The sequence below is a fragment of the Poecile atricapillus genome, chromosome W (genome assembly GCF_030490865.1).
Source record: "Poecile atricapillus isolate bPoeAtr1 chromosome W, bPoeAtr1.hap1, whole genome shotgun sequence".
Taxonomy (NCBI): domain Eukaryota; kingdom Metazoa; phylum Chordata; class Aves; order Passeriformes; family Paridae; genus Poecile; species Poecile atricapillus.
Genome location: NC_081288.1, coordinates 406,338 through 472,025, shown reverse-complemented (window position 1 = coordinate 472,025; position 65,688 = coordinate 406,338). Strand labels below are relative to the sequence as shown.

Sequence of the window (65,688 nt, the reverse complement as noted above, 5' to 3'; positions counted from 1 at the left end):
GCCAAGCCCCTGCCCTGCACGGCTCACGCTCCCGAGCGGTAAGAGGGCAGGAGGGCAGGCTCGGCCCCTTTGGGGTGCACACCTGTCCAGACCTCATCTCCCCTTTGTTTCCTTCCTTGTCCCAATTGCAGGTTTTTGATCCTGATCACCTTCCAGCAGACAAGCCGCCCGGTTCCAGTTGTTTACTCCCAGAACGCAAGAGTTTCAGATCTGTAACGACGAGAAGGTTTTTCTAATGGACCCCACCAAATCGGAAAGGTCTCTGGCAGAAATGGATTACAAGGGGGCTTTTTCCAAGGGTAGGATTTACCTCTCCTCTTCTGCTTGTGCCCAGCGTTTCTGCTTTCACAGCTTCCATTCCCTGGAGAGGAAAGGGCAAAACCCACAGGTAGCTTTGCCTCTTCTACAGCAATCATTGACATCTTACAGCCCTGTGAAAGAGCAGCGTGCTCTGGCACCGCGTTTTGTCACTCCCACCCACCGAGCCCTTCCCAAACAACCCAAACCCTTCTGAACACGGACACTTGGCTCTAGCAGCGTTTTCCTGCTTGGGAAATTTCACCTGCCCCTCTTTGTCCCGACCTCCCCAGGGCAGATCCCGTACGGGCACGTGCTCTGGCACCCGGAACAAAACCTCAACGCTGCTTACAAGCTGCAGCTGGAGAAGGTCAACCTGTGCACAGGCAGGGATGGCTACGTGCCCTTCCTCGACCCCACGGGTACCGTCTACAACGAGGGGCCCCGGTACGGCTGCATCCAGCCCAACAAGTACCTGAAACACCGATTCCTCCTCCTGGTGAGTGCTCTGCTCCTGCTTCTTCCCGTTTGGGATTTGCTCTGGCAACCCGCAGGTGGTGGCTGCAAAGGGATAAGGGAGCCCGTGGGGGATGTTTTGTGCTGCTGCTGCTGCTGCAAGCTGTGAACACCAGATCAGTTTTTCCCCACCCTTGGAGTGTGTTCCTGAATCGGTGCCCACGTGTAGGTGTGGAGATGGGGCATTCGGACTAGATCCCTGACACAGGTGTTTGGTGGGGCTCTGGCTTCCAGCCTCCCTTGGGAAAGCAGACAGCATCCCTCACGCCACTTCTCTGACTTTCCAGGACCAAAACCAGCCAGAAGTGAGGGATAAGTATTTCCACGATGTGCCTTTTTGACGCCCACTTTGCTTCCCAGCTGTCGGAGTTCCACTCGGTGAGCAGCATGCCCGGAGTTGATGGATTTACTCTCAAGGTGGACGCTCTCTACAAGGTATGTAGTACCCAGTGCTTTTGGTAGCCCAAAATGGACTTCTCTGTCCAGGACCTCCCAAACACTTGGTGAATTGTAGACTCTGGGCCTTCAGAATTCACCTCTGATACAAGAAATGAAGATTAGGATGTTAGTCCCGTAATTTCATTTTTTTTTTTTCCCTGAGGCACTCATGAGAAAGCTCTTTAAAAACACATTATTCGTGTTCCTGAAGGAATTAATGCCATCGCAAAGGCAGGACACCTCACGGGGTGGTCCGTGCTCCCGAGGAGCTCCCCTTGAACACCCGAGGTGGAGCTGCCCCGGGGCGCCGCGAAGGCGGCGGGCGGCCGCTGCTGCACCGTCAGGAACCTTCATCCACCGAGGGACGCGGCGGCCTCTGCCAGGGCCAGGGCAGGAAAGTGAAGCAGGTGCACATGGAAGTCAAAGTCCACGGCAATTTGCACGACGGCACGGAAGTTTCATGGAGCACACGCATTGGGAAAAGCTTTTTATAAACTGTAAAATAAAGATAATCCAAAACTGAAAAGCCACCTGGGTATTTTTTTAGTCTGGTGAGGAGGGGCAGCTGTCAATTGCCCCTGCTCCCGTCTTAGCGGCTGCACCGCTGCCCTCCCTCCGTGCTGCTCCAGCTCTCCCAGGCTTAAGTGGGCAGGGTGGGGAAGCCAGCTCCCACCGCTGGCATGTGGGAGCTCTGAGCCAGCCGAGGAGCAGCCGGGTTCCTCTTCCTGTCCTCCGGAAGAGAGTAAGGCTAAAATCACCCGCTGTGATCGGGGTGTCCCTTCTTGCGCCGCCCCGCCCGTCCCCCTCATTCCCCTGGGGCGCGGCGGGCCGGAGCCCCACGGAGCTGCTGGGCCGGGGCAGGAAGGACGGAGACGAGGGCGCCCAGCGCGGCTCGGGCCCCCGCCGCGGCCTCGGGGCTGGCGGAGCGGGGGGGGACCGGGCCGGGAGCGCTCCGGGGCTGCGGGACCGGCCCTGCCCAGGCCGGGGCGCCGCGTCCGCACCGGGACCCGCAGCGCTCCCGCAGCCGGAACCGCCCTCCCCGCGGCGATCCCGGTACCGATCCCGGTACCGATCCCGATCCACCCCACGGGGGAGAGGCGGCACCGCCCGGGACCCCAGGGCGGACACCGGCAGGACCCGAACCCCCCATCCCAGCTCCGGTTGCGGGCTCCGTCACCCCGCTTTCCGGTCAGCCCCGTCCCGGCATCGCGGCAGGAGGGGGAGTCGAGTCCCGGCGAGGGAGTGCCCCGTCCCCAGCCTTGTCTCAGCCCCAATCCGGCCATGCTCCGCCACCCCCGAGACCCGCCACCCGGGGCCGGCCGGGGGAGAGGCGGCACCGCTCCGCCGGCGGACACCGGCAGGACTCTGCCCCGCTGCAGACCCCGTCCCGAGCCGCGGCCGCCGCCGGGGTCGGGGCCCGCTGGTCGGGCCGGGGCTCGACCAAGCGCCGAGCGAGAGTCGCGGGCCAGCGGCACGGGGGGCGGGGCCGCATGAGGAGCGGGGCCACGGGGCACAGCCCGACCGCACCTGGGAACTGCCGGGGGTCCCGGGCGGCGCCGCCTCTCCCCATCGGGCGGATCGAGGCGGCCTCGGGTCCGGGATCGGTCTCGGGATCGGTTCCGGGCCCGGGATGGCGGCGGCGGTTCCCGTTGCGGACTCGGCGCCCCCCCCCCCGCCCGGGCCCGGCCGGACCGCGGCACGAAGGGGGCGAGGCCAGGGAGAGGGGGGCCCGGCACAGGTGTGAGGGGCGGGGGCACGGAGCGCGTGTGCGCAGCTCGGGACAGCAGAGCGCGTGCGCGGCGCTGGGGCCGCCTCAGGTGTGCGGGACGGGGCCGGCACAGGTGTGAGGGGCTCCAGAGCGGCTGCGCGGGGCGGGACCGAGGGCATTTAAACCCCGGAAGGGCGGCGGCCGCCATTTGCTCCAGTACCGGGTGGAGGCGGCTGCGACCGCTCCGGTGAGGCGCTTCTCTCTCTTCTCCGCTTTTATCTCTCTTTTCTGCTTTTATCTCTCCTTTCTCTGCTTTTCTCTCCTGTTTCTCTCTCCCGTCTCCTTCTCTCCCCTCTCTGCTCTTGTCCCCCGTCTCCCCTCACACCGCCCGCTCCCTCTCTCCCCTCACCTCCCCGCCCGCCCCCTCCTCCCCAACCTGACCCCCGCCTCTGTTCCTCCTCTGTCTCTTCCTCCCGCTCCCTCCTCACCCGGCCCAACCTGGCTCTGCCCTCCGTTCTCCTTCTGTCACCGCTCCCTTCCCCTGCTCCTTCTTTCTCCCCTCCGCCGTCCCTGCCCGGCCGCCCCGGCCTCTCCCTGTGTGCCGTACGCCCCTGTTTGTCCGTGTCCCCCTTCTCCTCTCCTTGGCGGCGCTGTCGCCCCTCTGTCTCTGCCGCCCCTTCCTTCTCTGTCCCTTGTCCCTTTCTGTCTTCCCCCGCAGCCGCGGGGCTCGGGGCGCCGGATAATAAAGCCCAGAGGGCCGGAGCCGGCGCCCCCCGGCGGGAATCCCCTCACGGGGCCGGAGCCCGCGGTGCGGGTCCCCCCACGCACAACACCGCCCCACACTGCCGGGTGTCCCCACATCACACTGGGGGCTGAGGGGGGCCGGGGCTGGGAGGGGGGCTTAGGGTGGGCCCCCTCCTCCGGAGGGGTCCTGGGCTGGGTTAGCGAGGGTTGGGGGGCTGCGGGGGGGGGATTTGGGATGGGGGGGTTTGGGAAGGGCCCCCTCGTTAGGAGGGGGTCCCGGGTGGGGGGGTGGGTTAGGGGGGGTTTAGGGTGGGCCCCCTCCTCTGGAGGGGGTCCTGGGGGGGAGGGTTTGGGAAGGGCCCCCTCGTTAGGAGGGGGTCCCGGGTGGGGGGGTGGGTTAGGGGGGGTTTAGGGTGGGCCCCCTCCTCTGGAGGGGGTCCTGGGGGGGAGGGTTTGGGAAGGGCCCCCTCGTTAGGAGGGGGTCCCGGGTGGGGGGGTGGGTTAGGGAGGGCCCCCTCCGGAGGAGGGGGTCCCGGGGAGGGGCGGGGAGCGGGGCCCCCTCCGGAGGGGGGGGCCCGGGGTGGGAGGGGCTGGGGGGGTCTGTCCCCCCTAAACCCCTCCCACTCTGGGCCCTCCCCTCCGGGCGGGGCCCGGCCCGGCCCCTCCCCAGGACCCCTCCTCCGGACAGGGGCCCGCGGGGGGGAGGGGGGGCGGGGTGGGGGGGGGGGGAATAGGAGGGGGAGTGCTGTCGTTTGACACAAAAGTGTAATTACGGTGCAGAGTGACGTGACCCCACCTGCTGCCCCCCCACCCCCCCCCCCCCCCCCGCGGGCCCCTGTCCGGAGGAGGGGTCCTGGGGAGGGGCCGGGCCGGGCCCCGCCCGGAGGGGAGGGCCCAGAGTGGGAGGGGTTTAGGGGGGACAGACCCCCCCCAGCCCCTCCCACCCCGGGCCCCCCCCTCCGGAGGGGGCCCCGCCCCCCGCCCCTCCCCGGGACCCCCTCCTCCGGAGGGGGCCCTCCCTAACCCACCCCCCCCACCCGGGACCCCCTCCTAACGAGGGGGCCCTTCCCAAACCCCCCCATCCCAAATCCCCCCCCCCGGCCCCCCAACCCTCGCTAACCCAGCCCAGGACCCCTCCGGAGGAGGGGGCCCACCCTAAGCCCCCCTCCCAGCCCCGGCCCCCCTCAGCCCCCAGTGTGATGTGGGGACACCCGGCAGTGTGGGGCGGTGTTGTGCGTGGGGGGACCCGCACCGCGGGCTCCGGCCCCGTGAGGGGATTCCCGCCGGGGGCGCCGGCTCCGGCCCTCTGGGCTTTATTATCCGGCGCCCCGAGCCCCGCGGCTGCGGGGGAAGACAGAAAGGGACAAGGGACAGAGAAGGAAAGGGCGGCAGAGACAGAGGGGCGACAGCGCCGCCAAGGAGAGGAGAAGGGGGACACGGACAAACAGGGGCGTACGGCACACAGGGAGAAGCCGGGGCGGCCGGGGCAGGGACGGCGGAGGGGAGAAAGAAGGAGCAGGGGAAGGGAGCGGTGACAGAAGGAGAACGGAGGGCAGAGCCAGGTTGGGCCGGGTAAGGAGGGAGCGGGAGGAAGAGACAGAGGAGGAACAGAGGCGGGGGTCAGGTTGGGGAGGAGGGGGCGGGCGGGGAGGTGAGGGGAGAGAGGGAGCGGGCGGTGTGAGGGGGAGACGGGGGACAAGAGCAGAGAGGGGAGAGAAGGAGACGGGAGAGAGAAACAGGAGAGAAAAGCAGAGAAAGGAGAGATAAAAGCAGAAAAGAGAGATAAAAGCGGAGAAGAGAGAGAAGCGCCTCACCGGAGCGGTCGCAGCCGCCTCCACCCGGTACTGAAGCAAATGGCGGCCGCCGCCCTTCCGGGGTTTAAATGCCCTCGGTCCCGCCCCGCGCAGCCGCTCTGGAGCCCCTCACACCTGTGCCGGCCCCGTCCCGCACACCTGCCCCGCGCCGCGCACGCGCTCTGCTGTCCCGAGCTGCGCACGCGCTCCGTGCCCCCGCCCCTCACACCTGTGCCGGGCCCCCCTCTCCCTGGCCTCGCCCCCTTCGTGCCGCGGTCCCGGGGCCGGGCGGGGGGGGGGCCGAGTCCGCAACGGGAACCGCCGCCGCCATCCCGGGCCCGGAACCGATCCCGATCCCGATCCCGATCCCGGACCCGAGACCGATCCCGGGCCCGAGACCGATCCCGGACCCGAGGCCGCCTCGATCCGCCCGATGGGGGAGAGGCGGCGCCGCCCGGGACCCCCGGCAGTTCCCAGGTGCGGTCGGGCTGTGCCCCGTGGCCCCGCTCCTCATGCGGCCCCGCCCCCCGTGCCGCTGGCCCGCGACTCTCGCTCGGCGCTGGTCGAGCCCCGGCCCGACCAGCGGGCCCCGACCCCGGCGGGGCCGCGGCTCGGGACGGGGTCTGCAGCGGGGCAGAGTCCTGCCGGTGTCCGCCGGCGGAGCGGTGCCGCCTCTCCCCCGGCCGGCCCCGGGTGGCGGGTCTCGGGGGTGGCGGAGCATGGCCGGATTGGGGCTGAGACAAGGCTGGGGACGGGGCACTCCCTCGCCGGGACTCGACTCCCCCTCCTGCCGCGATGCCGGGACGGGGCTGACCGAAAGCGGGTGACGGAGCCCGCAACCGGAGCTGGGATGGGGGGTTCGGGTCCTGCCGGTGTCCGCCCTGGGGTCCCGGGCGGTGCCGCCTCTCCCCCGTGGGGTGGATCGGGATCGGTACCGGGATCGGTACCGGGATCGCCGCGGGAGGGCGGTTCCGGCTGCGGGAGCGCTGCGGGTCCCGGTGCGGACGCGGCGCCCCGGCCTGGGCAGGGCCGGTCCCGCAGCCCCGGAGCGCTCCCGGCCCGGTCCCCCCCGCTCCGCCAGCCCCGAGGCCGCGGCGGGGCCCGAGCCGCGCTGGGCGCCCTCGTCTCCGTCCTTCCCTGCCCCGGCCCAGCAGCTCCGTGGGGCTCCGGCCCGCCGCGCCCCAGGGGAATGAGGGGGACCGGCGGGGCGGCGCAAGAAGGGACACCCCGATCACAGCGGGTGATTTTAGCCTTACTCTCTTCCGGAGGACAGGAAGAGGAACCCGGCTGCTCCTCGGCTGGCTCAGAGCTCCCACATGCCAGCGGTGGGAGCTGGCTTCCCCACCCTGCCCACTTAAGCCTGGGAGAGCTGGAGCAGCACGGAGGGAGGGCAGCGGTGCAGCCGCTAAGACGGGAGCAGGGGCAATTGACAGCTGCCCCTCCTCACCAGACTAAAAAAATACCCAGGTGGCTTTTCAGTTTTGGATTATCTTTATTTTACAGTTTATAAAAAGCTTTTCCCAATGCGTGTGCTCCATGAAACTTCCGTGCCGTCGTGCAAATTGCCGTGGACTTTGACTTCCATGTGCACCTGCTTCACTTTCCTGCCCTGGCCCTGGCAGAGGCCGCCGCGTCCCTCGGTGGATGAAGGTTCCTGACGGTGCAGCAGCGGCCGCCCGCCGCCTTCGCGGCGCCCCGGGGCAGCTCCACCTCGGGTGTTCAAGGGGAGCTCCTCGGGAGCACGGACCACCCCGTGAGGTGTCCTGCCTTTGCGATGGCATTAATTCCTTCAGGAACACGAATAATGTGTTTTTAAAGAGCTTTCTCATGAGTGCCTCAGGGAAAAAAAAAAATGAAATTACGGGACTAACATCCTAATCTTCATTTCTTGTATCAGAGGTGAATTCTGAAGGCCCAGAGTCTACAATTCACCAAGTGTTTGGGAGGTCCTGGACAGAGAAGTCCATTTTGGGCTACCAAAAGCACTGGGTACTACATACCTTGTAGAGAGCGTCCACCTTGAGAGTAAATCCATCAACTCCGGGCATGCTGCTCACCGAGTGGAACTCGGACAGCTGGGAAGCAAAGTGGGCGTCAAAAGGCACATCGTGGAAATACTTATCCCTCACTTCTGGCTGGTTTTGGTCCTGGAAAGTCAGAGAAGTGGCGTGAGGGATGCTGTCTGCTTTCCCAAGGGAGGCTGGAAGCCAGAGCCCCACCAAACACCTGTGTCAGGGATCTAGTCCGAATGCCCCATCTCCACACCTACACGTGGGCACCGATTCAGGAACACACTCCAAGGGTGGGGAAAAACTGATCTGGTGTTCACAGCTTGCAGCAGCAGCAGCAGCAGCAGCAGCAGCAGCAGCAGCACAAAACATCCCCCACGGGCTCCCTTATCCCTTTGCAGCCACCACCTGCGGGTTGCCAGAGCAAATCCCAAACGGGAAGAAGCAGGAGCAGAGCACTCACCAGGAGGAGGAATCGGTGTTTCAGGTACTTGTTGGGCTGGATGCAGCCGTACCGGGGCCCCTCGTTGTAGACGGTACCCGTGGGGTCGAGGAAGGGCACGTAGCCATCCCTGCCTGTGCACAGGTTGACCTTCTCCAGCTGCAGCTTGTAAGCAGCGTTGAGGTTTTGTTCCGGGTGCCAGAGCACGTGCCCGTACAGGATCTGCCCTGGGGAGGTCGGGACAAAGAGGGGCAGGTGAAATTTCCCAAGCAGGAAAACGCTGCTAGAGCCAAGTGTCCGTGTTCAGAAGGGTTTGGGTTGTTTGGGAAGGGCTCGGTGGGTGGGAGTGACAAAACGCGGTGCCAGAGCACGCTGCTCTTTCACAGGGCTGTAAGATGTCAATGATTGCTGTAGAAGAGGCAAAGCTACCTGTGGGTTTTGCCCTTTCCTCTCCAGGGAATGGAAGCTGTGAAAGCAGAAACACTGGGCACAAGCAGAAGAGGAGAGGTAAATCCTACCCTTGGAAAAAGCCCCCCTTGTAATCCATTTCTGCCAGAGACCTTTCCGATTTGGTGGGGTCCATTAGAAAAACCTTCTCGTCGTTACAGATCTGAAACTCTTGCGTTCTGGGAGTAAACAACTGGAACTGGGCGGCTTGTCTGCTGGAAGGTGATCAGGATCAAAAACCTGCAATTGGGACAAGGAAGGAAACAAAGGGGAGATGAGGTCTGGACAGGTGTGCACCCCAAAGGGGCCGAGCCTGCCCTCCTGCCCTCTTACCGCTCGGGAGCGTGAGCCGTGCAGGGCAGGGGCTTGGCTCCAGGCTCTGCCCACGGCTGCGTGGGCTGCACCGTGCAGGGGATCAGGAACATGGTGTATTCTCCAGAGTAATCCTTCCTGGGAACAGACAGGAGACCCTGCAGCCACCAAGCAGAGCTCAAAGCTCTTCACCCAGGGCAGCACCTCTCCCTTGCCCCAGCAATGTCATCCGGCAGTCCCCGAGGGACAAGTGTGACTCTGGGATCAGTCTATCCACAGGCTTCACCGCTGGAAAAATTCCTTTCCAAGAGGCTGAGCTGATTTTTCTCTCAGTACAGCAGTGCTCCAGCTCTAACCAAGCTCCTGAGCATTCCGTGCTATTGCTGGCGTGGCTGCTGGAGGGGTGCCAGGGAGAACGTGGTGCTGTGGGGGAAGCTGCTGGAGGGGACTGCACCCCCAGCCCTCACCTGTTGTAGGAGCTGGTTGCTCTCCAGAGCTGGCAGGGAGAATCAAAAGTCTGAGCACTCCACAGCAGCTGCAGGTCAAATTCGATGCCTCCCAGGTGCTCTGGAGTTCTCAAAGAGGACCTGACCTCTGGCAGGCTGTGGTGCTCCGTGACAAACAGCGCTGGGGGAGGACAAGGAGGTGACGGGAGGCAGAGCGCGGAGAGGCCCCACCTCGCAGGGCCAGAGGGGCTCCCGGCAGGGACAGGGACTCGTTCCGCTGCCTGTGCCGTCAGAGCAGAGCTCTGTGTGACCCTGCTCTGTGTCCCTGCCAGGATCACTGCCCTCACCTCTGAACTTGGCCTGCGTCCTGAACTCGCTGACCAGCCGTCCGTCCTCGCGGATGTAGATGGGGATTATCTGCAGGCGGGCCGAGAGCACGCTGTCCGTCTGGATCCCTGCAAGGACAGCGCCACTGGGAGCCCACACAGCACCTTCGCTCTCCTCTGCTGGGCTCTGCCAGCCCCAGAAGCGTTTGGGACACCTCCACAAGGCAGGGTTCAGTTGGGATCACCCTCCAGTGAGCCAGCTGCACGCTCCCTCTGCCAGCCATCGGCTGCCTAAGCCCCCCGCAAGCACAGAGGAAGGCAATATTCCGAGTTCCCCGCTCCCTCAGGACTCTGGGGGCAGTGCAGGAACTAAGGGGGAAAACATGAAGGAAGCACTTCTTCCATAGCCCTTGGAGTGCCTCAGGCTCACCTGTCCTCCAGAGAACGGTGTCGTAGAAGAAGGAGAACTCCATCTCGGTGCGGTGCTCCAGGGAAGCCCAGCCCCTCGGTGCCGTCACACAGATGTAGGACACGGAGAGAGGGACGTGGACTGTCAGGAAGGACTGGGCAGAGTCCCTTACCTGGCAATAAAACCCCAAAAAGGGGGTTATGCACCTTCCAGTGAAGTCAGAGGTGACTCTGGACGTTCTTTACGTGCAGGCACCTCAGACAAACCTGCATTGTAATCCAGGGGCAGCGCTAAGGCTCCCTGGGACCACTGGACAAAGGAACTCTGGGCACAATTTCACCTCAAAACCCCCCTGATTTCCAAGGCTGTGAATTAAAAATGAGCAATTCTGCTTGCTCAGGCCTCCCAGAGCTCTCCATTTATTATCTGCAGAGTGCAGCTGTACTTTGTACGCCCTGGAGAATTCGGGGAGATGTTCCAGCCTGGCTGGGGCCAGGCTCCACATGCTCCACTGGGCAGTTTCTCCGGCCAAGCGGCTCCTCTGGGTTTGTGCAAACAATTGGAGCTATAAAAGGAAACTTCATGAACAAGTTCCAGGCTGGCAGGAATTAAGAGAGATGATGCTGGTCCAAGCAATGTGGGCTGGGAATTTAATGGAAGAGCTTGGGGGAGACGGAGTGGTCTGCAGATGGATAATGCAGCCAGGAGAGGACAGTGAGATACCCCAAACAGGGAAAGCCATTCGTTTCTAGAGGAACATTTTTGGCTTTTGGTCTCTTAATTACGGAATGAGCTAAAATATCCCATGTTGTGGAGCATGGACTGAGCTGCCTCTGCTCTGTCCTCTGCTCATTTCTATTGGCCGAGAACACAGCCAAAATTATAAAAGAGAGCCCAGCTGAGAACGTTTTGTATTTCCAGTGTGGCCCTACATTAAAAAAAAACGGTATTTTCCTGGCACTCTGAAGATTTAGAGAATAAAATAAATGGAAAACGAATGAAATGGAAAATAAATGAAAGAAATGCACACAGCGCTGTTTTCTTCCAGGTTAGAGGGGGGGAAAAGCCACGCTCCACCTGTGCAGGGCAGAGCAGCAGCTCCACGCAACGCAGAGCTGTGCCTGAGAACTGAGAGAGATCTGGGATACCTGGAGAGCTCTGGATGGGCCTCTCACCTGGAAGTCAGCGGTGACAGAGCCCCCACAGACATCAATTAACTCGGTCATGTCGTAATAAGCGTCGAAGGTCCAGATGCAGCTCTTGAGGCTGAGGTGCTGGTACAGCTGGATGCTCTTGGGCTCCCTCACCGCGGGCTCCAGCTGCTAGGGGCGGTCGTAGCCCGGGCCCAGCACGAAGCTGTCCTGGGTCACCTCGTCCAGGAACCCTGCCTCTGAGAGAGAGAAGTCAGGACACTGATCCCTCCCCATTTGAAACAGCCCCAGGCCAAGAATGGAGGCCTTGCTTCACTCTTGAATCAACGGGAGCTCCTCTCCCTTCATTATCCTGGAGGTCAAACTGGACATACTCAGGTCTTCACAGGGGAAAATCTAACAGGAATGGCATCCTAAAAAACCAAACCTAGGGACCTGCTGATTCAAGGCTGAAGTGAACCTTTAAGAGATGAGGAACAGGTTGAGTATGGAATTATCAGAGCGCAGCACAACTTGCTGCCTGTTGGGGAGGGTGAAACAGGGAAACCTCATGAATGTGATGGTTTGGCAGAAGATTCTGAAAAAAGAAGGCTAGAATCGAAGTAGAAACGAAAGCCTGCTTTGAGTCATAAGATACAGAGTACTGGTTACTATATGACCAAAGAACAATAGCCTAGCCAGCTAAAGGAGAATCCTGCTGATAAAACAATGTCCTTCTCCTGACAGAAAGCCCAAAGGTCAAGAAGCAAGGGAAGAACTGGTAAAGCTTGTAGAACCTCAAATGCAACACTGTATGTAAAATCTTTAGTGGGTGTATCTCGTAGTGATTGGTTACTGGGAATTAGAATATTCACTATAGAAAAAGATAGATTGGATTGTAACAAGAACTTCGCTCTCTTAGCTTTTCTATCTTAAACCTCTCTTAACCTCTCTCTTAGCTTTTCTCTCTTACCTCTTAACCTCTCTCGTACCTCTCGGCTCTTCTCTCGTACCCCTTTACTCCTCTCTCAGCTCCCCTCTCCCCCTCTCTTACCTCTTCCACTCTTTCCCTCTCTTACTCTTACCCTCTTGGGTTTTCCCCTCTTACCCCTCTCTTGTCTCCCCCCTCTTATCCCTCCCTGGTTTCCCCCGCTCTCCCTCTGTTGCTCTTACTCCCTCCTTCCCCTTTTCCATCCTCTCCTCTCCTGCTCTCCCCGTTCTCTCCCTCCTCCCCCGGACCACGCGGACGCCGAGGCTGGTGGCGGACACAGCTCTCCCCTCTCTTTACCCATATAATAAACTGCACATACCTGAACAGCTTGACCCTGGAGAATTCTCCCACCGCGAGCGAGCGTTTTACACAGCAATATCTAAGCAATGATTTCTAAACATTTATCCAAGCTTAAACAGCTTATTCCTAATTATCACCACCTTTATAACCAGCACTCGACTGCCCCTGCAATACACAGGCACAGGGAGGACACTGCAGTTATTGACACAACAGAACAAGTAACACACCAAATGAAACACCCAGCGCTACACCTCACTTCTGGAAACAAAACCTGGGCGCACACTTTAGTGTGCAAAACCCCTGTAAGAATAAAACCTGCTTTAAATATCTTAGGCATCGAGCCACACACACGCCTATGAAATCAGCGCAGCAGTGACAAAAAAGGGAATTATTTCCTTAACCTGCGAATAATCACCTCTAAGATTCTGTGATGCAGTTGCCACTGCACACAGCCACAAGCGGCCTTTTTATGAACAGGCAAAAGAACAAAGGCAATCCCAATTTCTCCCTTCTTGTCTGCAAAGAAACAGAGAAGGGAGAGATGCTTCTCAGAGGAGCATGGTAAAAAGACACGTGGTGTAGAATATGGAACAGCTGATGGTTCAGCATCTCTTCCACTGCAAGATCTAGGGGATAGCTGATGATACCCTGGAGGCAGGAGTAGGAATATAAAGGAGCTCAAGGCTATCTGCTCTTAGGTTTTAGCACTGTGACCTTTACCTTAACTTACATTTAAGTGTTTCTTACAGTGTAAATCCCTTTTGTTTTGATTTTAACAGAGTACAAGAATTCAGTGAAGTAACAGTGGCATACAGCCTTTAATTTCCCCTGGTCTTCTCACCCAGCAATGAGGTCTCACAACAACAATACAACAATAAATAGTTATAGAAGGTAACTCACTGTGCTGAAGAGTTCTTCAGAAGGATGGGAGCCACAATTGAGGCAGATCCTTGGACAGACAAGCCAGAGGTGTTTAGGCCTTGTGTTTCCTTGTTACCCCAGAACCAGCCCCTAAAAGGGAACACAAAGTTCACACGCTTGTATTTGAAATGAACACCATATAAAGAACAAAACATCCTAAAAAAGCTACATATCATACAAATAATCCAGCTAGCTTCTTTATGCTGCTTTTCTGTGGAGCAACAACTTTACAGAAGTAGATCTTGCTCTATCAATACAATGTTTTATTATTGATGGGCTTGTTAAAATCAGAGTGAACTCCAAGCACCCAGATATTCACAGCAGGCAAACATCTCTCTGAATACAACTGAAAAGGCCAGAAGGGCTGCTCCATGTTACCTGTAATAGCCATGTTTGTCTCTGGAGTACATCAGGTGATCAATGCATGGCCTTTCATCTATTTTTTTTTCCCCCTGTGTTCCTCCTTTCCATCCTTCTGCGTAGCCTTGTAGCAGATAAATCTGTTCAATAAAGGGCCCACCTGACTCTGAGCAGAAGGCAAAGCAGAGGATTTGTCAGCATGAAAACCCACACTGCAAAGATGAACGGGCATCAGTGGCAGTTAAAAATCTGCTAGAAATGCTAATATACTAATATACACTACCCTCTTCCCTGATTTCCATATAAAAAAGGAAAGGAAGTTGTGTGTGAGCCAGAAAAGCGAAAAGGCTCGGGCAATGTGCTCACCTGCCATCCCACACAGCTGGGTGTGACTTAATGCACCAAACACCAGGGAATCGTTGCCAGCTGGGCGATGGACACGACGAAGCACACAGGTTTTCAGTGCTGTCAGCAGCTGCAACGGGAGGATTGCCTCTGAGAAACTTACCAAAACAATGAAAATAAAAAAAAAAAAAAAATTAACATCTATTTCCACAACATGTGTTTAAATTTATATACTATATTCATTTATATATAACACACAATATATAAAGTATCAAAATATATTATTTTAACATGTATACATATATTATTATATATTAAATATATTATATACATTTTAATTATATATATATTTATTATATATATAATACATCTATTAAATAAATATAATGTAGATATATAGATTAAACATAAACCTGTTTGTATATATTTGCATTACTTCTATTTCTTTACTTTTCTGGTTGCACATATCTCTATATCTTTATATATTTAATATACATTTCTATGTTTTTATTTTTGTAGTATTTATTTAAAAGCCCCGAAGCAAACCTAATAAAAACCAAACAGTCCCTTTATCTTAAACGGTATTTAAAAATCTTTTAATATATATTTTTTATCATATTTATATACCTTGTTGATATACATAACACATAACATATCCTAAAATATATCATATTACCATCTATACGTACAGAAATCATATTATAGATTATAAATCAATATATATGTATATATTTCTATTACTTATTTTTACTTATTTTTATGCCTACATATATATATTTCTCTATACCTTTACATATTCATTCTTGAAATATTTTATTTATTTTTTTCTTATTTATTTAAAAACCCTGCCTCTAACTAAATAAAAACCAAGCAGCCCGTTTATCTTCAATATTTTTTAGTATCTATTTTGATCATCATTATACTTCCAGGTATATACTCGGTGGATAAACTCCCCCCGACCCGCCCGCACCTCTCACCGTTCCGGCACACAGAGCATCCCCTCCTCGGGCCGCTCTGGACCCAGCGCCGGGGAGCGACCGTTGGGAGCCGAAGCCATCGGGGGACACGGTGGGAACATGGCAGTGACACTGTGGGGACACAGCAGTGACACAGTGGTGACACGGCGGGGACACAGCAGTGAAACGGCGGGAACACGGGGGAACATGGCGGTGACACTGTGGGGACACACTGGGAACATGGCAGTGACACTGTGGGGACACGGGGGGAACATGGCGGTGACACTGTGGGGACACGGGGGGAACACGAGGGGAACACAGTGAGAACATGGCAGTGACACGGCGGTGACACGGTGGGAACATGGCGGTGACACTATGGGGACACACTGGGAACATGGCAGTGACACCGCGGGGACACACGTCAGGCACTGACCAGCATCATGCGGTGCCGATCCGACAGCTCGGGCACGGCTCCCTTGCAGAGGATGATGACGGTGCCGGTGGTGTCCAGCCCGCGGCGGCCGGCGCGCCCCGACATCTGCGTGTACTCGCCTGTGGGGACGCAGAGCCGCCGGCGTCTTCTCCTCACGGATCCTCCCGCTCTTCCCCTCACGGCTCCTGCCCTTCCTCCCCTCACCTTTCCCGTCGCTTTTCCCCCTGCTTTCCCCTCGTGTTTGCTGCTCTTTCTCCCTCAGATTTTCCGCCTTTTTGCTCTCTCATTTCCCACCATTTTTCCCCTCACGTTTTCCCGCTCTTTTTTCCCCTCAGGATTCCCGCTCTTTTCTCCCCTCACGTTTTCCCGCTCTTTTCTCCCCTCAGTTTTCCCGCTCTTTTCTCCCCTCACGTTTTCCTGCTCTTTTCTCCCCTCACGTTTTCCCGCTCTTTTCTCCCCTCAGGATTCCCGCTCTTTTCTCCCCTCACATTTTCCCCCATTTTCTCCCCGTTTCCCCATTTTCTCTCCTCACATTTTCCCCCATTTTCCCCTCACGTTTCCCACTGTTTCCACCTTCACATTTCCTGCCCTTTTCCTCTCACGTTTCTGCCCTTTTTCCCTCACGTTTCCGCTCTTTTTTCCCCTCACGATTCCCGTCGCTTTTCCCGATGCTTTCCCCTCATGTTTGCTGCTCTTTCTCCCTCAGATTTTCCGCCTTTTTGCTCTCTCATTTCCCACCATTTTTCCCCTCACGTTTTCCCGCTCTTTTCTCCCCTCACATTTTCCCCCATTTTCTCCCCGTTTCCCCATTTTCTCCCCTCACGTTTTCTCCATTTTCTCCTCACGTTTCCCACTCTTTCCACCCTCACATTTCCTGCCCTTTTCCTCTCACGTTTCTGCCCTTTTTCCCTCACGTTTCCGCTCTTTTTTCCCCTCACGATTCCCGTCGCTTTTCCCGATGCTTTCCCCTCATGTTTGCTGCTCTTTCTCCCTCAGATTTTCTGCCTTTTTGCTCTCTCATTTCCCACCATTTTTCCCCTCACGTTTTCCCGCTCTTTTCTCCCCTCACATTTTCCCCCATTTTCTCCCCGTTTCCCCATTTTCTCCCCTCACGTTTTCCCCCATTTTCCCCTCACGTTTCCCACTCTTTCCACCCTCACATTTCCTGCCCTCTCCTGCTCGTGTTTCTTTTTCCCTCACGTTTCTGCTCTTTTTTCCCCACACCTTTCCCGTCGCTTTTCCCGATGCTTTCCCCTCATGTTTGCTGCTCTTTCTCCCTCAGATTTTCTGCCTTTTTACCCTCTCGTTTTCCCTCTCTTTTCCTCTCACGTTTCTCACTCTTTTCTCCCCTCACGTTTTCCCGCTCTTTTCTCCCCTCACGTTTTCCCTCACGATTGCAACTCTCCTCCCTCCATTTCTCCTCTTTCCTCCCATTTCTCCTCACTCTTTCCTCCCCTATTTCTACATTTTCCCAATTGCCTTTTCCCCCATTTTCCCTCTCAGCTTTCTCCCATTTTCCCTCTCCACTTTCTCCCATTTTCCCTCTCCGCTTTCTCCCATTTCCCCTCTCAGCTTTCTCCCATTTTCCCCTCAGCTTTCTCCCATTTTCCCCTCAGCTTTCTCCCATTTCCCCTCTCAGCTTTCTCCCATTTTCCCTCTCCACTTTCTCCCATTTTCCCTCTCCGCTTTCTCCCATTTCCCCTCTCAGCTTTCTCCCATTTTCCCCTCAGCTTTCTCCCATTTTCCCTCTCCACTTTCTCCCATTTCCCCTCTCAGCTTTCTCCCATTTTCCCCTCAGCTTTCTCCCATTTTCCCTCTCCGCTTTCTCCCATTTTCCCTCTCAGCTTTCCCCCATTTTCCCCTCAGCTTTCTCCCATTTTCCCTCTCCACTTTCTCCCATTTCCCCTCTCAGCTTTCTCCCATTTCCCCTCTCAGCTTTCTCCCATTTTCCCCTCAGCTTTCTCCCATTTTCCCCTCAGCTTTCCCCCATTTTCCCCTCAGCTTTCTCCCATTTCCCCTCTCAGCTTTCTCCCATTTTCCCCTCAGCTTTCTCCCATTTTCCCTCTCCGCTTTCTCCCATTTTCCCTCAGCTTTCCCCCATTTTCCCCTCAGCTTTCTCCCATTTTCCCTCTCCACTTTCTCCCATTTCCCCTCTCAGCTTTCTCCCATTTTCCCTCTCCGCTTTCTCCCATTTCCCCTCTCAGCTTTCTCCCATTTTCCCCTCAGCTTTCTCCCATTTTCCCCTCAGCTTTCTCCCATTTTCCCTCTCCGCTTTCTCCCATTTTCCCCTCAGCTTTCTCCCATTTTCCCTCTCCGCTTTCTCCCATTTTCCCCTCACATTTCCCCTCAGCTTTCCCCCATTTCCACTCTCAGCTTTCTCCCATTTTCCCCTCAGCTTTCTCCCATTTTCCCCTCAGCTTTCTCCCATTTTCCCTCTCTGCTTTCCCCCATTTCCCCCTCACGTTCCCACCCGCTCTCCCCCCAGCCCCACATCCAGCCCCTCACCGGGCAGGAGATCCCGGAAGCCATTCCCGTCGTGTTTGCGGATGGAGTCGAAGACGACGGTCCTCGCCGGCATGTTCACCCCCATGGCGAAGGTCTCGGTGGCAAACAGCACCTGGGCCAGGCGTGGGGCAGCCATGGGGTGGGATCCCCGTGCCCCACAGCCGGCTGTGCCATTTTTCCCCGCTCACCTTCACCAGCCCCTGGCTGAAGAGCATCTCCACCACCTCCTTGAGCAGTGGCAGGACCCCGCCGTGGTGGACGCCGATGCCGCGCTGCAGCAGCTCCGACAGCTGCAGCACCTGCGGGGAGGAACGCGCTGGATCCCCTCCTCCAGGTACAAACCCTTCCCTCTTTACACCTCACACCCCAAAATCGCCCTCCCCGTCCCTGTCGGACCCCAAAATCACCCAAAATCGCCCTCCCCATCCCCTCACGCCCCAAAATCCCCGTCCCTCACGCCCCAAAATCCCCGTCCCTCACACCCCAAAATCCCCGTCCCTCACGCCCCAAAATCCCCGTCCCTCACGCCCCAAAATCCCCGTCCCTCACGCCCCAAAATCCCCGTCCTTCACGCCCCAAAATCCCCGTCCCTCACACCCCAAAATCCCTGTCCCTCACGCCCCAAAATCCCCGTCCCTCACACCCCAAAATTGCCCTCCCCATCCCCTCACACCCCAAAATCCCCGTCCCTCACGCCCCAAAATCGCCCTCCCACACCCCAAAATCGCCCTTCCCGTCCCCATGGGACCCCAAAATAGCCCTTCATGCCCCAAAATCGCCCTCCCACACCCCAAAATCACCTTCCCACACCCCAAAATCACCCTCCCACACCCCAGAATCTCCCTCCTCATCCTCTCGGGGACCCCACCTGTGGCAGGCGCCGGTCGGAGCCGCGCAGCCGGGCCAGGCAGCGCGTCAGGAAGTGCCGGACCTGGGCGCGCTCGGCGCCGCTCAGCAGCTCCAGGGAGCCCAGGGCGGCCGCCTGCTCCTCGCAGCGGCCACGGGAGAAGGTGAAGGTGACGGCCGGGAGCAGCTCCCGCTCACGGAGGGTCTGCAGGAGGGACGGCCAGACCCCACACTCCTGGGGGGAGAGAACAGGGTCAGGGGGACCCCCAAACTGCCCCATGGGACCCCCAAACTGCCCCATGGGACCCACAAACAGCCCCCAGCCCCATGGAGGGTCTGCAGGAGGGACAGCCAGACCCCACGCTCCTGGGGGGAGAGAACAGGGTCAGTGGGACCCCCAAACTGACCCATGGGACCCCCAAACTGCCCCCAGCCCCATGGGACCCCCAGTACCCATCCAGGGTTGGGGGTTTGGGGTCACTGGGACCCCCTGGGACCCCCAGTACCTGCCCAGGGTTGGGGGCTCCCATGGTGGGCTGCCGTGCCCCGAAGCTCTGCGCGTGTTTGCTGCTCTGCTCCTTCTTGGCCCCCACCGCCGCGTAGTACCTGGGACAGGGGAGGGGCAGAGTTGGAGCAGGTTTGGGACAGGTTTGGGGCAGAATTGGGTCAGAATTGGGTCAGAATTGGGTCAGAATTGGGGCAGAATTGGGGCAGAATTGGGGCAGAATTGGGTCAGGTTTGGGGCAGAATTGGGTCAGGTTTGGGGCAGAATTGGGGCAGGTTTGGGGCAGGTTTGGGTCAGAATTGGGGCAGAATTGGGGCAGAATTGGGTCAGAATTGGGTCAGAATTGGGTCAGAATTGGGTCAGAATTGGGGCAGAATTGGGTCAGAATTGGGGCAGAATTGGGGCAGAATTGGGGCAGGTTTTGGGTCAGGTTTGGGTCAGATTTGGGTCAGAATTGGGTCAGAATTGGGGCAGGTTTTGGGGCAGGTTTCGGGGTCAGATTTAGGCAGAGATTTTGGGTCTGATTTTGGGCAGGTTTTGGGTCAGGTTTTGGACACATTTTGGGGTCAGATTTTGGGTCAGATTTTGGGTCAGGTTTGGGTCAGGTTTTGGGTCTGATTTGGGTCAGGTTTGGGTCTGATTTGGGTCAGGTTTGGGTCAGGCTTGGGGTCAGGTTTGGGGTCAGGTTTGGGTCAGAGTTTGGAGCAGGTTTTGGGGCAGGTTTTTGGGGCAGGTTTTGGGGCAGGTTCAGGGCAGGTTTTGGGTCAGATTTTGAGTTAGATTTGGGTCAGGTTTGGGTCAGGTTTGGGTCAGAATTGGGCAGGTTTTGGGTCAGGTTTTGGGTCTGATTTTGGGTCAGGTTTGGGGTCAGGTTTGGGGTCAGGTTTGTGTCAGGTTTGGGTCAGATTTAGGCAGACATTTTGGGGCAGATTTGGGTCAGGTTTTGAGGCAGGATTTGGGGTCAGTTTAGGGTCAGGTTTGGGTCAGATTTGGGTCAGAATTGGGCAGGTTTTGGGTCAGATTTGGGGCAGATTTGTGTCAGGTTTTGGGCAGGATTTGGGTCAGATTTTGGGTCAGATTTAGGCAGTTTCAGCTCAGATTTATATCAGGTTTTGGGGTCAGATTTTGGGTCAGTTTCAGGTCAGGTTTGTGTCAGGTTTTGGGTCACATTTAGGCAGGATTTGGGTCAGATTCAGGCAGTTTCAGGTCAGATTTGGGTCAGGTTTTGCGGGTCTCACCCCTGGGTGCTGAAGGCCCCCCCTGGGCCCAGCAGCTGGAACAGCTGGTGCCGGTTCCGGGCGCTGTTCCCGGTGAACAGGAAATGCTCCAGCGGCACCGGGCGGCGCGGGGTGCTCAGAACACGGACACAGCGACGCTTGGTGCGACTGACGGGGTGAGAGACACCCTGAGAGACCCCCAGGGACCCCCAAACCACCCCTGGGACCCCCCAAAACCTCCCCAGGGACCCCCAGAGACCCCAGGGACCCCCAAAACCCCCCAGGACCCCCCAAACCCCCCTGAGAACCCCCATAAACCCCTCAGAGATCACTAAAGCCCCTCCAAGATCCCCCAGAGCCCCCAGATCCCCCCCATGTCCCTCTCAGAGACCCCCAAAGATCCTCAGGAGCCCCCCCAAACCCCCCCAGGATCCCCAAACCCCCCTGAGAAGCCCCCAAACCCCCTGAGGACCCCCCAAAATCCCCCGAGAACCCCCCAAAGCCCTCTCAGGACACCCCAAACTCCTCCAAGACCCCCTCAAACCCCCTGAGGACCCCCCAAACCCCCCGGGGATTCCCCAAAGCCCCCCCAGGAACCCCTCAGGAACCCCCAGCACCTCCTCCCACACCACACCCCTCTGGGGGGCACGGGGGGGTCAGGGGGACCCCAAAACACCCCAAAACACCCCCAGGAACCCCCAGAGATCCCCTAAACCACTCCAGAACCCCCCAAAACCCCCCAGACCACCCCAAAACCCCCCCAGGACCCTCCAGAACTCCCCAAAACCCCCCCAGGACCCCCCAGAACTCCCCTAAACCCCCCCAGGACCCCCCAAACCCCCCCAGGACCCCCCCCAGAGCCCCTCAGGACCCCCCAAAACCCCCCCAGAGCCCCCCAGGACCCCCCAGACCACCCCTAAACCCCCCCAGGACCCCTCAGAGCTCCCCTAAACCACCCCACACCCCTCCTAAATCACTTCAGGACCCCCCAGGGCTCCCCAAAGCCCCCCCAGGACTCCTCCAAAGCCCCCCCAGGACCCCTCCAAAGCCCTCCAAAGCCCCCCAGAGCCCCCCAGAGCCCCCCAGAGCCCCCCCAAAGCCCCCCAGAGCCCCCCAGAGCCCCCCAGAGCCCCCCCAGAGCCCCCAGCCCCACCTCATCGTCGTTGACGCAGTGAACCTCGTCGAAGATCACCCACTCCAGGTCCCGGATGGCGTCGGAGCCGTTGGACAGCATCGACCTGGGGGGGAGGAAATGGGGCTGGGGGGGGTCCCGGGGGTCCTGAACCCCTCCCCAGGACCCCCCAGGACACCCCAAAGCCCCCCCAGGAGCCCCCAGGACCCCTCCCCAGCTGAGGATCTCGGTGCTCATCACCAGCCACGCGGCCTCGGGGCGCAGCCGCACGTCCCCCGTCAGCAGCCCCACGTCCCCGAAGGTGTCGCGGAAATCCCCAAACTTCTGCTTGGACAAAGCCTTGATGGGGGAGGTGTAGATGGACCTGGGGGGACACGGGGGGGTCACCCCAAAAAACTGCGGGGGTTTTGGGGTCCCCTCAACGGTTTTGGGGTCCCTGGGGCAGTTTTAGGGACCCCCAGCCCAATTTTGGGACCCTCAGCCCAATTTTGGGACCCCCAGCTCCATTTTGGGACCCCCAGCCCCATTTTGGGGACCCCCAGCCCCATTTTGGGGACCCCCAGCCCCATTTTGGGGTCCCCCAGCCCCATTTTGGGGTCTCACCGTGTCATGTGGCGCCGGGCCAGCCCCATGGCGTACTCGGCCACCGCGGTTTTGCCGGCCGAGGTGTGAGCGGCCACCAGCAGCAGTGACCGCGCTCCAGGCACAGCCGCGCGCTGCTGGAACGGATCCGGCTTCAACGGCCACTGGGGAGGGGGAAAACGGGTCTGGGGGTCACTCTGAGCACCCCAAAAACCCCAAAAACCCCAAAAACCACCCCAAAAACCCCCAAACCAACCCCAAGAACCCCCAAAACCACCCCAAGACCCCCCAAATCTCCCCCAAGCCCCCTCAAGACCCCCCAGGGCCCCCCCAGGACCCCCCAAATCCCCCCAGGACCCCCGAAATCCCCCCCAAATCCCCCCCAAATCCCCCCCAAATCCCCCCCAGGACCCCCTAAATCCCACCCTGTGGGCGGGGTCCGGCAGCAGCTCCTCAAACCCCTCCACGGGGGTGGCGGCGTCGGGGGAGGAAAAAACCTCAAAACCTCCTCGGGGGGCTCTGGGGGGGGGCACTGGGGGAGGAGACCCCTCCCCATTCTGCTGCTGAGGGGGGTGGGAATGTGGGGAGGGGTCTCTGAACCCCCCCCCAAGCCCCCTCCCCACATTGGGGGGATGGGGAATGTGGGGAGGGGTCTCTGAACCCCCCCCAAGCCCCCTCCCCACATTTCCCACCTGCCCCAGCAGCTCCTCCAGGCTGTCCGAGCGCCGTGGGGGGGTCGGGGGGGGCGCAGACCCCTCCCCAATTCCTCCCGGGGGGGGTGGGGGAGACCCCCGGGCTGGGCCGGGACCCCCCCCCAGCTCCAGGGGCTCGAGGGTCTCCAGGAGCCCCGACAGGGACAGAGCCCCCCCGAGGCTGGAAATGGGGAGGGGGCGTCTGTGGGGGGGTCTGGGGGGGTGAAACAACCCCGAGACCCCCAAATCTGCCCCCCCAGAGGGGATAAAAACCCCCAGGGACCCCCCCAGACCCAAAAGACACCCCCAAAAGACCCCCAGACCCCAAATCTCCCCTAAAAGCCCCCCCAAACCCCCCCCAAAACACCCTCAGACCCCAAATCCCCCCCAAACTCCCCCCAAAGACCCCCAAGACCCCAAAGACCCCTCCCCAAAACCCCCCAGATCCCAAAGACCCCTCCCCAAAACCCCCCAGATCCCAAAACCCCCCCAACACCCACTCAAAGCCCCCCAAGACCCCTCCCCAAAATCCCCCAGACCCCCTCAAAGTCCCCCCAGACACCAAAACCCCTCCAAAAAAACCCCCAGACCACAAAGCCCCCTCAAAAAGACCCCCCAAAAATCCCCCAAACCCCAACCCAAAACCCCCCAAAACTCCCCCAGACCCCAAAAGCCCCTCAAAGCCCCCCCAGAGCCCAAAGCCCCCTCCCCAAATCCCCCCCAGACCCCTCCCCTACCTCGGGGCTGGAACTGCACCCCCCGTTTCATCCTGGGGGGGGTCGTCAGCAGCTCTGGGGGGGGGAGGGGAGCGGGTGAGACCCCCCCCAGAACCCCAAAAATGAGGGGGAGGGGCTCCCCAGGTTGGGGGAGGGGCTCCCCGGAATTTGGGGAGGGGTCTCAGGAATTTGGGGAGGGCTCTCTGGAATTTGGGGGGATCTCAGGAATTTGGGGAGGGTCTCAGGAATTTGGGGAAAGGTCTCAGGAATTTGGGGAGGGGTCTCTGGAATTTGGGGAGGGGTCTCAGGAATTTGGGGAGGGGACTCCAAGAATTTGGGAAGGGGTCTCAGGAATTTGAGGAGGGGTCTGTGGAATTTGGGGAGGGGTCTCTGGAATTTGGGGAGGGGTCTCTGGAATTTGGGGGGGTCTGTGGAATTTGGGGAGGGGTCTCAGGAATTTGGGGAGGGGTGAGTGGAATTTGGGGAGGGGTCTCAGGAATTTGGGGAAAGTCTCAGGAATTTGGGGAGGGGTCTCTGGAATTTGGGGAGGGGTCTGTGGAATTTGGTGAGGGGTCTCTGGAATTTGGGGAGGGGTCTCCAGGAATTTGGGGAGGGTCTCAAGAATTTGGGGAGGGGTGTCTGGAATTTGGGGAGGGGTCTCAGGAATTTGGGGAGGGGTCTCTGGAATTTGGGGGGGGTCTCAGGAATTTGGGGGGGGTCTCTGGAATTTGGGGAGGGGTCTCAGGAATTTGGGGAGGGGTCTCAGGAATTTGGGGAGGGGTCTCAGGAATTTAAGGAGGGGTCTCCAAGAATTTGGGGAGGGGTCTCAGGAATTTGAGGAGGGGTCTGTGGAATTTGGGGAGGGGTCTCTGGAATTTGGGGAGGGGTCTCTGGAATTTGGGGAGGGGTCTCTGGAATTTGGGGGGGTCTGTGGAATTTGGGGAGGGGTCTCCAAGAATTTGGGGAGGGGTCTCTGGAATTTGGGCAGGGGTCTGTGGAATTTGGGGAGGGGTCTCAGGAATTTGGGGAAAGTCTCAGGAATTTGGGGAGGGGTCTCAGGAATTTGGGGAGGGGTCTCAGGAATTTGGGGGGGTCTCAGGAATTTGGGGAGGGGTCTCAGGAATTTGGGGGGGTGTCAGGAATTTGGGGGGGTGTCAGGAATTTGAAGAGGGGTCTCTGGAATTTGGGGAGGGGTCTCAGGGATTTGGGGAGGGGTCTCAGGAATTTGGGGAGGGGTCTCTGGAATTTGGGGAGGGGTCTCTGGAATTTGGGGAGGGGTCTCCAGGAATTTGGGGAGGGTCTCAAGAATTTGGGGAGGGGTCTCCAGGAATTTGGGGAGGGTCTCAGGAATTTAGGGAGGGGTCTCTGGAATTTGGGGAGTGTCTCAGGAATTTGGGGGGGTCTCAGGAATTTGGGGGGGTCTCAGGAATTTGGGGAGGGGTCTGTGGAATTTGGGGAGGGTTTCAGAAATTTGGGGAGGGGTCACAGGAATTTGGGGAGGGGTCTCTGGAATTTGGGGAGGGGTCTCAGGAATTTGGGGAGGGGTCTGTGGAATTTGGGGAGGGGTCTCTGGAATTTGGGGAGGGGTCTCTGGAATTTGGGGAGGGGTCTGTGGAATTTGGGGAAGGGTCTCTGGAATTTGGGGAGGGGTCTCAGGAATTTGGGGAAAGTCTCAGGAATTTGGGGAGGGGTCTCAGGAATTTGGGGAGGGGTCTCAGGAATTTGGGGAGGGTCTCAAGAATTTGGGGAGGGGTCTCTGGAATTTGGGGGGGTCTCAGGAATTTGGGGAGGGTCTCAAGAATTTGGGGAGGGGTCTCCAGAAATTTGGGGAGGGTCTCAGGAATTTGGGGAGGGGTCTCTGGAATTTGGGGAGGGGTCTGTGGAATTTGGGGAAGGGTCTCTGGAATTTGGGGAGGGGTCTCAGGAATTTGGGGAGGGGTCTCAGGAATTTGGGGAGGGGTCTGTGGAATTTGGGGGGTCTCTGGAATTTGGGGAGGGGTCTCAGGAATTTGGGGAGGGGTCTCTGGAATTTGGGGAGGGGTCTCAGGAATTTGGGGAGGGGGCCCAGGAATTTGGGGAGGGGTCTGCGGAATTTGGGGGGTCTCTGGAATTTGGGGAGGGGTCTCAGGAATTTGGGGAGGGGTCTCTGGAATTTGGAGAGGGGTCTCTGGAATTTGGGGAGGGGTCTCCAGGAATTTGGGGAGGGTCTCAAGAATTTGGGGAGGGGTCTCCAGGAATTTGGGGAGGGTCTCAAGAATTTGGGGAGGGTCTCAAGAATTTGGGGAGGGGTCTCTGGAATTTGGGGAGGGGTCTCAGGAATTTGGGGAGGGGTCTGTGGAATTTGGGGGGTCTCTGGAATTTGGGGAGGGGTCTCAGGAATTTGGGGAGGCGTCTCTGGAATTTGGGGAGGGGTCTCAGGAATTTGGGGAGGGTCTCAGGAATTTGGGGAGGGGTCTCTGGAATTTGGGGAGGGGTCTCTGGAATTTGGGGAGGGGTGTTTGCAATTTGGGGAAGGGTCTCAGGAATTTGGGGAGGGGTCTCTGGAATTTGGGGAGGGGTCTCTGGAATTTGGGGGGGTCTCTGGAATTTGGGGAGGGGTCTCAGGAATTTGGGGAGGGGTCTGTGGAATTTGGGGAGGGGTCTCAGGAATTTGAGGAGGGGTCTGTGGAATTTGGGGAGGGGTCTCTGGAATTTGGGAAAAGTCTCAGGAATTTGGGGGGGTCTCAGGAATTTGGGGGGGTGTCAGGAATTTGGGGAGGGGTCTCAGGAATTTGGGGAGGGGTCTCCAGGAATTTGGGGAGGGTCTCAAGAATTTGGGGAGGGGTCTGTGGAATTTGGGGAAGGGTCTCTGGAATTTGGGGAGGGGTCTCAGGAATTTGGGGAGGGGTCTCAGGAATTTGGGGAGGGGTCTCCAGGAATTTGGGGAGGGTCTCAAGAATTTGGGGAGGGGTCTCAGGAATTTGGGGAGGGGTCTGTGGAGTTTGGGGGGGTCTCAGGAATTTGGGGAGGGGTCTCTGGAATTTGGGGAGGGGTCTCAGGAATTTGGGGAGGGGTCTCTGGAATTTTGGGATGGTCTCTGGAATTTGGGGAGGGGTCTCTGGAATTTGGGGGGGTCTCAGGAATTTGGGGAGGGGTCTCAGGAATTTGGGGAGGGGTCTCAGGAATTTGGGGAGGGTCTCAGGAATTTGGGGAGGGGTCTCAGGAATTGGGGGAGGGGTCTCAGGAATTTGGGGAGGGGTCTCAGGAATTTGGGGAGGGGTCTGTGGAGTTTGGGGAGGGGTCTCCAAGAATTTGGGGAGGGGTCTCTGGAATTTGAGGAGGGGTCTCAGGAATTTGGGGGGGTCTCAGGAATTTGGGGAAAGGTCTCAGGAATTTGGGGGGGTCTCAGGAATTTGGGGAGGGGTCTCAGGAATTTGGGGAGGGGTCTCAGGAATTTGGGGAGGGGTCTCCAAGAATTTGGGGAGGGGTCTCTGGAATTTGGGAAAAGTCTCAGGAATTTGGGGAGGGGTCTCAGGAATTTGGGGAGGGGTCTCTGGAATTTGGGCAGGGGTCTGTGGAATTTGGGGAGGGGTCTCAGGAATTTGGGGAGGGGTCTCAGGAATTTGGGAAGGGGTCTGTGGAATTTGGGGGGGTCTCAGGAATTTGGGGAGGGGTCTCAGGAATTTGGGGGGGTGTCAGGAATTTGGGGAGGGGTGTCAGGAATTTGGGGAGGGGTCTCTGGAATTTGGGGAGGGGTCTCAGGGATTTGGGGAGGGGTCTCAGGAATTTGGGGAGGGGTCTCTGGAATTTGGGGAGGGGTCTCCAGGAATTTGGGGAGGGTCTCAACAATTTGGGGAGGGGTCTCCAGGAATTTGGGGGGGTCTCAGGAATTTGGGGGGGGGTCTCTGGAATTTGAAGAGGGTCTCAGGAATTTGGGGAGGGGTCTCAGGAATTTGGGGAGGGGTCTGTGGAATTTGGGGAGGGGTCTCTGGAATTTGGGGAGGGGTCTCTGGAATTTGGGGCGGGGTCTGTGGAATTTGGGGAGGGGTCTGTGGAATTTGGGGAGGGGTCTCAGGAATTTGAGGAGGGGTCTCTGGAATTTGAGGAGGGGTCTGTGGAATTTGGGGAGGGGTCTCTGGAATTTGGGAAAAGTCTCAGGAATTTGGGGAGGGGTCTCAGGAATTTGGGGAGGGGTCTCTGGAATTTGGGGAGGGGTCTGTGGAATTTGGGGAGGGGTCTCAGGAATTTGGGGAAAGTCTCAGGAATTTGGGGAAAGTCTCAGGAATTTGGGGAGGGGTCTCAGGAATTTGGGGAGGGGTCTCAGGAATTTGGGGGGGTCTCAGGAATTTGGGGGGGTGTCAGGAATTTGGGGAGGGGTCTCAGGAATTTGGGGAGGGGTCTCTGGAATTTGGGGAGGGGTCTCCAGGAATTTGGGGAGGGTCTCAAGAATTTGGGGAGGGGTCTGTGGAATTTGGGGAAGGGTCTCTGGAATTTGGGGAGGGGTCTCTGTAATTTGGGGAGGGGTCTCAGGAATTTGGGGAGGGGTCTGTGGAATTTGGGGGGTCTCTGGAATTTGGGGAGGGGTCTCAGGAATTTGGGGAGGGGTCTCAGGAATTTGGGGAGGGGTCTCCAGGAATTTGGGGAGGGTCTCAGGAATTTGGGGAGGGGTCTGTGGAGTTTGGGGGGGTCTCAGGAATTTGGGGAGGGGTCTCTGGAATTTGGGGAGGGGTCTCTGGAATTTGGGGAGGGGTCTCAGGAATTTGGGGAGGGGTCTCTGGAATTTTGGGATGGTCTCTGGAATTTGGGGAGGGGTCTCTGGAATTTGGGGGGGTCTCAGGAATTTGGGGAGGGGTCTCAGGAATTTGGGGAGGGGTCTCAGGAATTTGGGGAGGGTCTCAGGAATTTGGGGAGGGGTCTCAGGAATTGGGGGAGGGGTCTCAGGAATTTGGGGAGGGGTCTCAGGAATTTGGGGAGGGGTCTGTGGAGTTTGGGGAGGGGTCTCCAGGAATTTGGGGGGGTCTCAGGAATTTGGGGAGGGGTCTCAGGAATTTGGGGAGGGGTCTGTGGAGTTTGGGGAGGGGTCTCCGGAATTTGGGGAGGGGTCTCTGGAATTTGAGGAGGGGTCTCAGGAATTTGGGGGGGTCTCAGGAATTTGGGGAGGGGTCTGTGGAATTTGGGGGGGGTCTCAGGAATTTGGGGAGGGGTCTGTGGAATTTGGGGGGGTCTCAGGAATTTGGGGAGGGGTCTCTGGAATTTGAGGAGGGGTCTCAGGAATTTGGGGGGGTCTCAGGAATTTGGGGAGGGGTCTCAGGAATTTGGGGAGGGGTCTCAGGAATTTGGGGAGGGGTCTCCAAGAATTTGGGGAGGGGTCTCAGGAATTTGGGGAGGGGTCTCAGGAATTTGGGGGGGTCTCAGGAATTTGGGGAGGGGTCTCAGGAATTTGGGGGGGTGTCAGGAATTTGGGGAGGGGTGTCAGGAATTTGGGGAGGGGTCTCTGGAATTTGGGGAGGGGTCTCAGGGATTTGGGGAGGGGTCTCAGGAATTTGGGGAGGGGTCTCTGGAATTTGGGGAGGGGTCTCTGGAATTTGGGGAGGGGTCTCCAGGAATTTGGGGAGGGTCTCAACAATTTGGGGAGGGGTCTCCAGGAATTTGGGGGGGTCTCAGGAATTTGGGGGGGTCTCTGGAATTTGGGGAGGGTCTCAGGAATTTGGGGAGGGGTCTCTGGAATTTGGGGAGGGGTCTCAGGAATTTGGGGAGGGGTCTGTGGAATTTGGGGAGGGGTCTCAGGAATTTGGGGAGGGGTCTGTGGAATTTGGGGAGGGGTCTCTGGAATTTGGGGAGGGGTCTCTGGAATTTGGGGCGGGGTCTGTGGAATTTGGGGAGGGGTCTCAGGAATTTGGGGAAAATCTCAGGAATTTGGGGAGGGGTCTCAGGAATTTGGGGAGGGGTCTGTGGAATTTGGGGGGTCTCAGGAATTTGGGGAGGGTCTCAGGAATTTGGGGAGGGGTCTCAGGAATTTGGGGAGGGGTCTCAGGAATTTGGGGAGGGGTCTCTGGAATTTGGGGGGGTCTCTGGAATTTGGGGAGGGGTCTCAGGAATTTGGGGAGGGGTCTGTGGAATTTGGGGAGGGGTCTCAGGAATTTGGGGAGGGGTCTGTGGAATTTGGGGAGGGGTCTGTGGAATTTGGGGAGAGGTCTCTGGAATTTGGGGGGGTCTGTGGAATTTGGGGAGGGGTCTCTGGAATTTGGGGAGAGGTCTCTGGAATTTGGGGAGGGGTCTCAGGAATTTGGGGAAAGTCTCAGGAATTTGGGGAGGGGTCTCAGGAATTTGGGGAGGGGTCTCTGGAATTTGGGGAGGGGTCTGTGGAATTTGGGGAGGGGTCTCAGGAATTTGGGGAGTGTCTCAGGAATTTGGGGAAAGTCTCAGGAATTTGGGGAGGGGTCTCAGGAATTAGGGGAGGGGTCTCTGGAATTTGGGGAGGGGTCTCAGGAATTTGGGGAGGGGTCTCAGGAATTTGGGGAGGGGTCTCTGGAATTTGGGGAGGGGTCTCCAGGAATTTGGGGAGGGTCTCAAGAATTTGGGGAGGGGTCTCCAGGAATTTGGGGAGGGGTCTCTGGAATTTGGGGAGGGGTCTGTGGAATTTGGGGAGGGGTCTCAGGAATTTGAGGAGGAATCTGTGGAATTTGGGGAGGGGGCCCAGGAATTTGGGGAGGGGTCTCAGGAATTTGGGGAGGGGTCTCAGGAATTTGGGGAGGGGTCTGTGGAATTTGGGGAGGGGTCTCAGGAATTTGGGGAGGGATCTCTGGAATTTGGGGAGGGGTCTCAGGAATTTGAGGAGGAATCTGTGGAATTTGGGGAGGGGGCCCAGGAATTTGAGGAGGGGTCTGTGGAATTTGGGGAGGGGTCTCTGGAATTTGGGGAGGGTCTCAAGAATTTGGGGAGGGGTCTCTGTAATTTGGGGAGGGGTCTCAGGAATTTGGGGAGGGGTCTGTGGAATTTGGGGGGTCTCTGGAATTTGGGGAGGGGTCTCAGGAATTTGGGGAGGGGTCTCAGGAATTTGGGGAGGGGTCTGTGGAATTTGGGGAGGGTCTCTGGAATTTGGGGAGGGGTCTCCAAGAATTTGGGGAGGGGTCTGTGGAATTTGGGGAGGGGTCTGTGGAATTTGGGGAGGGTCTCTGGAATTTGGGGAGGGGTCTCCAGGAATTTGGGGAGGGTCTCACGAATTTGGGGAGGGTCTCAGGAATTTGGGGAGGGGTCTGTGGAGTTTGGGGGGGTCTCAGGAATTTGGGGAGGGGTCTCTGGAATTTGGGGAGGGGTCTCTGGAATTTGGGGAGGGGTCTCAGGAATTTGGGGAGGGGTCTCTGGAATTTTGGGATGGTCTCTGGAATTTGGGGAGGGGTCTCTGGAATTTGGGGAGGGGTCTCAGGAATTTGGAGAGGGGTCTCAGGAATTTGGGGAGGGTCTCAGGAATTTGGGGAGGGGTCTCAGGAATTGGGGGAGGGGTCTCAGGAATTTGGGGAGGGGTCTCAGGAATTTGGGGAGGGGTCTGTGGAGTTTGGGGAGGGGTCTCTGTAATTTGGGGAGGGGTCTGTGGAGTTTGGGGAGGGGTCTCCGGAATTTGGGGAGGGGTCTGTGGAATTTGGGGGGGGTCTCAGGAATTTGGGGAGGGGTCTGTGGAATTTGGGGGGGGTCTCAGGAATTTGGGGAGGGGTCTGTGGAATTTGGGGGGGGTCTCAGGAATTTGGGGAGGGGTCTCAGGAATTTGGGGGGGTCTCAGGAACTTGGGGAGGGGTCTCAGGAATTTGGGGAGGGGTCTGTGGAATTTGGGGAGGGGTCTCAGGAATTTGGGGAGGGGTCTCAGGAATTTGGGGAGGGGTCTGTGGAATTTGGGGAGGAATCTGTGGAATTTGGGGGGTCTCTGGAATTTGGGGAGGGGTCTCAGGAATTTGGGGAGGGATCTCAGGAATTTGGAGAGGGGTCTCCAGGAATTTGGGGAGGGATCCCAGGAATTTGGGGAGGGGTCTCAGGGATTTGGGGAGGGGTCTCAGGAACTTGGGGAGGGGTCTCAGGAATTTGGGGAGGGGTCTCAGGAATTTGGGGAGGGGTCTGTGGAGTTTGGGGAGGGTCTCAGGAATTTGGGGAGGGGTCTGTGGAATTTGGGGAGGGGTCTCAGGAATTTGGGGAGGGGTCTGTGGAATTTGGGGAGGGGTCTCAGGAATTTGGGGAGGGGTCTCAGGGATTTGGGGAGGGGTCTCAGAAATTTGGGGAGGGGTCTCTGGAATTTGGGGAGGGGTCTCAGGGATTTGGGGAGGGGTCTCAGGAATTTGGGGAGGGGTCTCTGGAATTTGGGGAGGGGTCTGTGGAATTTGGGGAGGGGTCTCGGGAATTTGGGGGGGTCTCAGGAATTTGGGGAGAGTCTCAGGAATTTGGGGAGGGGTCTCTGGAATTTGGGGAGGGGTCACAGGAATTTGGGGGAATGTCAAGAATTTGGGGAGGGTCTCAGGAATTTGGGGAGGGGTCTCAGGAATTTGGGGGGGTGTCAAGAATTTGGGGGGGTCTCAGGAATTTGGGGAGAGTCTCAGGAATTTGGGGGGGGGTCTCAGGAATTTGGGGAGGGGTCTCAGGAATTTGGGGAGGAATCTCTGGAATTTGGGGAGGGGTCTCAGGAATGGGGGAGGGGTCTCAGGAATTTGGGGAGGGGTCTCAGGAATTTGGGGAGGGGTCTGTGGAGTTTGGGGAGGGGTCTCCAGGAATTTGGGGAGGGTCTCAGGAATTTGGGGGGGGTCTCAGGAATTTGGGGAGGGGTCTCAGGAATTTGGGGAGGGGTCTGTGGAGTTTGGGGAGGGGTCTCAGGAATTTGGGAAAAGTCTCAGGAATTTGGGGGGGGTCTCAGGAATTTGGGGAGGGGTCTCAGGAATTTGGGGAGGGGTCTCTGGAATTTGGGGAGGGGTCTCTGGAATTTGAGGAGGGGTCTCAGGAATTTGGGGGGGTCTCAGGAATTTGGGGAGGGGTCTGTGGAATTTGGGGGGGGGTCTCAGGAATTTGGGGAGGGGTCTGTGGAATTTGGGGGGGTCTCAGGAATTTGGGGAGGGGTCTCAGGAATTTGGGGAGGGGTCTCCAAGAATTTGGGGAGGGGTCTCAGGAATTTGGGGAGGGGGCCCAGGAATTTGGGGAGGGGTCTCAGGAATTTGGGGAGGGGTCTCAGGAATTTGGGGAGGTCTCTGGAATTTGGGGAGGGGTCTCAGGAATTTGGGGAGGGGTCTCAGGAATTTGGGGAGGGGTCTCTGGAATTTGGGGAGGTCACTGGAATTTGGGGAGGGGTCTCAGGAATTTGGGGAGGGGTCTCAGGAATTTGGGGAGGGTCTCTGGAATTTGGGGAGGGGTCTGTGGAATTTGGGGAGGGGTCTCAGGAATTTGGGGAGGGGTCTCAGGAATTTGGGGAGGGGTCTGTGGAATTTGGGGGAGGGGTCTCAGGAATTTGGGGAGGGGTCTCAGGAATTTGGGGAGGGGTCTGTGGAATTTGGGGAAGGGTCTCTGGAATTTGGGGAGGGGTCTGTGGAATTTGGGGAAGGGTCTCTGGAATTTGGGGAGGGGTCTGTGGAATTTGGGGAAGGGTCTCTGGAATTTGGGGAGGGGTCTCAGGAATTTGGGGAGGGGTCTCAGGAATTTGGGGAGGGGTCTGTGGAATTTGGGGAAGGGTCTCTGGAATTTGGGGAGGGGTCTGTGGAATTTGGGGGGGTCTCAGGAATTTGGGGAGGGGTCTCTGGAATTTGAGGAGGGGTCTCAGGAATTTGGGGGGGTCTCAGGAATTTGGGGAAAGGTCTCAGGAATTTGGGGGGGTCTCAGGAATTTGGGGAGGGGTCTCAGGAATTTGGGGAGGGGTCTCCAAGAATTTGGGGAGGGGTCTCAGGAATTTGAGGAGGGGTCTGTAAAATTTGGGGAGGGGTCTCCAAGAATTTGGGGAGGGGTCTCTGGAATTTGGGCAGGGGTCTGTGGAATTTGGGGAGGGGTCTCAGGAATTTGGGGAGGGGTCTCAGGAATTTGGGGGGGTCTCAGGAATTTGGGGAGGGGTCTCAGGAATTTGGGGGGGTGTCAGGAATTTGGGGAGGGGTGTTCAGGAATTTGGGGAGGGGTCTCTGGAATTTGGGGAGGGGTCTCAGGGATTTGGGGAGGGGTCTCAGGAATTTGGGGAGGGGTCTCTGGAATTTGGGGAGGGGTCTCTGGAATTTGGGGAGGGGTCTCCAGGAATTTGGGGAGGGTCTCAACAATTTGGGGGAGGGGTCTCCAGGAATTTGGGGGGGTCTCAGGAATTTGGGGGGGGTCTCTGGAATTTGGGGAGGGTCTCAGGAATTTGGGGAGGGGTCTCTGGAATTTGGGGAGGGGTCTCAGGAATTTGGGGAGGGGTCTGTGGAATTTGGGGAGGGGTCTCAGGAATTTGGGGAGGGGTCTGTGGAATTTGGGGAGGGGTCTCTGGAATTTGGGGAGGGGTCTCTGGAATTTGGGGCGGGGTCTGTGGAATTTGGGGAGGGGTCTCAGGAATTTGGGGAAAGTCTCAGGAATTTGGGGAGGGGTCTCAGGAATTTGGGGAGGGGTCTGTGGAATTTGGGGGGTCTCAGGAATTTGGGGAGGGTCTCAGGAATTTGGGGAGGGGTCTCAGGAATTTGGGGAGGGGTCTCAGGAATTTGGGGAGGGGTCTCTGGAATTTGGGGAGGGGTCTGTGGAATTTGGGGAGAGGTCTCTGGAATTTGGGGGGGTCTGTGGAATTTGGGGAGGGGTCTCTGGAATTTGGGGAGAGGTCTCTGGAATTTGGGGAGGGGTCTCAGGAATTTGGGGAAAGTCTCAGGAATTTGGGGAGGGGTCTCAGGAATTTGGGGAGGGGTCTCTGGAATTTGGGGAGGGGTCTGTGGAATTTGGGGAGGGGTCTCAGGAATTTGGGGAGGGGTCTCTGGAATTTGGGGAGGGGTCTCCAGGAATTTGGGGAGGGTCTCAAGAATTTGGGGAGGGGTCTCCAGGAATTTGGGGAGGGGTCTCTGGAATTTGGGGAGGGGTCTGTGGAATTTGGGGAGGGGTCTCAGGAATTTGAGGAGGAATCTGTGGAATTTGGGGAGGGGGCCCAGGAATTTGGGGAGGGGTCTCAGGAATTTGGGGAGGGGTCTCAGGAATTTGGGGAGGGGTCTGTGGAATTTGGGGAGGGGTCTCAGGAATTTGGGGAGGAATCTCTGGAATTTGGGGAGGGGTCTCAGGAATTTGAGGAGGAATCTGTGGAATTTGGGGAGGGGGCCCAGGAATTTGAGGAGGGGTCTGTGGAATTTGGGGAGGGGTCTCTGGAATTTGGGGAGGGTCTCAAGAATTTGGGGAGGGGTCTCAGGAATTTGGGGAGGGTCTCAAGAATTTGGGGAGGGGTCTCTGTAATTTGGGGAGGGGTCTCAGGAATTTGGGGAGGGGTCTGTGGAATTTGGGGGGTCTCTGGAATTTGGGGAGGGGTCTCAGGAATTTGGGGAGGGGTCTCAGGAATTTGGGGAGGGGTCTGTGGAATTTGGGGAGGGTCTCTGGAATTTGGGGAGGGGTCTCCAAGAATTTGGGGAGGGGTCTGTGGAATTTGGGGAGGGGTCTGTGGAATTTGGGGAGGGTCTCTGGAATTTGGGGAGGGGTCTCCAGGAATTTGGGGAGGGTCTCACGAATTTGGGGAGGGTCTCAGGAATTTGGGGAGGGGTCTGTGGAGTTTGGGGGGGTCTCAGGAATTTGGGGAGGGGTCTCTGGAATTTGGGGAGGGGTCTCTGGAATTTGGGGAGGGGTCTCAGGAATTTGGGGAGGGGTCTCTGGAATTTTGGGATGGTCTCTGGAATTTGGGGAGGGGTCTCTGGAATTTGGGGAGGGGTCTCAGGAATTTGGGGAGGGGTCTGTGGAGTTTGGGGAGGGGTCTCCAGGAATTTGGGGAGGGTCTCAGGAATTTGGGGGGGTCTCAGGAATTTGGGGAGGGGTCTCAGGAATTTGGGGAGGGGTCTGTGGAGTTTGGGGAGGGGTCTCTGTAATTTGGGGAGGGGTCTGTGGAGTTTGGGGAGGGGTCTCCGGAATTTGGGGAGGGGTCTGTGGAATTTGGGGGGGTCTCAGGAATTTGGGGAGGGGTCTGTGGAATTTGGGGGGGGTCTCAGGAATTTGGGGAGGGGTCTGTGGAATTTGGGGGGGGTCTCAGGAATTTGGGGAGGGGTCTCTGGAATTTGAGGAGGGGTCTCAGGAATTTGGGGGGGTCTCAGGAACTTGGGGAGGGGTCTCAGGAATTTGGGGAGGGGTCTGTGGAATTTGGGGAGGGGTCTCTGGAATTTGGGGAGGGGTCTCAGGGATTTGGGGAGGGGTCTCAGGAATTTGGGGAGGGGTCTCTGGAATTTGGGGAGGGGTCTGTGGAATTTGGGGAGGGGTCTCGGGAATTTGGGGGGGTCTCAGGAATTTGGGGAGAGTCTCAGGAATTTGGGGAGGGGTCTCTGGAATTTGGGGAGGGGTCACAGGAATTTGGGGGAATGTCAAGAATTTGGGGAGGGTCTCAGGAATTTGGGGAGGGGTCTCAGGAATTTGGGGGGGTGTCAAGAATTTGGGGGGGTCTCAGGAATTTGGGGAGAGTCTCAGGAATTTGGGGGGGGTCTCAGGAATTTGGGGAGGGGTCTCAGGAATTTGGGGAGGAATCTCTGGAATTTGGGGAGGGGTCTCAGGAATGGGGGAGGGGTCTCAGGAATTTGGGGAGGGGTCTCAGGAATTTGGGGAGGGGTCTGTGGAGTTTGGGGAGGGGTCTCCAGGAATTTGGGGAGGGTCTCAGGAATTTGGGGGGGGTCTCAGGAATTTGGGGAGGGGTCTCAGGAATTTGGGGGGGTCTCAGGAATTTGGGGAGGGGTCTGTGGAATTTGGGGGGGGTCTCAGGAATTTGGGGAGGGGTCTGTGGAATTTGGGGGGGTCTCAGGAATTTGGGGAGGGGTCTCAGGAATTTGGGGAGGGGTCTCCAAGAATTTGGGGAGGGGTCTCAGGAATTTGGGGAGGGGGCCCAGGAATTTGGGGAGGGGTCTCAGGAATTTGGGGAGGGGTCTCAGGAATTTGGGGAGGTCTCTGGAATTTGGGGAGGGGTCTCAGGAATTTGGGGAGGGGTCTCAGGAATTTGGGGAGGGGTCTCTGGAATTTGGGGAGGTCACTGGAATTTGGGGAGGGGTCTCAGGAATTTGGGGAGGGGTCTCAGGAATTTGGGGAGGGGTCTGTGGAATTTGGGGAGGGGTCTCAGGAATTTGGGGAGGGGTCTCAGGAATTTGGGGAGGGGTCTGTGGAATTTGGGGAGGGGTCTCAGGAATTTGGGGAGGGGTCTCTGGAATTTGGGGAGGGGTCTGTGGAATTTGGGGAAGGGTCTCTGGAATTTGGGGAGAGTTCTCTGGAATTTTGGGGGGTCTCTGGAATTTGGGGAGGGGTCTCAAGAATTTGGGGAGGGGTCTCAGGAATTTGGGGAGGGGTCTCTGGAATTTGGGGGGGTCTCAGGAATTTGGGGAGGGGTCTCAGGAATTTGGGGAGGGGTCTGTGGAGTTTCGGGAGGGGTCTCCGGAATTTGGGGAGGGGTCTCAAGAATTTGGGGAGGGGTCTGTGGAATTTGGGGAGGGTCTCAGGAATTTGGGGAGGGGTCTGTGGAATTTGGGGAGGGGTCTCAGGAATTTGGGGAGGGTCTCAGGAATTTGGGGAGGGGTCTGTGGAATTTGGGGAGGGGTCTGTGGAATTTGGGGAAGGGTCTCTGGAATTTGGGGAGGGTGTCAGGAATTTGGGGAGGGGTCTCAGGAATTTGGGGAGGGGTCTCTGGAATTTGGGGAGGGGTCTCAGGAATTTGGGGAGGGGTCTCAGGAATTTGGGGAGGGGTCTCCAAGAATTTGGGGAGGGGTCTGTGGAATTTGGGGAGGGGTCTCTGCAATTTGGGGAGGGGTCTCAGGAATTTGGGGAGAGATCCCAGGAATTTGGGGAGGGGTCTCAGGGATTTGGGGAGGGGTCTCAGGAATTTGGGGGGGTGTCAGGAATTTGGGGGGGTGTCAGGAATTTGGGGAGGGGTCTCAGGAATTTGGGGGGGTGTCAGGATTTTGGGGAGGGGTCTCTGGAATTTGGGGAGGGGTCTCAGGAATTTGGGGAGGGGTCTGTGGAATTTGGGGAAGGGTCTCTGGAATTTGGGGAGGGGTCTGTGGAATTTGGGGAGGGGTCTCTGGAATTTGGGGAGGGTCTCAGGAATTTGGGGAGGGGTCTCAGGAACTTGGGGAGGGTCTCAGGAATTTGGGGAGGGGTCTCAGGAATTTAGGGAGGGGTCTCTGGAATTTGGGGAGGGGTCTCAGGAATTTAGGGAGGGGTCTCAAGAATTTGGGGAGGGTCTCAGGAATTTGGGGAGGGGTCTCTGGAATTTGGGGGGGTCTCTGGAATTTGGGGAAGGGTCTCAGGAATTTGGGGAGGGGTCTCTGGAATTTGGGGGATGGTCTCAGGAATTTGGGGAGGGGTCTCGGGAATTTGGGGGGGTCTCAGGAATTTGGGGAGGGGTCTGTGGATTTTGGGGAGGGGTCTCAGGAATTTGGGGAGGGGTCTGTGGATTTTGGGGAGGGGTCTCAGGAATTTGGGGAAGGGTCTCCAGGAATTTGGGGAGGGGTCTCAGGAATTTGGGGAAGGGTCTCTGGAATTTGGGGAGGGGTCTCAGGAATTTGGGGGGGGTCTGTACCTGTCTCTAAATCCACGTCCTCCTCCTCTTCCTCCCCCTCCCTGGGCTGGGGGGTCCTGAGCTGCTCCAGGGTGGGCTCGTCCTCACCCCCTGGGGGGATTTGGGGGGTCTCAGGGGGATTTGGGGGGGTTTTGGGGGGTCCCAGAGGGGTTTGGGGGTGTTTGGGGGTGATTTGGGGGGGTTTTGGGGGTCTCTGAGGAGGTTTTGGGGGTCCTGGGGGGGTTTTGGGGGGTCCTGGGGGATTTTGGGGGTCCTGGGGAGGTTTTGGGGGTCCTGGGGAGGTTTTGGGGGGCTCTGGGGGGGTCTCAGGGGTCCCATACCTGGCCAGAAGGGGACACTGCAGCCCCCTCCCCTCAGCCCCTCGCCGGGGGGGCCGGGGGGGCGCAGCAGGGAGGGGGAGGAGGAGGCCGAGAGCCCCACGGAGGGGAGCAGCTCCTGGGGGGGAGGGGAGAGCTGAGACCCCCCCAAAACCCCCAGAGACCCCCAGAGACCCCCCAAAACCCCCTGAGACCCCCAGAGACCCCCCCAAAACCCCCAGAGACCCCCAGAGACCCCCAGACGCCCCCAGCCCCCCCCGGTGTCACCGCTGGCCGGGGGAGGGTCCCACGGGGCGCTCCAGCTCCAGCAGGGCCACGGCGAAGTCGTAGAACTCGGGGACCCCCCGGTGACGCCGAGAGCCGGGGCTGAACTCGGGGTGCAGGAACAGCCCCGAGACCCCCCGGTGATCACGGGGACCTGGGGAGGGGACAGGAGGTGACACTGGGGACAGGGGGTGACACTGGGGACAGGGGGTGACACCGAGACCCCCCGGTGATCACGGGGACCTGGGGAGGGGACAGGGGGTGACACTGGGGACAGGGGGTGACACCAAGGTCAGAGGAGGTGACACCGAGGTCAGAGGAGGTGACACCGGGGTCAGGGGGTGACACTGGGGACAGGGGGTGACACCGGGGACAGGGGGTGACACTGGGGACAGGGGGTGACACCAAGGTCAGGGGAGGTGACACCGAGGTCAGGGGGTGACACCAGGGTCAGGGAGTGACACTGGGGATGGGGTGACCCTGGGTGCTCCCCCGGGTGTCCCCCAGGTGTCCCCAGCTGCTCCCCAGGTGTCCCTCAATGTCCCCAAATGCCCCCCAGCTGTCCCCAGCTCCCCCCAGCTGCCCCCCAGGTGTCCCCAGGGATCCCCCAGGTGTCCCCAGGTGTCCCTCAGTGTCCCCAGCTGTCCCCAGGTGTGTCCCCATGTCCCCAGCTGTCCCCAGGTGTCCCCAGCTGCCCCCCAGGTGTCCCCCCAGGTGTCCCCCCAGGTGTCCCCAGGTGTCCCTCAGTGTCCCCAGCTGTCCCCAGGTGTGTCCCCATGTCCCCAGCTGTCCCCAGCTGCCCCCCAGGTGTCCCCCCAGGTGTCCCCAGGTGTCCCTCAGTGTCCCCAGCTGTCCCCAGGTGTGTCCCCATGTCCCCAGCTGTCCCCAGGTGTCCCCCCAGGTGTCCCCAGGTGTGTCCCCAGGTGTCCCCAGGTGTGTCCCCAGGCGTATCCCCAGGTGTCCCCAGGTGTCCCCAGGTGTGTCCCCAGCTGTCCCCAGGTGTGTCCCCAGGTGTCCCCAGGTGTCCCCAGGTGTGTCCCCAGGTGTCCCCTGCTGTCCCCAGGTGTGTCCCCAGCTCACCTGCAGCCAGCCCCCCCCGGGGGACACAAGGTGCCATCGTCCCCGATGACGCAGGGCAGGGGCAGCCGATGGACCCGGGCCAGAGCCAGGTCCTGGGGGCTGTGCCCGGGGGTCACCTTCACCGCACCTGGGGACAGGGACACACCTGAGACACCTGGACTGTGTCACCTGAGACACCTGAGACACACCTGAGACACCTGGACTGTGTCACCTGAGACACCCCTGTGTCACCTGTGTCACCTGAGACACACCTGAGACACCTGGACTGTGTCACCTGTGTCACCTGCTGTCACTCCTTGCTCCCTTTTCAGTCCCAGACTGGTCCCAGTGCCCATCCCAGTCCCTCCCAGTCCCTGTTTAACCCCTCCCAGTCCCTCCCAGTCCATCCCAGTCCCTCCCAGTCCCCCCCAGTCCCCGTTTAGTCCCTCCCAGTCCCTCCCAGTTTCCCCAGTACCGGTTCCGTGCTGGGGCTCCACGCTGGGGTCGCTCACCACGGGCAGCAGGGCCCCGCTGAACGGGTGCCTCACCTGCCGGCCCTGCAGGTGCTGAGGGGGCGTGGTCAGCCCTGGCCCCACCCCCTTTCCAGCTCTGGACCAATCCCAGCCAGGCCAGGCCCCCCACAGCCCTTGGCCACACCCCCAGAGCCATTTCAGGCAGCGAAGCTCCGCCCCTTTAACACAAGCCCCGCCCCTTTACCCTTATATGGTCAAAGGGGAGGGGCCAAACCTGGACAGCCAATGGCTGCCCTGCAGGGAAAGCCACGCCCACACCAATTAAAGGGTCCCAAAGCCCCGCCCCCAGGTCAGGCCCCGCCCATTCAGGCCCCACCCCAGGTCAGGCCCCGCCCATTCAGGCCCCACCCAAATTCAAGCCCTGCCCCCTTTGAGGCCCCGCCCCCAGGCGAGGTCCCACCCATTCAAGCCCTGCCCCATTCAAGCCTCACCCCCAGGTGAGGCCCCGCCCCCCTTGAGGCCCCACCCATTCAAGCCCTGCCCCCAGGGGAGACCCCACCCCTTTGAGGGCCCACCCCCTTTGAGGCCCCGCCCCCTTTGAGGCCCCGCCCCCTTTGAGGCCCCGCCCCCTTTGAGGCCCCGCCCCCTTTGAGGCCCCGCCCCCTTTGAGGCCCCGCCCCCTTTGAGGCCCCGCCCCCTTTGAGGCCCCGCCCCCTTTGAGGCCCCGCCCTTTGAGGCCCCGGCCCCTGAGGCCCCACCCACTGAGACAATGAGCACTTTGAGGCCCCGCCCATTGAGGCCCCACCCATCGAGGCCCCACCCATCGAGGCCCCACCCATCGAGGCCCCGCCCCTTTCCGGCCCCGCCCCTCACCAGGTAGCGCGGGGCCCGCGGGTGCACGGCCACGGCCACGTCACCAAAAATGGTCTCGGGACGAGTGGTGGCCACCGGCAACTCCAGCCCTGGGGACATCAGGGGACAGCTCGGGGACACTCGGGGACAGCTTGGGGACACCAGGGGACATCTGGGGACACTCGGGGACAGCTTGGGGACACTCGGGGACACCAGGGGACAGCTCAGGGACATCAGGGGACAGCTTGGGGACACCGGGGGACAGCTCAGGGACACTCGGGGACAGCTTGGGGACACTTGGGGACACCAGGGGACAGCTTGGGGACACTCGAGGGACCTCAGGGACACTCAGGGGACACTTGGGGACATCAGGGACACTTGGGGACACACCACAAAACCCAGGATCCCATCCCCAGAGCCACCCCAATGTCCCCAGTGCCACCCCCGATGTCCCCAGAGCCATCCCAGGTGTCCCCAGTGCCACCCCAGGTGTCCCCAGAGCCATCCCAATGTCCCCAGTGCCACCCCCAATGTCCCCAGTGCCATCCCAGGTGTCCCCAGTGCCACCCCCGATGTCCCCAGAGCCATCCCAATGTCCCCAGTGCCACCCCCAATGTCCCCAGTGCCACCCCCAATGTCCCCAGTGCCACCCCAAGTTCCATCTAGGAACACCCGCTAGACTCCAACTACACCCTACATCACAAATTTCAAATTACAGGGGCCTGGGACTCGGCCTTTTACACCTACACCCAGGCTGGGCAGCAGGACAGAGCAGCTCCGGGACAACTACACCCAGACACCCGTGACACACAAGACAAGAGACGAGGGGACACAACGGGGAGACAAAACTCTGGGCCACAAGAACGGCCGCAAGGACCGAGAGAACGCGGAACGAGATGAGCCGGGTGAGAATGAAGGCGAGCTGATGAAGCTCGCAGAACCCGGGAGGAAGAAGATGCTGACGGAATGACGAACTCCAGCAACTGCCAAGACGGATGCCCGAGAATCTTAGGGCCACAGTCCCCTACCAAACTTTGCGTTTCTTCAAGACCTAAGCCGCAGCAATGGATCCTCGCGGCGCACGGCTGTTGACACAGCTCGGAACAAGACCTCTAAAAGACATCCGATCGGATGCTTTTAAAAGAGAGACGCGATTCCAAGGCCTCTGAGAGCTCCTGAGGCAAAGCTTCGATGGCGTCGGGCTGAGGAGCCCAGAGATCAGAGATGCGAGGAGTGACGCCGGGGTTTCTGGTAAGCCCCCAGAAGAGATAAGGCGAGGCACGTACAACACGAGAGGCACAAAAGACACAGAAGGCACGATGGACAAGTGATGGGACACGCCCCGGGACTGCTCTGTCCTGCGCACCTCAGCACTGTGAACAAACGTGAGGCTCTCCCTTCACGTGGCCTAAGGGGCCACAGCCTGGACCTCCCCCCGTCCCCAAAGCTGACTCAAAAATCCCAGGTCCAGAGTCCCGACGCGGCACCCCGATTTCAGCCCCTCTGCAATTTGTAGCCTTCGACTCAGCTCTCGGATGCCCGGCGGGGAGGATCCACACGAGGACGCCCTGGAAGGCCGTCGCGCTATCCGGGAAGTTCCTGCCATCACCAGGATGTCGTCTCCTGGTCAGCTACAATCTAGAAGACCAAATATCAATGCAGGATCTTAGCAGCACATCTGTGAAAACCCAGCACTTACCTTCTCTAGAGAACGCCCAGGTTCATGGGCTGCACACTTCACCCCACAGGGAGGCAGAGGCTTGCTTCACAGCAGTATTGGCTGACACAGCCAAATTACCACCACCTCAAGGAGGGGAGGAAGACTCTCCAGTCAGTGAGGGACAGGGAGCCCAGGGTACCCCAAGGATGGAAACCCCAGCTTATATGACAGCAGTAGGCCCTAGCACCCACTATCTCTTCCTGGCTGGCCCTAGCACCAGGGGTACTGCCTGCAGCTCTCGGGGGTTCTGGCACTCTGCTGCTTTAGGGTTCCTGCCTGCAGCTGCCTCAGGGAAACGGGAGCGCTGTTAGGGCTGCTGTTTAGGGTTTGAATAGTCCTGTACTCTACCTTATATCCCAACCTGTACCCTTTTTATTTTCACTGTTTGTCTCCAGCCCTCGACCTCTGAAGCCCTCCCTCAGCCTCTCTGTGTCACTGCCAAGCTCCCGCGCTGAACCCTACAAACTTAGTTAGAACCCTACGCTTGCAACCGGGGATGCTCCTTATCCATAGGCCCCAAGAGATGTCCATTAGCCCGGACCAGGCAATCCACAGTTGCTCCCTACCCTACCTAAGTTTGGCCCTGAGACAGGGCAGAGGCTGACAGAGCCGAACTCTTTGCGGAGGCCAGGCACGAAGCCCTGCCAACCGCCGCCTCGAGGAGGGGTGGGAGCAATCCCCGGCTGCGGAGGGACCGAGAGCCCAGGGTGGGGCGGGGCGGGAAACCCCCTGTTTCCCCAACCCTACGGATCGTCCCCCCACTATCTCCTGGCTGGCCCTAGCACCAGGGAACTGCCTGCAGCTCTCGAGGGTTCTGGCACTCTGCTGCTTTAGGGTTCCTGCCTGCAGCTGTCTCAGGGAAACGGGAGCGCTGTTAGGGCTGCTGTTTAGGGTTTGGGGTGGGGTACACCTGAACTCCACCTTACCTATACCCCTTCTTTTCACTGTTTGCACAGCCTTTTTTTTTTTTGGAATTCTTGTGACAGATTGAGGGCACCGGGGAGGGACTGCCAAGATGAAATCAAAAGGGAAAAGGAGAAAGATCACCCCTGCAAATCCACAGTGGCTCAGCTGTTCAGGTGCTGCTTCCTGGCAAAAAGCTTTGTCCCTCACCATCTCCTTTAAGCGGTGCTCCACATCCAAGTGCATCCAGGTGCTCCCCCAGACCCTATGAGATGCTCTCACCATCACTCCATCAGATGCCACTGGGAGCCCACCAGAAACTCCTCTCCTCCGGCAGATCCCTGCCAACGTTGATTTGCCACTCGTATTTGACCCTGTAATAATGGCAAAATTGTTGCCCTCCGTCAGGTACGTGTTGTTAGACGCAGGTTTTTCGTAGCCATCTTTTCAAGAATGGGGTTCCCTCCCTGCTTGATTGCTAAATTATCCATAAATTCTGGAAAACCTAAATGAGAAAAAGAATCTAAAAGACTGAGGAGTTAATATGGGAACCTTTACATCATTAAAGTAGTATGTTTTGAAATAAAGTGAATTCTTTCAGTCCAACTACAAAAATCCAATTCCTAAAAATAAAATAACCAAAAACCAAACAGCATCAAATTCCCACCAATATCATCAATAAAATCACAATACTGCCACCAGCCAAGGAAAAAAAATCTTAACCTAGAAAAAAATCCAAACCGCCTCAAAAAGTTTCAACACTGAAACAGAACTCATCCTAACACTTCAACTAACAATACTAAAATAAATTTTCAAAACAAATATTCCCTCTATGCACACCACCAATACCACATAAAACAAATAAAGTACTCTCATCACAGCACCCCCGAATCAAAAACCTAAATTGCCCTAAAATCTTTAAAATAATCACAAATTAACCCCAAAATAAAAACTTTAATCTAACAAAAAAAAGAAAACAGGTAACACCAACAAAACAAACACCATACAACCAACTACCAGCAAAAACAGATGCTATGCTCTTTCACTAACAGTTCTTATCACATCAGCAAAGTTAAACATAAATAAAAAACAACCCTATTGAACTCCACAAAACAAATCACATCAACTATTAAAAAAAAATTAAACCAATGCACTGAACTCAAAACCATTCAATTAACCCTAAACATTAGTAAAAAAAACCCCAAAGCTCTACATTTATAGTAATACATAAATACTCACCAATACTCTATAAAAAAATTTAATAGCTAATTGAAAACATAAAAAACCAAACTACTAAAAAATTAAAAAGCATCACCCCCAAAAATACACCTATAAAAATCCACCATATAAATGCCTGTGTCCCCAGAAATGAAACTAAGAAACACAACCGAAAGAAATCCAAACTTATCATCAACACCTAAACTAAAAAGCACAACGTTAAATAAATAGAACATATACATTATTACACACCAACTACAAACAAAATAAAATTCTACCATCAACTACTAAAAATCACCTTAAAACCACTCAATAAAAAACTTTCAAAAATTGAAAACTGCATCTAACAAAAGCCACCTAATTAACACCCAAAACTCAGCTAACCAAACAAACCCTACCCAATCTGAACCCCTACATACAATAAACAAAACCCACTAATCAATATCAAAATCTATTTTAATTCATTCTACCTAAAATACAAACAAACCCATTCATAAAATCATCTTTATTCAAAAACCAAATTTCACTTAGTATACAACACAAAAAAATCAAACAACACACTGTGTACCACCAAAAAAATCTAATATTGAATAAAAACCACATATAAATGCCTCTACTTACTAAACATTACTACCACTATTTATATTTACCTGTATCTGTATAAAAGCATATCTAAAATTAAAAAACATTAATTTGACCATTAAGCCAAAGATATACACTAAAAAATAAAATGTTCTAAAATTAATTATATCCCCATCATCTGTTTTATGCCCAAACAAATTCTATAATTTCAAAACTAAAAAAGAAAAAAAATTCTTTGAACATACAGTCTGTATACAGTACTAATACAGCCTCACCCAAATTCTCTCTCAACTCTATTGTTTAACACAACAAAAAATCCATTTTTTACTTTGTTAAAGTAACTTCGCATTGATTAATGAATACAAAATGATTGCCAAAACCGTAACAAGTTCATCTAAAACTATTCAGCTTTACTCTGATCCAAAAACCCAGGCTACCACCAAAACACCCCACGGCTCAAAAAGATCCACGCCACAGCCCAACTCCAAAAACATCCAAACCGCACGTGCAGAAAAACCCTTCTAAATCTCCTGCTCTTTTCTCCACAACAAAAGAAAAAAATATCTAACATTATTCATCCTTTTTTTCCTCTTACCTATGCCCTACTTATTAAAATAAACATTTTTTTTTCACTTTTCCTCAAAAAAAAATTCCTTTAAAATCAATTAAAAAACAGACTGAAACCTTCCCTCTATTAAGAAACACATTCATTTTAAAACATTTCCTCCCAATGGGTCTCAAACCTTTCCAAGGTTTGGATCCCGTTCCAGTGCACCAGAACCAAATCAACCTGCTCTGGCTCTGGAAACATCAGCGACACCAAACCCAGAGCACGAAGCACCTCGCCGCTCCTACCCCGCTGTCCCTCGGCCCTGCTCTCTCGCGTCCTACGCTGCAGAGCGCTGGGAGCCAGGTTCAGCCCCGAGAATTGTCACATCCATTTCCTCGGACATTCCAGCTTCCACGGGGATATTGCGGGGACCCCCTGCATTCCATTCCCTAGTACAGCAGCAAGACAAAGTTCTCCCCCAGCCCGCGTCTCCAGAAAATCGTGTACAAGCCTTAAACAAGCTCCGAGGTTTGAGAAATACGGTCTGCCCAACAAGCCCAACTCTGCATCCAGAGGAAATGAACATCACAAACAGATTCATGCACACCAGATGCACGGGACGCTGCCAGCTTGGACCTGCAATTAACTCGGCAATGGAAAAACCTGAGCTCGAAGCCCTCACGTGAGGGTGCAAAAGGTATTGGACGCAGTTTCTAGAAGGCGCCACATCGTTATTTAAAGGCGCGGCTCGGCTAAAGAGCAATACCGACAAAGCCCCGAGACAAAAAGGCCGGAAGGTCGGGCTTTTCCCCCTCCCCTTCTCCCAGCGGCTTTGGCCAGGGCACTCTGCAGCTGACGAGCCACAGGTGTCCCCCAGCGGCCCTCGCCGGGACTCGCTCCCGGGCTGGCGCCGCTCCAGGTGCGGGGGGACCGGGGGAGCCACGCGAGCCCCGGCAGCGGCGGCACTCGGCACCCGGGGGCGGCCCCGCGCTCCCGGCCCCCGGACGGAGCGCGGCTCCCGGCAGGAAAGCGGCTCCTCCGGCGGGCGGGGGCGGCCCCGGCCCCGGGAGAGCCCGGCCCGAAGGGACCCCCGCGGTGCCCGAGCCCCGCGCCCGGAGCGGGCGGGATGGACACAGCTCCGCGCCGCGGCTCCCGCCTGCCGGCCCGGCAGAGCTCGCCTCGCCTCCGCACGGCTCTGTCACTCCCCGGCAAGAGGAAATCAAAAAGGAAAAGGAGAAAAGTCCCCCCTGCGAACCCACGCTGGCTCACCTGCTCAGATGCTGCTTCCAGACACAAAGGTTTGTCCCTCGGCACCTCCTTGAAGCAATGCTCCGTGTCCAAGTGCATCCAGCTGTTCTCCCAGACTATATGAGATGCTCCTGGTATCGTTCCATGAGACACCCCCGGGGAGCCCACCATAAACCCCTCTTCTCCAGCTGCTCCGTGCCCAAGCGAACTGAGGGAAACCCTCCCCCTAAAACAGCCCCGGGCAGGACCCACCCGCTCCTCATCAACCTCACACCTGGGGCTGCCTCAAAACAAATCCAGCACCTTCTGGAATGAGCTCAGCACCTTCGGGAAGGCGCTCAGCACCCTCGGGACAGATCCAGCACCTCCTAAAAGGTGCTCAGCACCCTCGGGACGGATCCAGCACCTTCTGGAAGGCGCTCAGCACGCTCGGGATGGATCCACCTTCTGGAAGGGGCTCAGCACCTTCTGGAAGAGCCTCAGCACCCTCGGGACGGATCCAGCATCTTCTGGAAGAGCCTCAGGACCCACCGAGCGATCACGAACCTCAGCACTGCTCAGCACCTGGTGGGCGGGGCCGCATGAGGAGCGGGGCCACGGGGCACAGCCCGAGAGCGCCCGGGAACTGCCGGGGGTCACGGGCGGTGCCGCCTGTCCCCCATCGGGCGGATCGAGGCGGCCTCGGGTCCGGGATCGGTCTCGGGATCGGTTCCGGGCCCGGGATGGCGGCGGCGGTTCCCGTTGCGGACTCGGCGCCCCCCCGCCCGGGCCCGGGACCGCGGCACGAAGGGGGCGAGGCCAGGGAGAGGGGGGCCCGGCACAGGTGTGAGGGGCGGGGGCACGGAGCGCGTGCGCAGCTCGGGACAGCAGAGCGCGTGCGCGGCGCGGGGCCGCCTCAGGTGTGCGGGACGGGGCCGGCACAGGTGTGAGGGGCTCCAGAGCGGCTGCGCGGGGCGGGACCGAGGGCATTTAAACCCCGGAAGGGCGGCGGCCGCCATTTGCTCCAGTACCGGGTGGAGGCGGCTGCGACCGCTCCGGTGAGGCGCTTCTCTCTCTTCTCCGCTTTTATCTCTCTTTTCTGCTTTTATCTCTCCTTTCTCTGCTTTTCTCTCCTGTTTCTCTCTCCCGTCTCCTTCTCTCCCCTCTCTGCTCTTGTCCCCCGTCTCCCCCTCACACCGCCCGCTCCCTCTCTCCCCTCACCTCCCCGCCCGCCCCCTCCTCCCCAACCTGAGCCCCGCCTCTGTTCCTCCTCTGTCTCTTCCTCCCGCTCCCTCCTCACCCGGCCCAACCTGGCTCTGCCCTCCGTTCTCCTTCTGTCACCGCTCCCTTCCCCTGCTCCTTCTTTCTCCCCTCCGCCGTCCCTGCCCCGGCCGCCCCGGCCTCTCCCTGTGTGCCGTACGCCCCTGTTTGTCCGTGTCCCCCTTCTCCTCTCCTTGGCGGCGCTGTCGCCCCTCTGTCTCTGCCGCCCCTTCCTTCTCTGTCCCTTGTCCCTTTCTGTCTTCCCCCGCAGCCGCGGGGCTCGGGGCGCCGGATAATAAAGCCCAGAGGGCCGGAGCCGGCGCCCCCGGCGGGAATCCCCTCACGGGGCCGGAGCCCGCGGTGCGGGTCCCCCCACGCACAACACCGCCCCACACTGCCGGGTGTCCCCACATCACACTGGGGGCTGAGGGGGGCCGGGGCTGGGAGGGGGGCTTAGGGTGGGCCCCCTCCTCCGGAGGGGTCCTGGGGTGGGTTAGCGAGGGTTGGGGGGCTGCGGGGGGGGGATTTGGGATGGGGGGGTTTGGGAAGGGCCCCCTCGTTAGGAGGGGGTCCCGGGTGGGGGGGTGGGTTAGGGGGGGCCCCCTCCGGAGGAGGGGTCCCGGGGAGGGGCGGGGGGCGGGGCCCCCTCCGGAGGGGGGGGCCTGGGTGGGAGGGGCTGGGGGGGTCTGTCCCCCCTAAACCCCTCCCACTCTGGGCCCTCCCCTCCGGGCGGGGCCCGGCCCGGCCCCTCCCCAGGACCCCTCCTCCGGACAGGGGCCCGCGGGGGGGGGAATAGGAGGGGGAGTGCGGTCGTTTGACACAGAAGTGTGATTACGGTGCAGAGTGACGTGACCCCGCCTGCTGCTGATTATAAACATATCCATGTGTATAAATATAAAATATCAGTACGATAGAAGTAAATATTAAAAATATTTTAAGGAAGGGACTTTTTCTTTATTATTTGGATAGAGGCATGACATTTAAATGAATAATATAGAAATGAAAATATACACATCTATGCTAAAGAAATAAATATAAGGAGATAAATAGATAGAAAGATAGAAAGATAGATAGATAGAGAGATAGATAGATAGATATAGATATATACATAGCCATAAGAAAGAAATAAATACAAGTTATCTAAATCTAGAAAAGCAGGTTAATATTCAATATGAAAAATATACGGATAGATGGTAATGTATTTTAATACATGTTATGCATTGTATCTATATGTATAAATAAAGAAATCAGTATGATAGAAATAGATATTAAAAATATTTAAATCAAGGGACTTTTTGTTTATTATTTGGCTAGAGGCATGACATTTAAATGAATAATATAGAAATGAAAATATAGTCATCTATACTAAAGAAATAAATAGAGGGAGATATATATATATGTATATATATATATTAAAATATATAGCCATAAAAAAGAAATAAATACAAGTAATACATATCTAGACAAGTAGATTAATATTCAGTATGAAAACTATATGGATAGATGCTAATATAATAAATTTTAATATCTGTTATGCAACATATCTATGTCTATAAATATAGAAGATCAGTATGATAGAAATAAATATTAAAAATATATAAATCAAGGGACTTTTTGTTTATTATTTGGCTAGAGGCATGGCATTTAAATGAATAATATAGAAATGAAAATATACACATCTCTAATAGAGAAATGTATATAGGGAGATAGATAGATAGATAGATAGATAGATAGATAGATAGATAGATAGATAGCCATAAAATAGAAATTAATACAAGAAATCCATATCTAGACAAGTAGATTAATATTCAGTATGAAAACTATATGAATAAATGGTAATATATTTTATATCTGTTATGCATTACATCTGTGTGTATGAATATAGAAGATCAATATTATAGTAATAGATATTAAAGATATTTAAATGAGGGACTTGGTGTTTTTATTTGGTTAAAGGCATGGCATTTAAATGAATAATATAGAAATGAAAATATACACATCTAGAATAAAGAAATGTATATAGGGAGATAGATAGATAGATAGATAGATAGATAGATAGATAGATAGATAGATAGCCATAAAATAGAAATTAATACAAGAAATCCATATCTAGACAAGTAGATTAATATTCAGTATGAAAACTATATGGATAAATGGTAATATATTTTATATCTGTTATGCATTACATCTGTGTGTATAAATATAGAAGATCAATATTATAGTAATAGATATTTAAAATATTTAAATGAGGGACCTTTTTGTTTTTGTTTGGTTAAAGGCATGGCATTTAAATGAATAATATAGAAATGAAAATATACACATCTATACTAAAGAAATAAATAGAGGGAGATATATATGTGTATATATATACATATACATATATAAATATAGCCATAAAAAAGAAATAAATACGTGTAATCCAAGTCTAGACAAGTATATTAATATTCAGTATGCAAACTATATGGATAGATGCTAATATAATATGTTTTAATATCTGTTATGTATTATATCTATGTGTATAAATATAGAAGATCAATATGATAGAAATAGATATTAAAACTATTTAAATCAGGGGTCTTTTTATTTTTTATTTTGTTACAAGCAGGGCTTTTGAATAAATAATATAGAAAGGAAAGTATACACATCTATCCTCCAAAAATGAATATAGGGTGGTACATATATATATATTAATATATATAGCCATAAAAAAGAAATAAATACAAGTAATTTAATCTAGACAAGTAGATTAATATTCAGTATGAAAACTATATGGATAGATGTTTATATAATAAATTTTAATATCTATTATCTATTATGCTAATAGAATATATTTTAATATCTGTTATGTATTATATCTATTTGTATAAATAAAGAAGTTCAATATGACAGAAATAGATATTAAAAATATTTAAATGAAGGGCCTTTTTGCTTTTTATTTGGTTCGAGGCAGGGCTTGCTAAGTTCCGATGGGGGGTTTTTTGGGGCGTTCCTTGGAGAAGGGTTTTTGGAAGGGGGTTGCACACGTTCTTTCTTGCCGGGCTTCTTTGCACGTGCGGGGGCGACCCCCGCCCAGCCCCGGGCTGAGCTCTGCGGCAGTGCTGCCACCTTGTGGCCACAGAGCGGTACTGCAGCTGTGCCCCGGCGCGGGCGGGGCCGAGCCGAGCGGAGCCGAACCGAGCCGAGCCGAGCCGAGCCGAGCCGAGCCGAGCCGAACCGAACCGAGGCGTGCCGTGTCGAGCCGGGACCCCCCCCGCAGGAGCCGGGTCGGGCTGATTGCCACACTGAAGTTTGCGGCCGGCCAGTAGGACCCCGGCAGAGGCGTCGACTCCAATGCCTGCCGCCGCAGGCGCAGCCGCCGCCCAGCTCCGGAGCCGCTGAGCCCCGCCGCCACCGTCCTCGCCCCGGGAAAGGCGGCGGAAAATCAGCCGGAGTGCTCGGAGTCGGCCGGCTTCGTCGGGTTTTTCGTTCAGGCAAGTAAGCTAGACAGACGCGCTGAGAGCAGCGGGGGCCTCGATCGTGCCACAACAAAGATGGCCGCTCGGCCGGAAGTGGCTTCAGCCACAACAAAGATGGCGGCGAGGAAGGGAGGAAGTGACGTCACGCCCCTCACAAGATGGCTGCCGAGTCGCGGCTGGCTTTGACCTTCCAAGCATGGCGGCCGAAAAGGCGGGAAAATGCAAGGACCCCGGGCGGTGGGTGTTTTACTCGACTGCCTGACAAACACCCCGACGCCGACGCCGCTCCGGCGCAATTTTCCGCGGCTTTTCCGGCCGTGCCGACACGGGCTGTACGCTCAGCGGCGCCGGGGCCGGACGCGAGCCAGCCGGGCGCCGACAGGCAGCGGTGAGGACGCCTCTCTCTGACGGGGTCCTTGCCGCGGCCGCGTTTTTGGGGTTGGCCCTCGCGGCGACCCGTACCTTCCCGCCGCTCCTCTCGCTCCGTTCTCTCCCCTCGGCCCGGGGAAATGGAGGAACCCCCCGATGGCTTCGGCTCCCAACGGTCGCTCCCCGGCGCTGGGTCCAGAGCGGCCCGAGGAGGGAATGCTCTGTGTGCCGGAACGGTGAGAGGTGCGGGCGGGTCGGGGGGACTTTATCCACCGAGTATATACCTGGAAGTATAATGATGATCAAAATAGATATTAAAAAATATTGAAGATAAACGGGCTGCTTGGTTTTTATTTAGTTAGAGGCAGGGTTTTTAAATAAATAAGAAAAAATAAATAAAATATTTCAAGAATGAATATGTAAAGGTATAGAGAAATATATATATATATATATATATGTAGGCATAAAAATAAGTAAAAATAAGTAATAGAAATATATGCATATATATTGATTTATAATCTATAATATGATTTCTGTACGTATAGATGGTAATATGATATATTTTAGGATATGTTATGTGTTATGTATATCAACAAGGTATATAAATATGATAAAAAATATATATTAAAAGATTTTTAAATACCGTTTAAGATAAAGGGACTGTTTGGTTTTTATTAGGTTTGCTTCGGGGCTTTTAAATAAATACTACAAAAATAAAAACATAGAAATGTATATTAAATATATCAAGATATAGAGATATGTGCAACCAGAAAAGTAAAGAAATAGAAGTAATGCAAATATATACAAACAGGTTTATGTTTAATCTATATATCTACATTATATTTATTTAATAGATGTATTATATATATAATAAATATATATATAATTAAAATGTATATAATATGTTTAATATATAATAATATATGTATACATGTTAAAATAATATATTTTGATACTTTATATATTGTGTGTTATATATAAATGAATATAGTATATAAATTTAAACACATGTTGTGGAAATAGATGTTAATTTTTTTTTTTTTTATTACTTTCATTGTTTTGGTAAGTTTCTCAGAGGCAATCCTCCCGTTGCAGCTGCTGCCAGCACTGAAAACCTGTGTGCTTCGTGGTGTCCATCGCCCAGCTGGCAACGATTCCCTGGTGTTTGGTGCATTAAGTCACACCCAGCTGTGTGGGATGGCAGGTGAGCACATTGCCCGAGCCTTTTAGCTTTTCTGGCTCACACACAACTTCCTTTCCTTTTTTATATGGAAATCAGGGAAGAGGGTAGTGTATATTAGTATATTAGCATTTCTAGCAGATTTTTAACTGCCACTGATGCCCGTTCATCTTTGCAGTGTGGGTTTTCATGCTGACAAATCCTCTGCTTTGCCTTCTGCTCAGAGTCAGGTGGGCCCTTTATTGAACAGATTTATCTGCTACAAGGCTACGCAGAAGGATGGAAAGGAGGAACACAGGGGGAAAAAAAAATAGATGAAAGGCCATGCATTGATCACCTGATGTACTCCAGAGACAAACATGACTATTACAGGTAACATGGAGCAGCCCTTCTGGCCTTTTCAGTTGTATTCAGAGAGATGTTTGCCTGCTGTGAATATCTGGGTGCTTGGAGTTCACTCTGATTTTAACAAGCCCATCAATAATAAAACATTGTATTGATAGAGCAAGATCTACTTCTGTAAAGTTGTTGCTCCACAGAAAAGCAGCATAAAGAAGCTAGCTGGATTATTTGTATGATATGTAGCTTTTTTAGGATGTTTTGTTCTTTATATGGTGTTCATTTCAAATACAAGCGTGTGAACTTTGTGTTCCCTTTTAGGGGCTGGTTCTGGGGTAACAAGGAAACACAAGGCCTAAACACCTCTGGCTTGTCTGTCCAAGGATCTGCCTCAATTGTGGCTCCCATCCTTCTGAAGAACTCTTCAGCACAGTGAGTTACCTTCTATAACTATTTATTGTTGTATTGTTGTTGTGAGACCTCATTGCTGGGTGAGAAGACCAGGGGAAATTAAAGGCTGTATGCCACTGTTACTTCACTGAATTCTTGTACTCTGTTAAAATCAAAACAAAAGGGATTTACACTGTAAGAAACACTTAAATGTAAGTTAAGGTAAAGGTCACAGTGCTAAAACCTAAGAGCAGATAGCCTTGAGCTCCTTTATATTCCTACTCCTGCCTCCAGGGTATCATCAGCTATCCCCTAGATCTTGCAGTGGAAGAGATGCTGAACCATCAGCTGTTCCATATTCTACACCACGTGTCTTTTTACCATGCTCCTCTGAGAAGCATCTCTCCCTTCTCTGTTTCTTTGCAGACAAGAAGGGAGAAATTGGGATTGCCTTTGTTCTTTTGCCTGTTCATAAAAAGGCCGCTTGTGGCTGTGTGCAGTGGCAACTGCATCACAGAATCTTAGAGGTGATTATTCGCAGGTTAAGGAAATAATTCCCTTTTTTGTCACTGCTGCGCTGAATTTCATAGGCGTGTGTGTGGCTCGATGCCTAAGATATTTAAAGCAGGTTTTATTCTTACAGGGGTTTTGCACACTAAAGTGTGCGCCCAGGTTTTGTTTCCAGAAGTGAGGTGTAGCGCTGGGTGTTTCATTTGGTGTGTTACTTGTTCTGTTGTGTCAATAACTGCAGTGTCCTCCCTGTCCCTGTGTATTGCAGGGGCAGTCGAGTGCTGGTTATAAAGGTGGTGATAATTAGGAATAAGCTGTTCAAGCTTGGATAAATGTTTAGAAATCATTGCTTAGATATTGCTGTGTAAAACGCTCGCTCACGGTGGGAGAATTCTCCAGGGTCAAGCTGTTCAGGTATGTGCAGTTTATTATATGGGTAAAGAGAGGGGAGAGCTGTGTCCGCCACCAGCCTCGGCGTCCACGTGGACGTTTCATTCGTTTTCCATTTATTTTATTCTCTAAATCTTCAGAGTGCCAGGAAAATACCGGGTTTTTTTAATGTAGGGCCACACTGGAAATACAAAACGTTCTCAGCTGGGCTCTCTTTTATAATTTTGGCTGTGTTCTCGGCCAATAGAAATGAGCAGAGGACAGAGCAGAGGCAGCTCAGTCCATGCTCCACAACATGGGATATTTTAGCTCATTCCGTAATTAAGAGACCAAAAGCCAAAAATGTTCCTCTAGAAACGAATGGCTTTCCCTGTTTGGGGTATCTCACTGTCCTCTCCTGGCTGCATTATCCATCTGCAGACCACTCCGTCTCCCCCAAGCTCTTCCATTAAATTCCCAGCCCACATTGCTTGGACCAGCATCATCTCTCTTAATTCCTGCCAGCCTGGAACTTGTTCATGAAGTTTCCTTTTATAGCTCCAATTGTTTGCACAAACCCAGAGGAGCCGCTTGGCCGGAGAAACTGCCCAGTGGAGCATGTGGAGCCTGGCCCCAGCCAGGCTGGAACATCTCCCCGAATTCTCCAGGGCGTACAAAGTACAGCTGCACTCTGCAGATAATAAATGGAGAGCTCTGGGAGGCCTGAGCAAGCAGAATTGCTCATTTTTAATTCACAGCCTTGGAAATCAGGGGGGTTTTGAGGTGAAATTGTGCCCAGAGTTCCTTTGTCCGGTGGTCCCAGGGAGCCTTAGCGCTGCCCCTGGATTACAATGCAGGTTTGTCTGAGGTGCCTGCACGTAAAGAACGTCCAGAGTCACCTCTGACTTCACTGGAAGGTGCATAACCCCCTTTTTGGGGTTTTATTGCCAGGTAAGGGACTCTGCCCAGTCCTTCCTGACAGTCCATGTCCCTCTCTCCGTGTCCTACATCTGTGTGACGGCACCGAGGGGCTGGGCTTCCCTGGAGCACCGCACCGAGATGGAGTTCTCCTTCTTCTACGACACCGTTCTCTGGAGGACAGGTGAGCCTGAGGCACTCCAAGGGCTATGGAAGAAGTGCTTCCTTCATGTTTTCCCCCTTAGTTCCTGCACAGCCCCCAGAGTCCTGAGGGAGCGGGGAACTCGGAATATTGCCTTCCTCTGTGCTTGCGGGGGGCTTAGGCAGCCGATGGCTGGCAGAGGGAGCGTGCAGCTGGCTCACTGGAGGGTGATCCCAACTGAACCCTGCCTTGTGGAGGTGTCCCAAACGCTTCTGGGGCTGGCAGAGCCCAGCAGAGGAGAGCGAAGGTGCTGTGTGGGCTCCCAGTGGCGCTGTCCTTGCAGGGATCCAGACGGACAGCGTGCTCTCGGCCCGCCTGCAGATAATCCCCATCTACATCCGCGAGGACGGACGGCTGGTCAGCGAGTTCAGGACGCAGGCCAAGTTCAGAGGTGAGGGCAGTGATCCTGGCAGGGACACAGAGCAGGGTCACACAGAGCTCTGCTCTGACGGCACAGGCAGCGGAACGAGTCCCTGTCCCTGCCGGGAGCCCCTCTGCCCCTGCGAGGTGGGGCCTCTCCGCGCTCTGCCTCCCGTCACCTCCTTGTCCTCCCCCAGCGCTGTTTGTCACGGAGCACCACAGCCTGCCAGAGGTCAGGTCCTCTTTGAGAACTCCAGAGCACCTGGGAGGCATCGAATTTGACCTGCAGCTGCTGTGGAGTGCTCAGACTTTTGATTCTCCCTGCCAGCTCTGGAGAGCAACCAGCTCCTACAACAGGTGAGGGCTGGGGGTGCAGTCCCCTCCAGCAGCTTCCCCCACAGCACCACGTTCTCCCTGGCACCCCTCCAGCAGCCACGCCAGCAATAGCACGGAATGCTCAGGAGCTTGGTTAGAGCTGGAGCACTGCTGTACTGAGAGAAAAATCAGCTCAGCCTCTTGGAAAGGAATTTTTCCAGCGGTGAAGCCTGTGGATAGACTGATCCCAGAGTCACACTTGTCCCTCGGGGACTGCCGGATGACATTGCTGGGGCAAGGGAGAGGTGCTGCCCTGGGTGAAGAGCTTTGAGCTCTGCTTGGTGGCTGCAGGGTCTCCTGTCTGTTCCCAGGAAGGATTACTCTGGAGAATACACCATGTTCCTGATCCCCTGCACGGTGCAGCCCACGCAGCCGTGGGCAGAGCCTGGAGCCAAGCCCCTGCCCTGCACGGCTCACGCTCCCGAGCGGTAAGAGGGCAGGAGGGCAGGCTCGGCCCCTTTGGGGTGCACACCTGTCCAGACCTCATCTCCCCTTTGTTTCCTTCCTTGTCCCAATTGCAGGTTTTTGATCCTGATCACCTTCCAGCAGACAAGCCGCCCAGTTCCAGTTGTTTACTCCCAGAACGCAAGAGTTTCAGATCTGTAACGACGAGAAGGTTTTTCTAATGGACCCCACCAAATCGGAAAGGTCTCTGGCAGAAATGGATTACAAGGGGGGCTTTTTCCAAGGGTAGGATTTACCTCTCCTCTTCTGCTTGTGCCCAGCGTTTCTGCTTTCACAGCTTCCATTCCCTGGAGAGGAAAGGGCAAAACCCACAGGTAGCTTTGCCTCTTCTACAGCAATCATTGACATCTTACAGCCCTGTGAAAGAGCAGCGTGCTCTGGCACCGCGTTTTGTCACTCCCACCCACCGAGCCCTTCCCAAACAACCCAAACCCTTCTGAACACGGACACTTGGCTCTAGCAGCGTTTTCCTGCTTGGGAAATTTCACCTGCCCCTCTTTGTCCCGACCTCCCCAGGGCAGATCCTGTACGGGCACGTGCTCTGGCACCCGGAACAAAACCTCAACGCTGCTTACAAGCTGCAGCTGGAGAAGGTCAACCTGTGCACAGGCAGGGATGGCTACGTGCCCTTCCTCGACCCCACGGGTACCGTCTACAACGAGGGGCCCCGGTACGGCTGCATCCAGCCCAACAAGTACCTGAAACACCGATTCCTCCTCCTGGTGAGTGCTCTGCTCCTGCTTCTTCCCGTTTGGGATTTGCTCTGGCAACCCGCAGGTGGTGGCTGCAAAGGGATAAGGGAGCCCGTGGGGGATGTTTTGTGCTGCTGCTGCTGCTGCTGCTGCTGCTGCTGCTGCAAGCTGTGAACACCAGATCAGTTTTTCCCCACCCTTGGAGTGTGTTCCTGAATCGGTGCCCACGTGTAGGTGTGGAGATGGGGCATTCGGACTAGATCCCTGACACAGGTGTTTGGTGGGGCTCTGGCTTCCAGCCTCCCTTGGGAAAGCAGACAGCATCCCTCACGCCACTTCTCTGACTTTCCAGGACCAAAACCAGCCAGAAGTGAGGGATAAGTATTTCCACGATGTGCCTTTTTGACGCCCACTTTGCTTCCCAGCTGTCGGAGTTCCACTCGGTGAGCAGCATGCCCGGAGTTGATGGATTTACTCTCAAGGTGGACGCTCTCTACAAGGTATGTAGTACCCAGTGCTTTTGGTAGCCCAAAATGGACTTCTCTGTCCAGGACCTCCCAAACACTTGGTGAATTGTAGACTCTGGGCCTTCAGAATTCACCTCTGATACAAGAAATGAAGATTAGGATGTTAGTCCCGTAATTTCATTTTTTTTTTTCCCTGAGGCACTCATGAGAAAGCTCTTTAAAAACACATTATTCGTGTTCCTGAAGGAATTAATGCCATCGCAAAGGCAGGACACCTCACGGGGTGGTCCGTGCTCCCGAGGAGCTCCCCTTGAACACCCGAGGTGGAGCTGCCCCGGGGCGCCCCGAAGGCGGCGGGCGGCCGCTGCTGCACCGTCAGGAACCTTCATCCACCGAGGGACGCGGCGGCCTCTGCCAGGGCCAGGGCAGGAAAGTGAAGCAGGTGCACATGGAAGTCAAAGTCCACGGCAATTTGCACGACGGCACGGAAGTTTCATGGAGCACACGCATTGGGAAAAGCTTTTTATAAACTGTAAAATAAAGATAATCCAAAACTGAAAAGCCACCTGGGTATTTTTTTAGTCTGGTGAGGAGGGGCAGCTGTCAATTGCCCCTGCTCCCGTCTTAGCGGCTGCACCGCTGCCCTCCCTCCGTGCTGCTCCAGCTCTCCCAGGCTTAAGTGGGCAGGGTGGGGAAGCCAGCTCCCACCGCTGGCATGTGGGAGCTCTGAGCCAGCCGAGGAGCAGCCGGGTTCCTCTTCCTGTCCTCCGGAAGAGAGTAAGGCTAAAATCACCCGCTGTGATCGGGGTGTCCCTTCTTGCGCCGCCCCGCCCGTCCCCCTCATTCCCCTGGGGCGCGGCGGGCCGGAGCCCCACGGAGCTGCTGGGCCGGGGCAGGGAAGGACGGAGACGAGGGCGCCCAGCGCGGCTCGGGCCCCGCCGCGGCCTCGGGGCTGGCGGAGCGGGGGGGACCGGGCCGGGAGCGCTCCGGGGCTGCGGGACCGGCCCTGCCCAGGCCGGGGCGCCGCGTCCGCACCGGGACCCGCAGCGCTCCCGCAGCCGGAACCGCCCTCCCGCGGCGATCCCGGTACCGATCCCGATCCACCCCACGGGGGAGAGGCGGCACCGCCCGGGACCCCAGGGCGGACACCGGCAGGACCCGAACCCCCCATCCCAGCTCCGGTTGCGGGCTCCGTCACCCGCTTTCGGTCAGCCCCGTCCCGGCATCGCGGCAGGAGGGGGAGTCGAGTCCCGGCGAGGGAGTGCCCCGTCCCCAGCCTTGTCTCAGCCCCAATCCGGCCATGCTCCGCCACCCCCGAGACCCGCCACCCGGGGCCGGCCGGGGGAGAGGCGGCACCGCTCCGCCGGCGGACACCGGCAGGACTCTGCCCCGCTGCAGACCCCGTCCCGAGCCGCGGCCCCGCCGGGGTCGGGGCCCGCTGGTCGGGCCGGGGCTCGACCAGCGCCGAGCGAGAGTCGCGGGCCAGCGGCACGGGGGGCGGGGCCGCATGAGGAGCGGGGCCACGGGGCACAGCCCGACCGCACCTGGGAACTGCCGGGGGTCCCGGGCGGCGCCGCCTCTCCCCCATCGGGCGGATCGAGGCGGCCTCGGGTCCGGGATCGGTCTCGGGATCGGTACCGGGCCCGGGATGGGTCTCGGGTCCGGGATGGGTCTCGGGTCCGGGATCGGTCTCGGGATCGGTTCCGGGCCCGGGATGGCGGCGGCGGTTCCCGTTGCGGACTCGGCGCCCCCGCCCGGCCCCGGGACCGCGGCACGAAGGGGGCGAGGCCAGGGAGAGGGGGGCCCGGCACAGGTGTGAGGGGCGGGGGCACGGAGCGCGTGCGCAGCTCGGGACAGCAGAGCGCGTGCGCGGCGCGGGGCCGCCTCAGGTGTGCGGGACGGGGCCGGCACAGGTGTGAGGGGCTCCAGAGCGGCTGCGCGGGGCGGGACCGAGGGCATTTAAACCCCGGAAGGGCGGCGGCCGCCATTTGCTCCAGTACCGGGTGGAGGCGGCTGCGACCGCTCCGGTGAGGCGCTTCTCTCTCTTCTCCGCTTTTATCTCTCTTTTCTGCTTTTATCTCTCCTTTCTCTGCTTTTCTCTCCTGTTTCTCTCTCCCGTCTCCTTCTCTCCCCTCTCTGCTCTTGTCCCCCGTCTCCCCCTCACACCGCCCGCTCCCTCTCTCCCCTCACCTCCCCGCCCGCCCCCTCCTCCCCAACCTGACCCCCGCCTCTGTTCCTCCTCTGTCTCTTCCTCCCGCTCCCTCCTCACCCGGCCCAACCTGGCTCTGCCCTCCGTTCTCCTTCTGTCACCGCTCCCTTCCCCTGCTCCTTCTTTCTCCCCTCCGCCGTCCCTGCCCCGGCCGCCCCGGCCTCTCCCTGTGTGCCGTACGCCCCTGTTTGTCCGTGTCCCCCTTCTCCTCTCCTTGGCGGCGCTGTCGCCCCTCTGTCTCTGCCGCCCCTTCCTTCTCTGTCCCTTGTCCCTTTCTGTCTTCCCCCGCAGCCGCGGGGCTCGGGGCGCCGGATAATAAAGCCCAGAGGGCCGGAGCCGGCGCCCCCGGCGGGAATCCCCTCACGGGGCCGGAGCCCGCGGTGCGGGTCCCCCCACGCACAACACCGCCCCACACTGCCGGGTGTCCCCACATCACACTGGGGGCTGAGGGGGGCCGGGGCTGGGAGGGGGGCTTAGGGTGGGCCCCCTCCTCCGGAGGGGTCCTGGGGTGGGTTAGCGAGGGTTGGGGGGCCGGGGGGGGGGGGGGATTTGGGATGGGGGGGTTTGGGAAGGGCCCCCTCGTTAGGAGGGGGTCCCGGGTGGGGGGGTGGGTTAGGGGGGGTTTAGGGTGGGCCCCCTCCTCTGGAGGGGGTCCTGGGGGGGAGGGTTTGGGAAGGGCCCCCTCGTTAGGAGGGGGTCCCGGGTGGGGGGGTGGGTTAGGGAGGGCCCCCTCCGGAGGAGGGGGTCCCGGGGAGGGGCGGGGGGCGGGGCCCCCTCCGGAGGGGGGGGGGCCGGGGTGGGAGGGGCTGGGGGGGTCTGTCCCCCCTAAACCCCTCCCATTCTGGGCCCTCCCCTCCGGGCGGGGCCCGGCCCGGCCCCTCCCCAGGACCCCTCCTCCGGACAGGGGCCCGCGGGGGGGAGGGGGGGCGGGGAATAGGAGGGGGAGTGCTGTCGTTTGACACAAAAGTGTAATTACGGTGCAGAGTGACGTGACCCCACCTGCTGCCCCCCCCCCACCCACCCCCCCCGCGGGCCCCTGTCCGGAGGAGGGGTCCTGGGGAGGGGCCGGGCCGGGCCCCGCCCGGAGGGGAGGGCCCAGAGTGGGAGGGGTTTAGGGGGGACAGACCCCCCCAGCCCCTCCCACCCCGGCCCCCCCCCCTCCGGAGGGGGCCCCGCGCCCCGCCCCTCCCCGGGACCCCCTCCTCCGGAGGGGGCCCTCCCTAACCCACCCCCCACCCGGGACCCCCTCCTAACGAGGGGGCCCTTCCCAAACCCTCCCCCCCAGGACCCCCTCCAGAGGAGGGGGCCCACCCTAAACCCCCCCTAACCCACCCCCCTCCCCGGGACCCCCTCCTAACGAGGGGGCCCTTCCCAAACCCCCCCATCCCAAATCCCCCCCCCGCAGCCCCCCAACCCTCGCTAACCCAGCCCAGGACCCCTCCGGAGGAGGGGGCCCACCCTAAGCCCCCCTCCCAGCCCCGGCCCCCCTCAGCCCCCAGTGTGATGTGGGGACACCCGGCAGTGTGGGGCGGTGTTGTGCGTGGGGGGACCCGCACCGCGGGCTCCGGCCCCGTGAGGGGATTCCCGCCGGGGGCGCCGGCTCCGGCCCTCTGGGCTTTATTATCCGGCGCCCCGAGCCCCGCGGCTGCGGGGGAAGACAGAAAGGGACAAGGGACAGAGAAGGAAAGGGCGGCAGAGACAGAGGGGCGACAGCGCCGCCAAGGAGAGGAGAAGGGGGACACGGACAAACAGGGGCGTACGGCACACAGGGAGAAGCCGGGGCGGCCGGGGCAGGGACGGCGGAGGGGAGAAAGAAGGAGCAGGGGAAGGGAGCGGTGACAGAAGGAGAACGGAGGGCAGAGCCAGGTTGGGCCGGGTGAGGAGGGAGCGGGAGGAAGAGACAGAGGAGGAACAGAGGCGGGGGTCAGGTTGGGGAGGAGGGGGCGGGCGGGGAGGTGAGGGGAGAGAGGGAGCGGGCGGTGTGAGGGGGAGACGGGGGACAAGAGCAGAGAGGGGAGAGAAGGAGACGGGAGAGAGAAACAGGAGAGAAAAGCAGAGAAAGGAGAGATAAAAGCAGAAAAGAGAGATAAAAGCGGAGAAGAGAGAGAAGCGCCTCACCGGAGCGGTCGCAGCCGCCTCCACCCGGTACTGGAGCAAATGGCGGCCGCCGCCCTTCCGGGGTTTAAATGCCCTCGGTCCCGCCCCGCGCAGCCGCTCTGGAGCCCCTCACACCTGTGCCGGCCCCGTCCCGCACACCTGAGGCGGCCCCGCGCCGCGCACGCGCTCTGCTGTCCCGAGCTGCGCACGCGCTCCGTGCCCCCGCCCCTCACACCTGTGCCGGGCCCCCCTCTCCCTGGCCTCGCCCCCTTCGTGCCGCGGTCCCGGGGCCGGGCGGGGGCGCCGAGTCCGCAACGGGAACCGCCGCCGCCATCCCGGGCCCGGTACCGATCCCGAGACCGATCCCGGACCCGAGGCCGCCTCGATCCGCCCGATGGGGGAGAGGCGGCGCCGCCCGGGACCCCCGGCAGTTCCCAGGTGCGGTCGGGCTGTGCCCCGTGGCCCCGCTCCTCATGCGGCCCCGCCCCCCGTGCCGCTGGCCCGCGACTCTCGCTCGGCGCTGGTCGAGCCCCGGCCCGACCAGCGGGCCCCGACCCCGGCGGGGCCGCGGCTCGGGACGGGGTCTGCAGCGGGGCAGAGTCCTGCCGGTGTCCGCCGGCGGAGCGGTGCCGCCTCTCCCCCGGCCGGCCCCGGGTGGCGGGTCTCGGGGGTGGCGGAGCATGGCCGGATTGGGGCTGAGACAAGGCTGGGGACGGGGCACTCCCTCGCCGGGACTCGACTCCCCCTCCTGCCGCGATGCCGGGACGGGGCTGACCGAAAGCGGGTGACGGAGCCCGCAACCGGAGCTGGGATGGGGGGTTCGGGTCCTGCCGGTGTCCGCCCTGGGGTCCCGGGCGGTGCCGCCTCTCCCCCGTGGGGTGGATCGGGATCGGTACCGGGATCGCCGCGGGAGGGCGGTTCCGGCTGCGGGAGCGCTGCGGGTCCCGGTGCGGACGCGGCGCCCCGGCCTGGGCAGGGCCGGTCCCGCAGCCCCGGAGCGCTCCCGGCCCGGTCCCCCCCGCTCCGCCAGCCCCGAGGCCGCGGCGGGGCCCGAGCCGCGCTGGGCGCCCTCGTCTCCGTCCTTCCCTGCCCCGGCCCAGCAGCTCCGTGGGGCTCCGGCCCGCCGCGCCCCAGGGGAATGAGGGGGACGGGCGGGGCGGCGCAAGAAGGGACACCCCGATCACAGCGGGTGATTTTAGCCTTACTCTCTTCCGGAGGACAGGAAGAGGAACCCGGCTGCTCCTCGGCTGGCTCAGAGCTCCCACATGCCAGCGGTGGGAGCTGGCTTCCCCACCCTGCCCACTTAAGCCTGGGAGAGCTGGAGCAGCACGGAGGGAGGGCAGCGGTGCAGCCGCTAAGACGGGAGCAGAGGGAATTGACAGCTGCCCCTCCTCACCAGACTAAAAAAATACCCAGGTGGCTTTTCAGTTTTGGATTATCTTTATTTTACAGTTTATAAAAAGCTTTTCCCAATGCGTGTGCTCCATGAAACTTCCGTGCCGTCGTGCAAATTGCCGTGGACTTTGACTTCCATGTGCACCTGCTTCACTTTCCTGCCCTGGCCCTGGCAGAGGCCGCCGCGTCCCTCGGTGGATGAAGGTTCCTGACGGTGCAGCAGCGGCCGCCCGCCGCCTTCGCGGCGCCCCGGGACAGCTCCACCTCGGGTGTTCAAGGGGAGCTCCTCGGGAGCACGGACCACCCCGTGAGGTGTCCTGCCTTTGCGATGGCATTAATTCCTTCAGGAACACGAATAATGTGTTTTTAAAGAGCTTTCTCATGAGTGCCTCAGGGAAAAAAAAAATGAAATTACGGGACTAACATCCTAATCTTCATTTCTTGTATCAGAGGTGAATTCTGAAGGCCCAGAGTCTACAATTCACCAAGTGTTTGGGAGGTCCTGGACAGAGAAGTCCATTTTGGGCTACCAAAAGCACTGGGTACTACATACCTTGTAGAGAGCGTCCACCTTGAGAGTAAATCCATCAACTCCGGGCATGCTGCTCACCGAGTGGAACTCCGACAGCTGGGAAGCAAAGTGGGCGTCAAAAAGGCACATCGTGGAAATACTTATCCCTCACTTCTGGCTGGTTTTGGTCCTGGAAAGTCAGAGAAGTGTCGTGAGGGATGCTGTCTGCTTTCCCAAGGGAGGCTGGAAGCCAGAGCCCCACCAAACACCTGTGTCAGGGATCTAGTCCGAATGCCCCATCTCCACACCTACACGTGGGCACCGATTCAGGAACACACTCCAAGGGTGGGGAAAAACTGATCTGGTGTTCACAGCTTGCAGCAGCAGCAGCAGCAGCAGCAGCAGCAGCAGCAGCACAAAACATCCCCCACGGGCTCCCTTATCCCTTTGCAGCCACCACCTGCGGGTTGCCAGAGCAAATCCCAAACGGGAAGAAGCAGGAGCAGAGCACTCACCAGGAGGAGGAATCGGTGTTTCAGGTACTTGTTGGGCTGGATGCAGCCGTACCGGGGCCCCTCGTTGTAGACGGTACCCGTGGGGTCGAGGAAGGGCACGTAGCCATCCCTGCCTGTGCACAGGTTGACCTTCTCCAGCTGCAGCTTGTAAGCAGCGTTGAGGTTTTGTTCCGGGTGCCAGAGCACGTGCCCGTACAGGATCTGCCCTGGGGAGGTCGGGACAAAGAGGGGCAGG

At 57.3% G+C, this 65,688-nt stretch overlaps 7 protein-coding genes across 27 annotated transcripts in view; 3 read left to right on the top strand and 4 right to left on the bottom strand.

The window, feature by feature from the left end:
- The window catches only part of LOC131591371 (extracellular matrix organizing protein FRAS1-like), a 4,387-nt gene extending 3,795 nt beyond the window's left edge, over positions 1–592 (top strand). The window contains exons 6-7 of the mRNA XM_058861951.1: positions 1–38; positions 132–592. The exon at positions 1–38 is cut by the window's left edge and continues 79 nt beyond it. Of these exons, the coding sequence (XP_058717934.1) occupies positions 1–38; positions 132–216 (123 nt within the window). The 3' untranslated portion in view covers positions 217–592. The remainder of the gene's footprint in view (positions 39–131) is intronic.
- LOC131591543 (uncharacterized) lies at positions 272–1,890 on the top strand. The gene is made up of 4 exons (XM_058862354.1): positions 272–299; positions 591–796; positions 1,174–1,248; positions 1,415–1,890. Exons 1-4 carry the CDS (start codon positions 272–274, stop codon positions 1,772–1,774), a joined length of 669 nt encoding a protein of 222 aa, XP_058718337.1. The 3' UTR covers positions 1,775–1,890.
- A 4,965-nt stretch (positions 1,891–6,855) lies between these two features.
- Positions 6,856–15,017, bottom strand: LOC131591374 (extracellular matrix organizing protein FRAS1-like). 11 transcript variants are annotated; one of them, XM_058861966.1, is made up of 12 exons: positions 13,956–14,030; positions 13,608–13,755; positions 13,209–13,319; positions 11,063–11,277; positions 9,909–10,059; positions 9,500–9,607; positions 9,174–9,333; positions 8,728–8,844; positions 8,508–8,634; positions 7,969–8,174; positions 7,497–7,643; positions 6,857–7,331 (listed from the first exon to the last, which is right to left on the bottom strand). In XM_058861966.1, the coding sequence occupies exons 4-9, from the start codon at positions 11,111–11,113 to the stop codon at positions 8,550–8,552; spliced, it is 672 nt and encodes a 223-aa protein (XP_058717949.1). In that variant the 5' UTR covers positions 11,114–11,277; positions 13,209–13,319; positions 13,608–13,755; positions 13,956–14,030; the 3' UTR covers positions 6,857–7,331; positions 7,497–7,643; positions 7,969–8,174; positions 8,508–8,549. The 11 variants fall into 11 exon arrangements, with proteins under 11 accessions (XP_058717954.1, XP_058717949.1, XP_058717945.1 ...); XM_058861962.1 differs by lacking the exon at positions 13,956–14,030 and adding an exon at positions 12,328–12,473 and having other exon boundaries at positions 13,608–13,924; XM_058861971.1 differs by lacking the exon at positions 13,956–14,030 and having other exon boundaries at positions 6,856–7,283; positions 13,608–13,924.
- On the bottom strand, positions 11,210–22,220 carry LOC131591542 (superkiller complex protein 2-like). Its single transcript, XM_058862353.1, has 11 exons — positions 22,132–22,220; positions 21,769–21,892; positions 21,550–21,634; positions 20,418–20,564; positions 19,181–19,280; positions 18,697–18,879; positions 18,017–18,127; positions 17,829–17,940; positions 15,324–15,442; positions 14,905–15,022; positions 11,210–11,277 (listed from the first exon to the last, which is right to left on the bottom strand). The coding sequence occupies exons 3-11, from the start codon at positions 21,552–21,554 to the stop codon at positions 11,210–11,212; spliced, it is 963 nt and encodes a 320-aa protein (XP_058718336.1). The 5' UTR covers positions 21,555–21,634; positions 21,769–21,892; positions 22,132–22,220.
- A 16,570-nt stretch (positions 22,221–38,790) lies between these two features.
- Positions 38,791–41,322, bottom strand: LOC131591541 (valine--tRNA ligase, mitochondrial-like). The gene is made up of 4 exons (XM_058862352.1): positions 41,197–41,322; positions 40,326–40,416; positions 39,876–39,998; positions 38,791–38,945 (listed from the first exon to the last, which is right to left on the bottom strand). The coding sequence occupies exons 1-4, from the start codon at positions 41,293–41,295 to the stop codon at positions 38,791–38,793; spliced, it is 468 nt and encodes a 155-aa protein (XP_058718335.1). The 5' UTR covers positions 41,296–41,322.
- An 11,304-nt stretch (positions 41,323–52,626) lies between these two features.
- On the top strand, positions 52,627–59,287 carry LOC131591375 (extracellular matrix organizing protein FRAS1-like). Of its 10 annotated transcripts, none has more exons than XM_058861984.1 (11): positions 52,678–52,702; positions 53,527–53,663; positions 54,300–54,410; positions 55,147–56,349; positions 56,651–56,758; positions 56,925–57,084; positions 57,414–57,530; positions 57,624–57,750; positions 58,089–58,289; positions 58,612–58,759; positions 58,925–59,287. In XM_058861984.1, the coding sequence occupies exons 4-8, from the start codon at positions 56,307–56,309 to the stop codon at positions 57,706–57,708; spliced, it is 513 nt and encodes a 170-aa protein (XP_058717967.1). In that variant the 5' UTR covers positions 52,678–52,702; positions 53,527–53,663; positions 54,300–54,410; positions 55,147–56,306; the 3' UTR covers positions 57,709–57,750; positions 58,089–58,289; positions 58,612–58,759; positions 58,925–59,287. The 10 variants fall into 10 exon arrangements, with proteins under 10 accessions (XP_058717961.1, XP_058717959.1, XP_058717967.1 ...); XM_058861975.1 differs by having other exon boundaries at positions 58,084–58,289; XM_058861982.1 differs by having other exon boundaries at positions 57,624–57,792; positions 58,084–58,289.
- Positions 59,288–65,569: 6,282 nt separating this feature from the next.
- The window catches only part of LOC131591372 (extracellular matrix organizing protein FRAS1-like), a 6,933-nt gene continuing 6,814 nt past the window's right edge, over positions 65,570–65,688 (bottom strand). The window contains exon 9 of one of the 2 annotated variants that reach the window (XM_058861952.1): positions 65,570–65,659. The gene's annotated coding sequence lies outside the window, so the exon portion shown is untranslated. The remainder of the gene's footprint in view (positions 65,660–65,688) is intronic. The other variant, XR_009280349.1, reaches the window with a different exon arrangement.

Excerpts from the sequence above, each read along its gene's own strand:
- LOC131591543 (XM_058862354.1), top strand. The coding sequence starts at position 272 with ATGGATTACAAGGGGGCTTTTTCCAAGG. Across the intron at positions 300-590 it reads CAAGGGGGCTTTTTCCAAGG|GGCAGATCCCGTACGGGCAC; the intron begins GTAGGATTTACC and ends CGACCTCCCCAG. Across the intron at positions 1,249-1,414 it reads AGGTGGACGCTCTCTACAAG|GCACTCATGAGAAAGCTCTT; the intron begins GTATGTAGTACC and ends TTTTTCCCTGAG.
- LOC131591374 (XM_058861970.1), bottom strand. The coding sequence starts at position 11,113 with ATGACCGAGTTAATTGATGTCTGTGGGGGCTCTGTCACCGCTGACTTC. Across the intron at positions 9,608-9,908 it reads CACCGTTCTCTGGAGGACAG|GGATCCAGACGGACAGCGTG; the intron begins GTGAGCCTGAGG and ends CTGTCCTTGCAG. Across the intron at positions 8,845-9,173 it reads GCAACCAGCTCCTACAACAG|GAAGGATTACTCTGGAGAAT; the intron begins GTGAGGGCTGGG and ends GTCTGTTCCCAG.
- LOC131591542 (XM_058862353.1), bottom strand. Across the intron at positions 17,941-18,016 it reads TCAGCCAGGGGCTGGTGAAG|GTGCTGTTTGCCACCGAGAC; the intron begins GTGAGCGGGGAA and ends CGCCTGGCCCAG. Across the intron at positions 15,443-17,828 it reads CTTCCGGGATCTCCTGCCCG|GCGAGTACACGCAGATGTCG; the intron begins GTGAGGGGCTGG and ends GCGTCCCCACAG.
- LOC131591541 (XM_058862352.1), bottom strand. The coding sequence starts at position 41,295 with ATGTCCCCAGGGCTGGAGTTGCCGGTGGCCACCACTCGTCCCGAGACC. Across the intron at positions 40,417-41,196 it reads CGCGGGCCCCGCGCTACCTG|CACCTGCAGGGCCGGCAGGT; the intron begins GTGAGGGGCGGG and ends ACGCCCCCTCAG. Across the intron at positions 38,946-39,875 it reads TCCCCCGGGGGGGGCTGGCT|GTCCCCGTGATCACCGGGGG; the intron begins GCAGGTGAGCTG and ends TCCCCTCCCCAG.
- LOC131591375 (XM_058861978.1), top strand. The coding sequence starts at position 56,307 with ATGGAGTTCTCCTTCTTCTACGACACCGTTCTCTGGAGGACAG. Across the intron at positions 56,350-56,650 it reads CACCGTTCTCTGGAGGACAG|GGATCCAGACGGACAGCGTG; the intron begins GTGAGCCTGAGG and ends CTGTCCTTGCAG. Across the intron at positions 56,759-56,924 it reads GACGCAGGCCAAGTTCAGAG|CGCTGTTTGTCACGGAGCAC; the intron begins GTGAGGGCAGTG and ends GTCCTCCCCCAG.